Here is a 60,948-nt window from a genome sequence, read left to right on the forward strand (position 1 = left end):
GATGGGAATGACATTCATTTTTTAGATATTTTGTTATAAACCAAAGTATTGGACACATTGAAATGCTGGCACCAGATGTAAAGGAAGATAACCAAAGTGACTAATTCATCCCATGGGATTTGAATGTGTGGGCCAAATTTCATGGAAACTTAATCAATATTTGCCAACACTTTTCAGTACCAGAAAATGTCAGTCTCATGATGGTGGTAAAGTCAGGGGATGATTGAAGTCAGTTGAATATGTCCTCTGAGGACCATGAAAGTCTACAAAAAATCTCAAGGGAATCCACATAGTATACAGGATCCACATAATAGTTACTGACATTGGCAAAGGATTCTTTGCACATCAGTCAACTTCAGGCTCAAACAACAGACAGAACTGAGCCAGGATCTGCAAAGATGAGATCTGGAGCACACGGTAAGAGCCTTTGATAAGGTGCAGCAGCTAACATTCTGACATAAAGCATGTCTGTGTTGTTGAGATATGTCAGTCTGGACCAAAGTGATAGACCGACCGGCAGACAGACCCACATTGCCATTCTGAGCGCCACATCAAATTACTGTGTGCACATTGAAAGCATGCCACAAACACGCACACTATCCTGAAAAGGCCACTGGTGCTGATTTGCATTTTTTTGCATTTCTGAACCACAGCAAGCTGTATGTGGCACCAATGATTCATGCATGCTTTTAATCCAGTATAACATATGCTAATCATTTGACAGCCCAGTACAGCATAAATGCTACACATTGCAGCAAAGGTAGAAGGGAAGGCCGTCTTCCCAAAGAGCCCTTTGCCGGGGGGCGTCCATGTCTTTTGAAATTTAGAAACAACCGCAGAGTGATGCTATTTCTGTGATTCTTCTGAAGGCATCATTAGACATGATGCGCTGTTGCAACTTTTAATATCTATTAGGTGCCATGTTTTTATGTTGCGGACACTCCATGAGAGTTTTGGAGAGGACAAACTCCTTTCTGCTGCAGTGCTTTTCTCCCAGGGCAGCCTGCAGTACACTGACAGGCATTTCTGAAATTCTGTGCAAATTGCCCTGTTATTCTTCTTTCCAGCACACTGAACTGTGAATTGCTACTTCCACAGGATGCTAATGAATTCATCTTTACAAATCAAACACTCATAATGTGATGCACAGCAAAGTGAGCAGGCTTAGATTTCTGGCGTTCATATGAACTTTACAAACTGTCTTATGTCGATTTAGAGTGAGAATTTTTCTGCAAACGAGCTCTGACAGTGTCATCATTGATTATGTTTTACACTCTGAAATGCTCTAGCAACTCCTGACCTCGCTGCGACACATTCAGTGTTAATTGGTAAATCCTGCTTCTCCCTGTGGAGGACTGAACCCTGGTGGATTTCAACAACAGAAGAGCAGAGCGTCCTCTTCCTTTGTTTGTGTTGTTTTGGTAAGAAAATGAAATGTACTCTGAGTACCAACGTTGTACTTTCATGCAAATAGTCTTTATCTTGCACTCGGTGTGACTGATGACCAGCCGGGTAAAGAGTGGGGTTCTTTGCAAGCTGAACATACACTGTAGCTTTTACCAAGACAAACTGGCAGCAGGTCTTTGTTTCTTTGTAAAGCCTCTGTGCCGGCAACAGATATCTCAGGAACACCTTGAGAGAATTTCTTCAAATCTGGACAAACGTCCAGTTGAACTCAAGGATGAAATGACTAGAATTTGGTGGTCAGAGGTCACAAAACTTGTTTTGGGAATGTGTCTCAAGAATTAAAAAAATGACAAGGTTTCACATTAATGTCTCATAGGACAAAATGATGAAGTGATGACATTTTATATCCAAAAGGTCAAAAGTCAACTTCACTGTGACATCAAAGTGTCCTAAAAAAAAAAAAAAAAAAAACTTTTCTGGCCATTATTCAACCCCATAACTCAGGAACAGAAGGAGAGACTGCGGCCATATTTCACATTGAGATACTGAATCAATGACTCTAATCTTCGGTGTCCACCTTGAAACTACGCTGATTGCTTAGATCTTCTGTGCTGCTGGGTTGAAGATGAGTGCGGACCATCCCAATTTATAGCTTCTTTGCAGCAACATCCATATTTGAAATATTGTAGTCCAGCACAGACTCACTGGTTCTGCTGATATTGAGCGCTGAAAGTTTCTAAGTGAAGACAGAATGTTTCCCATTAGAATCATACATGTCATATTGTGAGAACTTCCACTTCACCAAATACACTCTTAATACCTTTTATTACATTATTTGAGTCTGGACGGACGTGGATGTAAACTGCAACTTGACTGTGGTGGACAGATACAACCACGAGGAGGTGATTCTAGTTCCCCTTTAAATATTTAAATCTCAAGATTTGTCAGTTTTAGAACTTTGTCAGTATATCCTCTGAATAAGTTGCAATTAGTATGAAATAATATTTGTGCAGACATAAGAATAGTACTTTTATCTTTGCTTATGACTCTCACTTGTGTAAACTTTTGACAGAGACTCTGAAGTTTTGTTTTCCAACTTGCTTCTGCTGCTGTAAACTATTTCCTGTGTTGTAGAGAAGATACTGAAACACATTAACAATTCTCACTGTGTATTCCCTGATTTAATTACGCCAGCGGTAAAGTAGTCACCTCTAATGTTACTCAAATCCACAAAGGAACTGTTTCAGTTGTTTGTGCGGTTTGTTTATACACTAAAGAACCAAACTTATAGCTATGAATGATAATTTTGCATAGCGGTAATAACAGTAACTCAGCTAGTAATGTGCATATATACAGTAGATGACATGGTTAAGGATTCATAAGGAGACATAATGTTGTAAATTAGTTGTTCAATGTGTTCCAGACCTTGAAAGAAGAACTCAGCCTTGTGCACGTTGGGCACGATTCCTGCTGTGGTCCCGGTTGGCTGTTCTAACAGGATGTACAGCCATTGTGAGAAAGTGAAAATCAGTTACATCATCATCTGAGCGCTAGAAGTGTATGAACAAATCATATCCAAACTCTCAGGATGCCAAGTCAAGACCTGCTCCTGGAATTATGTAGCACATTCTTTTTCTTAACAGTAGACTTTTCATACTGGGCATTCACCACATACTAGAATTTTTCATTCTTTTTTAAACATTTTTTTTTAACCATGATTATATAATTCTTGAATTATTTATTTAATCAAAATGTTTACAGAAATGTTTGTGTACCTGTTGTTATCTTTGATATGAATAGAGATTTCAGTTTTCTTTTAGCTTAGTTTATCCATTTGTACATGTTATTATATTGTACCATACTGGAACCTTATTGTGATGTCAACTCCTATAAAGTTCATAAATTGGATATATATGGGAAATCATTTCTACACCTACACACTAGTGCTGAGAAAAGGGTCATTCAAAGAGTAGTAACTGAAATGTAGAATGACATGTTCAAATAAACTGATGTAACTTAAATCCCTTTGTTCCATTTTCACATCTCTCTGAAGATAGTTTAGATGTGGATGCAGATTTTTGCATCACCCAATTGGGAATATGAAATAAGGTCAAATATAAGGCCAACTCTAACTCAAATTTGGTTTATTTAATGATGCGTCACATCACAAATAGGAAACTAAATGTTAAAAATATGCGCTTCCGTGCAGATGAAGTACTGGGAGGGTAATATGCAATTAGATTATATCCTGGAGTGGTCAGGATGCACTGAGACAGCAGTATGGTTGTAAGTAAGTATGCTCAGATTCACGAGTTGTAGCTGTGACCTCATTACATGTGGACAAACAACTCCTGCAGATTCGTGCCAAATGTGCAAAAAATTCAGCAGATACACCAAGTTTCCGGTCAGTGGTAAAACTATGGAGAAGACCGCGGTTCCCATGTCAGTATTTGTTTGTCTGTTTGTATGAGCTTGTTTTATTAATATGCTACCGCTTTTTTAGCCATTATATCCACCAAAAATAAACACCACAGACCATTCCCTGTTTCTCCATATGAAAACATTGCTGCCTGTTTGATTCACGGACAAAACTAATGACTCATTTTGACGTGGAGACGCACTGGCAGCGCTCCTTGGGGACAAACAGGGGAGGAAGAGGGCAGATTGGGGATTACTCTTACTCCTCCTCCCAGGGTCGAGCGTCCTCCAGAGGGGCTTTAGAGGAGCAGTAATCTGCTGAGATGTCAGAGATTGGCTTCCACTAGGATGGAAATGTAATATGACAGAGCACAATGGAAGAGGAAGGAGGGAGTGCTGCCTGTGTTTCTATACAACAGAGCAGGAAGTTGCCTGGGGCTTTTATGTGGCCCTGAACGTGTTATAATTTGGCTTAATAATCCTGCATAACACACATAACAATTCCCAGTCTTGTCTGTATATTCTGTTTCCATCATGTTTAACACTGTGTGGAGCCGTGTTAATAAGAGTGATAATGGTGTGCGGGTCTTATAAAGAGGATCATACTTCTTAAAACTTTTAATCTTAAGAAAAACATTCTATGTTTGCTAATGACTTCCTTTATAGCCCCAAGAGGATGACTCCTTTGGCTGGCAAAGATCATATGTGATACCACACACATGCAAAACACACCAAATGGAAACAATTGGTCAATGCACGTCAACAACTCAACAAATTCAGCCCTCTTAGATTAATACATAAACAATGCAAAACATGGAACTGCAGCAGCTCAGATGAGGAGTTCTTACATCTTGAGGTTTAAATTCACATGACTTTGAATGCTCAGAAGCCCTTTTTGACATCTGAATTGCTGTTTCCAAAAAAGGACCTTCAACATTCACACTTGATCAGCTGTGTGGAGGTGAGGACAGAGCCAGTGTTTGGACTTGTCTCTTCAGCTCTCCTTTTTTGTTCTATGAGTGCAACACTGTTCTGCTATCTCTTTTGATGGCATTACATTAAATTTTATGTACCAAACTGCACAGCAATACAGCCAGTGACTATATTAGCCAATAAAAAACAAAAATGTGACACTCATGGTATGAAAAAGGCATGGGATCAACACCGTGAGCAGGGTTCATCCTGGGGGAAACATGATTGTCTGCACCACATTTCATAGCAATCCATTTTAACAATGTGCAGACACTGTTAACCAAATTGTTACCCAGTGGTGGTTTAGAAGAGAAATCAACAACCAGAGACTGTAGGATAGATCATCTGGAAACCATAAATGTGTGTACCAGGTTTTTGTGCCAGTCCATCTCACAGATGTGAAGATATATCACCAAATAACTGAAATAGATGAAAAATGAGGAGATCGCCAAAGTTCCTTCCTATCCCCCAGAGACCTTGAATATCCATCCAATAGTTGAGGTTTTTTCAGCCAGAACCAGTCTTTTTTTAAAATTTGATTTAGAGGACAGCTTTGATGATAGAAGAAAAGTCTGGATTTTGGGAGTGCAGTAACACGAAGCAGGTCAGCCCAGCGCCTTGAAACAGTGAGAAAAAGCTTGTTAGTCAGAAACATCACTTCAGGCTCTCTCACATCTTGTTAGCACACTGGTGTGAATGAGGATGATTGACAGAGAACACAGCTGGAAGGCCTTTCTAATTCCTAATGGCCGAGGAGAATCATATTCCACGGCCAGAAGAGTCTAAACCAGTCTGCTCTCCTGAACAACACATGAACACATTCATCACCCGTATATAAAGTATACAAACACTCACACACAAGCATGCAACTGCACAGTACCGTCCCCATATTTAAGCATTGAGAATGCTCCCCGAGTAAAATAATTAATATAACATCAAAAGTTATCTATGCAGAAGAGTAACCCAAGCTGCATTACATGATACTATTAGATTATGTTGTCATAGTAGAGCTAAAATGTCTTTTATATTCTGAGTGGGAGTTTAATCTATTAACATGTGTTTGTATGTAAAATCCTTATTTGAAAATGAGTAACTATACTGCAGCTGCTAAATAAATACAGAGGAGTACGAAATGAAAGTGTACTATGGTTTTAGTTGTATTTTACCACTAACCAAGTTCAGCATGGAAACACATCCTGTTCGCCGTTCACTACCTGTGTGTGTCCAGCAGGAGGAAGAAAAGAGTCAAAGTGTTTTTTGTTTTTTTTTCAGCCAGTCACCAAAGTACCTATAATAACAAATAAAGCTTGGAATGTTTGATGTGTTGCATGATGTAACTGCAGTTTCTATGATGCATGTTCGAGCTGAACAGAAACACTGACCGCTACAACAGCCACAGCTTCATGATGACGACGACGCATTCTGTAGCTGTTTCAGATATCAACAACCAAATTATATTCACATTAGAATAATCAAATTTAATTCCTGATCTGATTTTTTATCTTTTTATGGTTTAATAGTTGCCACTGTGTTGCGTCTGTGTGTGTTGGTTGTGAGTCTCTTGCTGGAGGTAACACACCTTGAATAAACCTGAGCAAGTAGACTTTCACCTTGACTCAAACAAAGAAAGCTGAAAGAAGTGGCTTCCCTGATAACATGGTGATACAGCTGGAAAGAATGGGATACTACAAAATATAGATCTTTTTTCTTCTTTTTTTAAGTAATTCATTTTGCAATTCAGTGCTCACAATTCTCTGGCTTTGCTTTACTGGTGCATCCAAATAGCTCAAATTAGTTCACTGATTTAGAGCAACAATAAACAGCACCCGTCTTCCTTTAAGTGCTTAAACGCTGAAGTTGTTCTTCACTTGAGAAATCTGTCTCTGTTTCTCCTGTTGAGCTGCTCATGCTTGAAACACGGCTCACTGCTATTTTCAGCTGAACAAATAGTCCTACCAGCCTGTGTGATTCTCAGGCCTTTTCCTCCTCCCTCAGTACATTATTTTATGGCTCCCTTTTGGATAGAGGATATTTATACTCCTATCAACATTCACACTGATCTTCCTGTCCATAATCTTTTTAACCCTTTTATTTCTTTAGTCAAATGAACTTAACAAAGTTGATGGCAATGCACTAAACGTATGTGGCTACTATGGATGTGACAGATATACTTAAACTGCCTGGAGGGGAGTTTTGGTGACTCTACCACATCAGCACAGACTGTAGTAAGACTGAGTGACTTGGCCTCCCAGTTACTCCTGTCATTGATCAATCTCTTTAGCCTGCATGATTATTCAGACTTGCTTTAATTGTTAACTTGGATGATTATAGCTGTTGAGAAACGTGAGCCACGCCTTGTTTCAAGGAAACCGTTAACTCATATTGTCATGTGACCACATTTTGGAAGAGCCCCTTATGTTACTGTGATGGAGGACACATGGGATAAGAGGTGTGATCTCAATCAAACTTGATACTGTGTAATATAATGGGACAGCATGCATAAGCATCGGTCAGATGATATTTTCTTTTTCTACAGAAAGCTTTGGTGGAATATATCTCTTTTACACCAACACAGCACAATGTTTTTGTGATTGAGGAAGGTCATTGCATAGCTAACTAACTGCAGACTCACAGGATGACTCATTTGAAATTGCACAAACCAGCAGACCAGTGATGAGTATATAGAGAGAAATTATTTCCTATGTATTATAGCTATACTAGCAGCATAGGATGACACTGACAGTCTGTCCGTCCATCACTTTGGTCCAGACTGAAATATTACTATCTCTGTATAACTAATGGATCGATTGAAATGAGATTTGATACTGACATTCAACATGAATTGTAATTACTTTAGTGATGCTTTCACTTTACATCGAACCAAATAAAGAAATAACTATCAGCATGTTGCCATGCTGACATTAGCATTTAGCGCTGTTCCCAACGGCAGCATCACAGAGCCGCTAGCGTGGCTACAGACTCACCATCACTGAGTTAAGGTGTCACTAAAATTTCAATGATTATCTTGTGATTGCATGCGCGTTCATTTCTTTGTTCCGTCTGTGTTGTCCACATCTAAAATCCTAAAAAACAAAAGTGCATACTGTATCATTGGAAACATTACATAACTCATTACCTTTCTTAAGTGAGTAAAGCATGGCTCATCCTGTCCCATTCTCCCCGACTTTAACCATGCACTTATTGCACATTGAATAAGTAAAATATATGATGATGCAATAGTAGGTGGTCAATAAAAATCTTTATTTGCAAAATGCAATATCAATCTGCTGTGATAGCTGAAATGCAAAATGGTCCATTCTTAAAAGAGAGTTGTGTGTCATGAGCGAATGATGCATGAAAGCAACAGAAGTTAAAGTTCCTATGTAGCTTGCGTGTGTCGGGGAGGGGGGCGGGGTGGGTGGGTGAGAGAGAGAGAGAGAGAGAGAGAGAGAGAGAGAGAGAGAGAGAGAGAGAGAGAGAAAGAGAGAGAGAGAGAGAGAGAGAGAGAGAGAGAGAGAGATAAGTTTACACTCAAGCGGGATCAAGGAAGCAGAGGAGAGTGTTCATGATCTGGGTAGCAGGTTGGGATCTGACCGACATTTAAGACAACCCATATGAGGTGAGTCCACATAATTCGATAAAACTTTATTTAAACTCTTGTGTGGAGAAATAACACTGAAGGTGCACAGACTCTGCATTTTGAAACTCACAGTCACAAAGACGAAGCTTCATTCAAGAAGTGATGTTTGGTGTTAAGACGGTTAAGAATGTGTTTCTTAGTGATTCATTCGTGTCTCCTTTGCTCTTGTTACACATTCACATGGCATTAGTAAGCATTTAGGTGGGTGCTTTGGTCCAAACCATAAGTACATATCGTCCCTTTTTCCAAGTTAAGCTATATGTTTTTTCTTGTGCACCGTCATTTGAACATTATTGCACCTTTGAGTTAGCTTGTGATTTTACATTATTTGCTCTGCATAGTCTCTTTTTTGAGCTATTTCTTATTTATTTTTATTTTCATTATGTTTAGTAGTCATTACTGAAAGAGTGATATGTGTGCAGACACATGTACACAGCCTTAAAATATACTGCTAACTATGTATAAATGATGCCAATTCAGATTTTTTATTTTTACTATGGCTGTAGGTTGTTTAAGTTGCATTTAAATCACATTGCCTCAATCTCAATTCTTGCTGACATCTTTCAGTCGTTGAAGATTTAGGTCAAATATGACAGTGTAGCCGGTTGATGTGATTATTAGCAACCATGTGGGAGTTGTTCCAAGTGAGCCACAAAGCAATTAAGTTTATGTTTCTGAAAAGACGTTACCAGCCAGCTTAATGGAATCAACACATCCAGGATAAAGTGATGACAACAGAAGCGTCCTTTCTTCAGTTTGTGGCTGAAAAGAAGCTCAGTACAAGAGGACAAGACAAGGATACGCACACGCCGCACACAAATCATATAACTTCTCCTTGGAAGTGTCTTTGGCAAATTGCCAAAGGACTTCCTATACTGCTGTTCGTGGTGTCACTTTCCGCATGTTGTTAAATTATATATCTATATTGCTGGCCCACCGTGTGTCGTTCTGGGTTATGTTTCCCCACATTGTTATCACACACTGTTGACTCATCTACCTCACCACTAGACTTAACTTGTTCTATAATGCCCACGTTTGTGTGCAGATGTACTTATTATATATTAACAGCCTCTAAAAACAACTGTAATGATGAAAACAATATAACAGATTGCATGATTTGTTGTGTAGAGTAGATGCATGACACTCAGTGTGAGTGCAGCATGTGACCTAAGTTTACACTTGGTCAGATACAGGCACAGTGTACAATATATACCAGGCTTTTCATGACATTGCTGTGTAGCAATGTCTGTTTGTTTTCAGAATATGTGTTTCATGGCTCATCCCTCCCTCGTGAAGAAAATTTGAGCCTCGTTTTTTGCCCCCTCTCTTAGACTGGCAAACAGGGAATTACGTAATGAATTATTAAACGATCTGTGCTTTTATTGTGTAATATAGTGTTTCACCTCTTACTTTAGTCTTGTGGCACATCAACAATGAGGCAAACTAAAAGCGGAGACAAACATGGATCATTTCCTTTGTTTGAGTTTTGTATGAAATCCTCTCTGACCACAGTTCTCTGCCTCTCTCTGACCATTTACGCCCAGTAAAGCTTGATTCTTGTGGCACCAAATGAGAGCAGCAGGCTGACCAGGGACACAGCTCCATCTAAACTCCCTCAGTGCTGAGCACACAAAGTCACCATGGAAACAAGAGGTGTTTATCCCTGAGGGGAATCTAATGACATTATTAAAAACCCTAAAATCCTGGATTTCTCTGAACAGCTGAAACAATGGCTTCTTTAAAATGAATTAACTTCCAGCTGGAGAAATCATCAGGTAAGTGGTTTGTTTGAGATGGTGAGCTATTGAACTATTGTACATACACATTTGTACTTAAATGGACAAACGTACTAATGAAATGACTTTTTTTTTACAAACATTATCTCACGTGAAACATATAACTTTATGATACTATTGTGTTGTATTTTATTCACATCTTTACTACAATGAGCTCATGCTCAATTCTAACAATTTTTTAGGAGAATTTTACCTGCAAATAAAAAGATTTAATTGATATCTTAAACATGAATGAGGAAGTAGTTTGTCTTGTATTACGGGAGTCATAAAGTTGGATGCATCTATTATCTGTGTTCACCGTCTTCTATCCAATATTACTTGTGTGTCACTGTGTTTCTAGGATCATGTATGGATAGAGAGGTTAGCTCAGGTGGGATCACGTCCTGATGGACATACAGGACTGTATGAGAAAGGGTTAGGGTTAGGGTTAGGGTTAGGGTTAGCAGCCACACGAGTGTCACATTTTTCCTATGATGTTAAAGAGAGGTCACACTGAGATCAGAGGGGTCAGAGTTTGGGGTCAACTCTATCAAACAGCAACAGAGCTTATATGGTTGCAGCCATGATGTAATGATTTGACTTGAATAATAAAGGCTCAGTCATATTTTTGCCCATTTCAAAGTTTGAAGATGCTAAAATATACTCACGTGTTCTTTAAGCAAAGTTTCACAACACTTAGTTTTAAAAATAAAATCATTAGAACATAATTAATGGTGGCCACATATGACTAAAGCATCTTAATTACCTGTCTTAAATAATGTACCATCTACTGTCATGATCTGTCTGCCGCTGCCTCTACTTTATAATAATCAAACCTTAATTAGAGAACTTTAGAACTATTGGTCCGTGCCAGACGTCATCTATTTTTTATGGGAATACATCGGAGAGCGTATAATAAGTAAGCAGGTGACAAATGATCAAACATTCAGAATGTGTTCACTGCCAGAGCAAACTGTGAAACAGCAGAATCAGGGAGTTAGAGCTGGACCACTTTCTACAGTGGCCGATGCTTTTATCATTAATTTTACTTGTAAAACACTGTAATGCGTTAAAGCTCAGCATTACTGTACATATTTATGTCAAGTAATTGATTTTAAATTCCATACTGATTTAAAGAGTGATGAAGCTTGCTGGTGATGCAAGTGAAAGATGAAAAAACATTTTGGATCGATGTCAAGAAAAGTTAGAAGCTGCGCCTGGAAATCTGTGCAGCTTGTTTATGAATGACGCCGCTCTTTGAGGTCGTGTGTGTAAAAAGGACAAGTGATTTTTCGATGTTTTCTGATAGCGAAGCTTCCTTGTGAGGCAGGACAGCTGGGGCTTTGAACGAGCGCCTGACAAAAAAAAGTCTGAAATATCTATATATAGGTAAATATTCAGCTGTCTTGCCCTTTGGAAAAGATAAAAACGCTTGAGTGAAGATGATTGCGTGTCTTTAACATTCCAAAAGTAGTCCATAAAATGTCTCAAAATACATTAAAAAAAAAGCATGAGTTCGTGGTTGGATCCACAGGAATATTTTTGGAGAGCCTGGATTTGTTGACTTTACTCCTCAGACTGTGACTGAATGTTTTATGATTGTTTTTAAGATCTTGTCTTGAATTAGCCTGACAGTGATGCACAATATAGCACAGCCCACGCTTTAGCAAATGCTTACTCTCGGTAGTAAATGTTCCTGTTTCCAGGGGCCCTCGACATACTGTGTGTTTATACAAAGGCACATTCTCTTTATCTCTGCGTCTGCTGTTAATCATCCACGTCCATTACTTGTTTCATGGATATGTATATGTACGTACCTCCAGACCAGAGGTGGGCAGATTAGAATGAAATCCCCAAATGGAAGTAAGGACCAAAGAGAAAGCTGAGCTATACATGACACCACCTAGGCTACATGCCAACCCTCTACCCTGCATAAACATGCTTAATTTATCCCTGATTCTGCCATTAAATGTGGATGTATTTCCAGAACACTGTAACAAAAAGCTATGTCTCCAAGCCTTGCAATAACAACAACAGCAGCAACAATAATAATAACCAACTTTATTTGTAGAGCACCTTTCATACAGGAATTGCAGCTTAAAGTGCTTTGCAAGAAGGAAATCATATTCATCAAGTGAGAACGGAATGGACATGAAAACAGATAAAATATGAATGTAAAATAAGATGGAGATGAGGATGAATAGAGAGAGAAAATATGGTCATAAAACCACACAATAAAATAGAAGAATCTAGGTAAAAATAGCGTAGAAGAAGGATAAAAATCTGTCTGTTGCGATGAAGCACTAAAAGAACTTGATTTAAAAATGGTTGTACTTAAGCTGTCTTTCTAAGGTGAAAAAATGAAGTTTTAGTCACTTTGTTGATGTGGGATTTGAAGCTAAGATCTGAGTCTAGGATAACACCAAGACATACAACCTCAGATTTAATCCAGGGAGTTCATTTCCCCAGTTTATGTCCCTCTTTTGTTTTAGAGCCGACTAGTAATATTTCAGTCTTCATTTAACTTCAACAAATTATTACTCATCCACTTATTTATTGCCAAGAGGCGGTTAGTAAAGGAGTCTATAGCTGCAGCATCATCTGGTTCAGCACAGATGTACACTTATCTGTGTAACTATGTAAACATTCATTGTGCTCTCTAATGATGTCACCAAGTGGCAGCATGTACAGTGAGAACAGTAATGGACCAACAGCTGTTTTAAACACATTGGAGAAAATGCCTGTTTGCAGAGATGTATTTCTAATCTTCAGGACATGATGTGACACACTGTTAAATACCTGCTTGTAAATGCTGTAGGAACATGGTCAACACATGAGGTGGATGAGTTGTACTCACTGACAGACTTGCAGAGCACAGCTGATGTAATACAGGTGAATTTTCCCATGGTTACATCTTTTTTACAGGGTTTATTGAGCTCATCTGTGTTCACATCAGGAGCAAGGCTGGCTCTAATTGAGCTTGTTTTGTTATTGAAGAACGATGCAAGTTCTTCACAGTTTGATGCAGAGACCTGTGGGCGGGCGGGGGCGGTGCTGAGCAGCAGGTCAATAGAGTTCCCAGCATCCTCTGTAATAATCTGGGAAAAGTAATCCTTTCTTGCCAGGCATATTGCTTTGTTCTAGACAGTCATGGCGTCTTTGAATATATTACAGTGAGCTGTGAGCCCAGTTTTCTCTTCCTCTCATTAACACTGCTGCTGTTTAACCATGGGGAGATTCAGTCAGTCGTCCTCTTTTCAACCTTTAGTGGAACAACAGTATTTAAAGCAGATGACATGCTATTTTTGAAATGGTTACAAATGTCATTTCAAGAGCAGCCATAGCTGTGTGACTCAAATGATTTCATAATATTACAAAATCTTTCTTCAGCCCTAGAAATTCTCTTTTAGTCTTTGTCAAGATTAGTTTGATACCAAAAAACACAGTGACGGTCAGACATAAGTTCAAAGCTGTCCAGTAAATTCATAAGCTCCATATCTTTTTGTTGATGCGAATATTCACGTCTCCATTCAGGATTAATCTGTTGTATTTAGCTACACTTAGTGCCATCAGCTCTGTCAGCTCTATTTAAGTCATTTACTCAGTAACCAGTTTTAATTTTCAAGTAGTAATAACCATTGTTCTTGTTCTTCACCAGGGAAGTGTTAACTTCAGAGTCCAGTGGCAGTGGCACAGACTCGAGATGGCTGGGAAGAGCTTTCCACTCTGTGATCTATCTCTGAACTTGATTACCTTTGTGCACAGGAGCCATGGAACAGGTCGTCTGATGGATAAGTGAACTGGCTGTTGTTGAGACATTTTTTGAGAAAAGTGGATGAGCCTGTTTAAACATTTTCCTGCTGAGATACCAACACTGTTTCAGTGACCCAGTGCCTGAGGAGGAGGTCACCATGGTCTCCACCGCTGTCCGCTGGCTGTTCCTGGTGTCGTTTATTATCCTGACCATTGGTGGGAACGTGCTGGTGTGTTTGGCTGTAGGGCTCAGCCGCAGACTTTGGCGCATTGCTAACTGCTTCGTGGTGTCTCTGGCAGTGACAGATCTCCTGCTCGCACTGCTGGTGCTGCCTCTGTCTGCCACTGTGGAGCTGCGCAGCGGAAAGTGGCCCCTCGGAGGAGCCCTGTGTAATATCTACATCTCTCTGGATGTCTTACTGTGTACATCCTCCATCCTGACCCTTCTGGCCATCAGTGTGGACCGATTCCTCGCCATTTCAGCTCCCCTTAGCTACTCCCGGAGAGTTACCCCTCCAAGGGTGACACTGGCCATGATCGCCATCTGGGCCTTGTCACTGGCTGTGTCCTTTGTGCCCATCCACTTGGGCTGGAACACAGCGGACTACAGGGTGCAGCACTTGGACTGGGGCATGGGGGACGAGGACAAGGAGGGACGTTACTGCCAGTTTGAATGGAATAACAACTATGTTCTTATTTATGCCTTTGGCTCATTTTACCTGCCTCTGCTGCTTATGTGTGGAATGTATCTTTGCATATTCAGAGTGGCACGAGAACAGGTCAGTGTTCATTTTCATTTTGTAAAACGTGCTGAGGTGGGATATAAAAGGTCATAACTTAAGGCATGCATTACTTTTTGCACCTTTCTGAGTCTGCTATTTGGGAAATCAAGACAACATATTACTTAATATGAGTGATCTGCATTTTGTGTGGAAACTAACATTTGCAACAGACATTATAATCGAGTCATATTCGATTGAAATGTATTGCTGAATTACATCCCTTATCATCAGACCAGTGAGTGAGCTCATCTCATATTCCATTTCCACTGGCTCTCTAACCTTTTCTTAACCGCTCTTGCAGGTGCGGCGTATTCGTGCAGCCACTCCATCATTTGCACGCTCAGCATCAACTGCAGCCATTGCCCGAGAGCACAAAGCTACAGTGACCCTGGCAGCTGTACTGGGGGCTTTTGTCATCTGCTGGTTCCCTTACTTCACCTTCTTCACCTGCATGGGCATGAAGGAAAAGACAAACCCCCCTAATACGCTCCACTCTGTGGTCCTGTGGCTGGGCTATTTTAACTCAGCTCTGAACCCCATCCTGTATCCGGCCTTCAACAGGGATTTCCGCAGGGCCTATGCAGAGCTGCTTCGCTGCAGAGGACTGTCTCGCAGAAAACTGCAGTTTAGTCTTGTGTCTGTGCATAAACGATTGATCTTTACTAACAGACAAAGGGTTCCCCAACAGTCCGAGAAGCACATAGACACAGTGAAAAAAGAAACTGAGGGGAAGAGCCTCACCCTGCATGAGAGAAATGGTGTTCCTGATGAGCTAAGCTGAAACGCCATGGATCTGTTGTTCCACCGCTGGATTGTGGACTGGCAGCAAAACATTGTCAATTAAAAGCCTGCTCCACTGCTCACAGTACCAGATTAGCTAACCATTTACAGTATCAGTATCAGTTTGATGCTTAGTGTATAGTGCCAAAGAGGACACAATTTATGTAAAACTCAAGGCGCAACACCATGAATGTACATAACTTGTTTGTTAGAGGATACGAGTGTTGTACAGAAAGGCCATGTCTTTAAATAATGGGTGCCCGTTGGTTTTTTGATCACATCAGTTTTACAATCAATGAAATTCACACTTTTGAAATGTCTGTTTATTAGACCCACATAAAAGTCATACACCAGTGGCACTCAAAATAAAGAGTAACCAGAGTGGAATGAATGGATGACTCAGTAAGTTTCTCCGCAAGCTGCACGGAGACACGAGTGGTTAAAAGTTTGCAAATTGTTTCTTTTCTCTCACCTCAGCCCCGCCAATGAAAGTGAATAAGTGACCAGCAAGTTGATTTGATATGTATGTGTATGTTCAACCTTAATGACTTTCTGGATGTTTCAACCAAAAATGCATCGAAAGAGTGCGTTTTTATTTTCTGTGTGCACCAGCACACAGTCTAACCTCTGAGTTATGATGAGGACCAGCTGCATTAAAGAAGTCACAGAAGTTTCCCAATAAGTCTGACTTATTTTTAAGACTTCTACTGCACATGCACTGCTTCATGATAATACCCATGACATTATCATGACAACTTTGTTGCTTTTATGTATGTATGGAATATGTGGCTGGAATTTTTTCACATGCATTGGCATCAGCATCAACAGTGAAAATATCTTGACACCGCAGCTATCGTCATTTGCGCTCAGCAGTATGAGATGAGGAATGGAAATGGGGACTCCTTGACAAATTGTGAAAAACAACTTTGAGATGGAAAATTCTGAAGAAAACACACTGATAGACGTGATGCCAAGTACTATTTGGTTCATTTTAATTCATTTTATTAACTGATTGATCATTTCTAATGATAATAATAATATTAAATGTATCAAAACAATTCAAAGCCAGGGTAATAGGCTTTTTAATGTATTTAGTTATCACTTTCAAAACTCATTTAATCAAATGCAATTTTGCATCTGCTATCAACACAATACTGCAGATACTACACTGTTTAAGACAATAACAATAGTATTGTGTTCGCTTTATTGCTTACTTTTAATGATGAATTTTAATGAAGACAATCAATGGTAATCCGCAGTTTCTCAAGCCCTGTCAGTAACAAGTCAAGGCAGGCTGAGAGTGACTGTAATGAAAGTTTAATGTGAGCCTCTGCACTGTCAATGGTTATTTGAAGTAGCTTGATAGAGTAGGTTGAAACAGGGAAAGGGAATGAAATCCCTATTGGGATGAATTGATGACTTGCCTCAGCCTTGGAGAAGAGGGTACGCTGCTGAGGAGGAGGCATTAGATCACGCTCAGATCCTCGGATATAGGGTCTAAAAGTGGAAGCAATCAAGCCAGCAGCTGCACGGTGACAGTATGAAATGGAAGTAATAAAAATTATCAACTCTAATTCAGATCAGGTAGCAGAGGAGTGAAAAGTGAGAATGGAGGTGCAGGACCATTTATAGGTAGCATTTAATGCAGCTGAAGCCTCTGAACTAAAGGAATGAATTTGTAAATGTGTCACGTTCAGTTCATCTCCAGCAGAGGAAAGGTCTGTGAGAGTTTGAGTGTCGCATGTGCAGCAACATGGAGGTAAAAGAGCCCTCTCTTCTCTATGAAACTTGGTGGAATCCTTCAGAGGAGCTTCTGTGACATTATGCACACATATCAAGGCTGACCTTGTGCAGACATGGAAAGACAAAAAGAAATGGGATGTTTACAGGCTGCAGTACTGCATAGTTAAAAATTACAGAGGCGAAGCGACTTCCTGGAGTCTCTGTTGGCGGCCACGCTGACACTGGTCCCACCCAAGACGTGATACAAACAGCTGGTCAGAATAATGGAAGCGGTGAGTTTGGAAAGTTGGTTGAATGTGTAATCATTTGTTGCCTTTGCCTGCCAGTGGAAAACAATAGATGCATTTGAAAATTAGTGGTGAACCTAGATTAGACTTGCGTTCAATCTTTGAAAGTTTGGATGCTTTTCTTTTCACTATCAGACACCTAACTGAATATAAAACACTGGAAAGATCATTAACAGATTTCACGTGTCAATAATTAGTTACAAATGAAGAATTATCTGTCAAATCATCCAAAAAGATGAAAATTCATTCATGATGCGTCTGGATTCTTGCTCTACACACCATCAGTCTGTCACTGCCCAACATGCAGCTTGTTGTTTCAAGTCAGAATCAGAGGAAATATGGAAATTCTTTATATTCATCCAGAGGCTTCTGGAGCTTTTAACACCTGTCCTTGCAATTCAGCTATCTATTATGTTTGTACGCAACCATGATGGTGAATCAGAAAGAATTTTCCTTTAAAACAACAAAATACATGAAAATGCATAAATGCATACTGTATATCAAAATGTACATTATAATTAATGTATATCATATATCACAAATATACTATGACACGTATACCTAATGCAAAAAGGAGTTTTTTATGCATGTGAAGAAAATACAAACATTTGTGACATAATGCATTAGTTCTGGTTTAAAATGCATTCATGATGCAGTTGGATCCATGAACAGACTACACATTTAAACCTCACCAGTCTGGGCTCTGTGCATCTGTAAATGTTTGATGACAAACAGCGTGCTGCCACTGAATCTGGACTCAACCCCATAAAAACAGAGAGCAAAAGGAACAATGTGAAAAATAAAAGCATCCACCACTGATTGCTGTCGGATTGTCAAGCCGCAGGACAGAACTTCATCTGATGGCGTTCAGTCATTCTTGTATGTAATGGGACTGAAAATGTGCTTTTTAACCATATTAAAAGAGAGTTAAGAGAGTACATAGCCACAATGGTTCCAGGCAGTGTGCGTCATTTGAACACATCCATTGTTCAAAAGTGACTAATTCAATATTGTGCTTGTCTCGTTGCTTATATAAGGCCCGGTGACCACGCTACCTACTGATCTCAGGTGTTGAGTCTTTTATTTTCATTGTGGTTATCCCTGTTTACTCTTACATTGTCATTTCCTCTGTTACATCTCTATGGCGCAAAGATAAAGACAAAGAAAAAAAACCTCTCCTGCTGTACAACAGAGCAGCATTTTTATCTCAGTGTCAATAGTTGCATTATTATTGTTTTGATGTGTGTGAACAATTATTTGTTCATGTAAATGGAGCACAGACAATGCAACCAGATGGATGTTGGTGCAGTGTTTACAGCATTCAGGGTGATAAGAGCCAGGACAAGAAGAACATTATTCCAATCTTACCAATAACCATGTTGGGTGAATGAAGGGTGAACTTTGATTGTAGGCACAAGTTTCACACATGAGACAGAATACAATGGTCATGCCTTTGTTTGCACACTTACATATTTTTTTGCTATTTAGAGACTCTAAAGTTTTGAAGACATAATGAACAGGATGCATGTAGGTCATAAACAGATTTAAAAAGTAATTGATTTTTGGACATAAGCTTGTAACTGGTTGGCTGTTTAGCTTAGCTTCGCACACAGACTGGAAATGGGAAACAGGTAGCCTTGCTGTGTCCAGAAGTAACTAAATTCATCTGTCAGCACCTCCAAAACTCACGAAATAACACTTTTTATCTTGTTTGTTTGATCCATACAAAAACCTAATTATAAAAACAATACATTGTGGTTTTATGGGCCGTTATGTGCCGGCTGTGCTTGGCTGTGTGCAATAACATTCTGGACTGTTATAAGGAAACTGTAAAACAAGGAGGGGTCATTAGTTAATTTATTAAGCTAATGTTTCAAAGTATATTTTGTTTGATTTGCATTTTATTTCAATAATTTATTTCCATGCAAGTTATGCTAACGTTATGATTAAGAATGAACTGAATACCTCTTATGCATATGTGATTGAGGTTACAAATAGGCTAAAAAAAGGCTAACCTTATGTAATATAATCTACAGTTTATGATACGGTGACCAGGCATTAGGCAGATAAGCCACAGCAGGGCGCCAGACAAATGGTTTACAGCCCAAGGGTTGATTTTATCACAGCAGAGACTACCTCATTCATAAATTCAACACTTTATTTTCAGATGTTTACGTTCGTTGTTAGAAGTTTTTCTCCTGAAATATGCCTTTGTTGTATCATAACTAACGATCATAGTGAACCAATGCACAATTAATGATCAGATGTTAGTTAGTGAGCTGATGCTGGTACATGGATTTTGTTACCTTTGGCCAGACACAGGCTGTTTTCCCCCTGTTTCCAGTCTTTGCGCTCAGTTGAGCCAGTTCATATTGTATATGAAAACTAGTCCATATTTACCATACAAATAAATGAACAAGAATATTTCACAAAATGTCAAACTATTTCCTGATACAGAAATGCATTCATGCATTACTGAAACATTTGTTCCAGCAATTAACTTGAGTTTACATTATTTTTCACTCATTTAGTTGTTGACTTTGATGATGGCATAGACTAACTTAGGACCTGGGAATTGCAGGACCGACTGTGGGGAAAACAGTCTCACCAAATATTGGCTAGAGCAAAGAGGGATGACAACATTTTTCTGCCCTCAGAGGATGAGTAAGAGCAGCGCATTGAACACGGGCAAAGGAATCACTGACAAAAAGCCCACCGCTGCCAACAATTTAACCGTAGCAGCGACGTGCTCAGCGGTGAGGCAAAGGAGTGACATTGTGTGTGTGTGTGTGTGTGTGTGTGTGTGTGTGTGTGTGTGTGTGTGTGTGTGTGTGTGTGTGTGTGTGTGTGTGTGTGTTGACTTCTGAAAAGGCCAATTGTAGCAATTTTGTCAATTGCTTTCTCTGAGGTGAAAAAGTGGAGAAGTGGCACTTCTCGGGGCTGGATTAGAGGCAGAGATGGCAGCTTCCCCAAAGACCTAGACCAGCAGGGATCCCAAAGCGCTGGCTGCAGTTCGTTGGTTCGTGGTCCTTTCTTGTCTACTCTACTTGTAGAGGAGCACTGTGTCAAAACTTATATGATGCATACTCCTAGATATACACATATATACAAATTAGCACAAACAGTGTAAGGGCTACAGCTAAAGTATGCTGCAGGGCCTCCTAGTGGGTTAATGTGGCCATGCTGAAGGTGCTGGCGTTACAAGAGGCAGCACTTATGGAGAGAATACACATTCACACCATTCAGTGAGTGAATTCACAAAGATATGTTGTCTGTCCATGTTGCTGCAGACTTAAATTAGAAAAGCAGAGTAATTGCTCTGTTCTCTCCATGTTTCTCCACTAGATGGCATTAGAAACTAGTTTTCACTCCATAGACTTGACCCCATTATATAATGTGTGGACCTCTTAAGGCCCTGTTCTTTCTCTGTGTACTGTGCACGGACTCTAGACTGAAAATGTTGAAGATGGAGTATGCAGATGTGATTATACCACAAGGAAGAAAGAAACATAATATTGGGTGATATTTCTGGAAGGTCCCTGAAAGATACGCTGACTACATCATGTTTGAAACAGTTGTCATTGCCATTGAGGCAGTATGGCAGTATGTAACACACAACCCCCCCCCCCAAATGTGAGTGTTGGAAATAGAGAGGCAGCTTTGAGTTTCGAGAGTACAAAATGACTAAGAAATGTGATGGTTTTCTCTGAAAATTAATTAAGCTGCATAGCAAAGATGGAGATGTTTCAGTCCATGAGGACTCTCGTCAGGACAAAGATCAAACAGAGCAGGAAACTATGTCAAGGAAATCACTGGTTTAAGAACATAAGGAGATGTCTTCATTGCGTAAAGAAAGGAATTCATTATTCAGGACTTATGTACGCTTTTGTACACAAATTTAGAAATGATGCGTTGATGTAGGTCACTCACTGGTCAGTTTAAGCAGCACTTTTTTTTGCATCATATTTGATCACTTGATTGTATGTGTTTATTTATTTATTTATTTAAACTATCTATTTACTCGTCATAGGAATGCAATGTGTTTGAATAGCTTAATACATTATGCAACTGAGTAGGAGGTGAGGTGGGCGGTGAGGTGCAAAGTGTAAAAAAAGATTCCTGTTTTTGGTTTCTCAGTGTGGTTGTAAATACTGCCACTGTGTCTGACTGGAGTGCTGGCTGGTGTTTGTTAAGTCGCATGTCCTAATTGTCCCCAGTGGACCCGAACAGGACAGCGGTTGCCATGGATAATTAAACAAATTTATTCCGTAGGCTGCACTGAGTGCAGTGGATTTTGTGGAGGTTTGCCAATTGGTCAGACTAAACACAGGCAAATAAAAGAACTGCTAAGTCCAATTTGAACTTTTAATAGCAGCTACATTTAGTATGTCATTTCTAATCTGCAGGTTTCTTGTGTCTGTGCCCAAAAGGCTGTGATAAATTATGTTTATATCTTCATCTCTGCAGTGTCCAAGCTGCTACAGAGGCACAGCCTTGATGTGAAGTGCTGAGTTTTACAAAGCATACAGTCTTTTATCTGAACATTTCCTCCTGAACTAACACATTCTTCCGATGCTCGTTGCTTTGTGCTGTGATTTAATCACATTAACAACATGGCTCAGGTCTATCAGTCATTTAATATATTGTGCCCACAGGATTAAGTGTAATAACTATGGCAATGCCCTTACTGTTCATCTAGCGCCACTATTAGGCAACATATTTATTTCTGCATAGGCGTCCTATGGTTTATGACCAAATCCGTGCAGAACTAATGATATTGTGATCAGTGCATAAACTGTATAAAACAGTGGATATAGTCTCCAGGACATTACCCATAGCCATTAGCCATACAGAGCAAAACCATTTTTATACTCTGAAAAATGTTCCTTTCTGCTGTAAAGTTGGCCATTTAATAGGGGGGGGGGGGGGGGGGGGGGTCGTCTATGGAGAACGACTCACTTTTGGAGCCAGCCTCAAGTGGCCATTCGAGGAACTGCAGCTTCTGGCACCTTTGCATTGGATTCATTTTTAAATCCTGGAAGTTGCCTGCTTTTTAGAAAATGTTTGCATGCTAATCAGCTAAACTAAGGTGGTGAACATGGTAATCATTACAACTGCTAAACACCAGCAGCACTGTCAATGAACATGTTAGCATACTGAGGTTAACATTTAACTCAAAGCGCCACTATGGCCAAGTACAGCCTCACAGAGCCGCTACGGCACAAACAGCTGAATGCTGCAGATAAACTTGACTTCTATTTCACATAAGTTTATTTTGCAGCTTTCAACCACAGAACAATAACTTGCTTATGCTCTTTTTCCAGTGGATAAAACCTGTTACTTACAGTACTGTGCACTGTGTTCAAATGTTATTTATTTCATGTACTGATATGCTTAAACCTGGTCTGCTTTATCCAGCAGCTTTTGGCTGTTTCCACATTAAACTTAGGCTGCTTACTGCAACTCTGACTTGTGGTTTAAATAAAAAAAAGATTATGAAAAGCTTTTGTGTTACAGCAAATATGTGTTTGCTTTGCTTACTGTATGTTTCTGTGGGTCTGTATGTGTTTTTGCGTGTGGGCGTGAAATTGTGTGTGGGTCTGGTAATAAAGCAGCTGTTGGCTTTGCCTCACACTGCCAGATATCTCAGCTCCATGGCCTCCCACTGTTCTTGTCGCTTCTCATCCTTCCATGTTCAGTTTACTGCTAAACTCCTGTCTAGAGATCCACAAGCAGGCTTGTCTGAGCATGCTCGGTGCGGGGGCTTGGGAGACTTAACATCTGAGTGTGGGAGGCAATGCAGTGCTGCTGCAGGGTTCAGTGGCAGCTGCCTGCACCCTGCAGCAGTTTTTATATTGACGACACTGAACAGCCAACCTTGAGGAGATGGAGGTCTGAGGCATCACTCACCAGAATAATGAAAATCAATGAATCAACAATGGGTTTAGCTTTTAAAGCAAAGTATAGATTTTTTTAGGAACTCTTAAACATCTTTGCTTCACTATGCCAAAAATATTTTCCTCAGAGAAGTGACAAAATAATAAATATATCCTTTCGTTTCACCTTCTTTTAACTTTTGTTATTGATGCTGATCACAAATATGGCAGGGTATTGCTTCCAACTTAAAAAAACAAACAAACAAAAAAAACAGTAGTTAAAGTTAAACATTAAAAAATATGAAAAAGTGGAGACACCAAAATGCAGTCACAGTAGATATCAGTTTGAGGCTCACCCAGCTGTTAGTTTTGGTGAGTTTATCGCAATTCAGTACGCTACATAACATAGAATGTAAAAGCTTTGGGTCATGCTCATAATGAGGGGCTACATAAATAACTTGACAGTTCCAGGGAGAGAAGAGCCCAGATGTGATGCAGAAATTAGACCAGTGAATTATGTGTGATGACATTGCCTTGCCTGCTAATGGTCTCCATGGGTCAGACATGATTACATTGAGTGGGTGGATGCATGCGTTAATGAAAATGTCAGCCATTTATTCTCTGGACTCTCAAGGTGTTTTGCAACTGTGATGGAAGCAACTCAGTGCGTAAGACAATGCATTGCTAAAGATGAAACTCGTACTTGCTGACCTCTGTGGGCTGTGAGCTCTTTAAAAAAAGGGGTCTTGGTCGGGGCTCCTTCTCATTTTTCAGACGTTATATAAGTTATATATGACAATATATTACTGACAATCAAATAATGTCACAGAAAATGAGTCACAGGGGATATTTTACTGCTCAATGATACCAAAATGACATTTTGCTGATAAAACATTTGTTCTTATACATATGCAGGACTTTGAATGTAGAGCTTTCACTTGTAATGGAGTATTCTAAAATTGTGGTACTGGTACTTCTAAACAAGAAAAACCATCTGAGTACTTTTTCCATGACAAAATACCAACATAAATTTTTTCATGGATAGATCAAATGCCTTACAAAGGTGGGAAAGACCTGGTTCATTAATACTGTTAAACCATACAAATCTGTTGTAATTTGCTATGTGCAGTCTGCCACTAAACTGATGAATAATATATAATGTGTCTTTTTAGGGTTGGCAGAAATATGCAGCATTACCTTCTTAAATCCCTTCACAATAAAAGCTTCTTACAAGAGAGAAGGCTCATTGTAACAAAGTAGACCTATGAAGTCAATAGGTTGATGTTGTAAAAGACAGAAAAACATCCTTATTCTTTTTGTTATCATTACCATTTATAATGTACCTGTATTTGCTAATATCCTGCACATACATATACTCTTTTTGACAGTGTGGCCAGCACTGTGCTGCTATTTTTACTCTGCCACTCTGTTAGTAAAGTGCTCCTCTCCTGGGATCTAAACAGGATGTGTGAACAGCACCTCAAGTCACGAAAAGCTATGGTCGTCCCTTTGCTTTTTTTTTTTATGTTTGACATTTAGGACACAGATACTGTAGGACAGAGACCTCCTAAAATGCAACGATGACTGTGCTTGTGAGGCGATAAATAGAATCTATAAGCATTAAATATAGACAAGGCAGAGGATGAAGGGGAGAAAAATAGACGGAGGAAGCACTGCGTCATACTCTCCTCGAGCATTTCCCCAGTTCACTGGAGTGAGAAACAAAAAGCTCTGTCTCCACAAGCTAACTGCAGACTTACATAACCTGTCTTAGAGTCATTTCGTGATAGACTGTGTGTTTATGGGTGATTGCTTGCATATATGAATTTGGCACAGACCTTTTGGTGCTATTTCAGCAGTGATAGCTTCTCAGTTCTGGTGGGCGCCTGATCACCATAGTGACAAAAATGTTCATTTAGGATTATAGATGTGTTTCCTTCTGCACAGACGATGATGGTGACGATTCATTTTATTACTGTGTTCAGCCATTTTTTCCAGGATAGCCTCTGTTCAACAGTTTTTCTAATCTTAAATTTTTTCCTCTACAATTTTTTTTTTTTTTTGCAAAAAAGTGAGTACATAGGTGAAGTGAGTCAGCGTTTTCTTCAGGTGGTGAACTGGAGCTGGGCAGAGGTAACAGATCTGAGACATGAGGAGATGTTCCTGAGGCATAATGAAAATAGTTTTAGTTATAAAGACAAAGCAAACTTGAGAGCCAAGTAACCAGCATTTGTTACCAGGCTAATGAGTACAACAATCTGGTGAGGACTGATGAGGAGATCCAGATTTTTATCCTGTGGTTGATGAGTGTTGATTGGCTGCAGCTGTGGTGGTTGATTGGTGCTGGGAACAGGTGTAGGTAAGCCAAGATCGCAGGGAAACACCCTAGTCCACAGGGAGGACAAACACAGGGAGCGACTGACATGACACAGGGTTCAGGGACACACAAGCAACACAGGGAAAGAGAGGAGAGAGGAGACATCCTGGCAGTTTAATCATTTGTGATATGGCTGTTTGCATCCAGTAAATATGAAAATAGCAATATTTCTTCAAATAAAGTATCATTAAAGATCCTCCTCTGGTATTGATTAAACCCTAAAATTAATCTGTGAAATTCTATATTTATATGGGGGATTTTTTCCATGAAAAAAATCCCTTCATACTTTACATTAGCTGAGCTGTAACTGCACCTTCACCTTCATGTAGTATGCGCAGATCTAACCAGTCCTTACCTCTATTCCCACACATCCCTCCGTCAACTGTTTTCAGTAACATTTGCCACAACCTCCCTCATCCACACCCCCAAGCCGTATAAAACGTCCTGTCAGCATTTGACATTATGCTGACAGGACGTTAGCCTGCCATCATGGGACTTGGCAGGCTAATGTTGGCTAACATCATCTGGCACACTGCAGATTTGTTGGACATATTCAAAAAAATAAATTCATCCATGTCCATTACACCACCATGTTGGCTTGTACTCACTAGTGTCCCCTGGATAAATGGCTGGAACAGTGTCAGGCTTCAATATAATTTTCATGGCATCTGTTTTGTGTAAAATGCTCAAAACAATGTTCTCGAAAAACTAAATGTTCTCTTTTTCTCAGCTTTTCAGATCCTTTGGTACAATACAATGGCTCAACATTTCTCCTTTTGCAACTTTGCAGCAATAAAAAAAAATTGAAAATGTGAATCTTAGCTTGCAAAATACAGATATATAGCTCACTTGCCTTCTCCTCTGACACTCGTCGTTTCAGCATGGCGTTATGCTAATGATATGGATAGAGAAAATAGCTCACTGAAAGTACAGCAAAGCCTTAAATCTCCAATTCATAAAGACATAAAAACTTACTGTTTTCATACAGAGGACGTGTCGCTGTGATATGACCCCATTGACCCCTTGCAAAAAGACATATTACAGCTCTTACAGTGTGTTTAAGTAGACTGTAAGATGTGTGAGAGAACGTGATTTCACAGCAAAGTGCTATTAATATCAATTATACACAATTTATCATCATAATGAAGACAAAACATTGCAATAGTTAGTAAAAATTTGACTAAATGTATTAACCACAGGGATCTGTGATCTGGCGAGGTTGCACATTGAAACCTATAAATGCAATATAAATGCAAAATGCAATATTTCTAGGACTCAAAATGCAGACCGGAGACAAGAGTTGGAAAGAAAATAATTTATTAACAATAGTGGTGAACAAAAGGCATACTCATAAGGAGTGGAAAGAACAACAAAAAAAATGCACTCACAAAGAGTGGAGATAACTAACAAAAGAAAACCACGAGGTGGGTTGAGGCAGGACAAATGCTGGACGTGGCTGCTAGACACTGAAACAAAAGAGCACATGTGAGTGGCAAAGTCTTACAAAAACACTGAGAGAGCAACTGGCAAACTTGCAAGCAGACTTGCAAGAGAAACACACTAGAAACTCATAGAAGAGACCAAGACAATTCAGCAACAGGCAGAGCTGAGAGCCTCCCTTAAATACTCAGCCCTAATCAGGCTGATGCACCTCAGGTGCGCTGCTGGTAGGACGGAGCCAGCTGAGTGCAGGGACACACCCAGCTAAAACAGACAGACAGACAGACAGACAGACAGACAGACAGACAGACAGACAGACAGACAGACAGACAGACAGACAGACAGACAGACAGACAACACTAAGGGAAAAGAGAAAAAGATAACACTAGGGGCTGCACGGTGGCGCAGCAGGTAGTGCGCGTGCCTCACAGCAAGAAGGTTGCCGGTTCGATCCCCAGGTCAGACGGGGCCTTTCTGTGTGAAGTTTGCATGTTCCTCCCGTGCATGCGTGGGTTCTCTCCGGGTGCTCCGGCTTCCTCCCACAGACCAAAAACATGCTCATTAGGTTAATTGGTGACTCTAAATTGTCCGTAGGTGTGAGTGCGAGTGTGAATGTTTGTCTGTCCTTGTATGTGGCCCTGCAATCGGCTGGCGACCATTGTAGCTGGGATAGGCTCCAGTCCCCCGCAACCCCGAAAGGGATAGGCGGTATAGATAATGGATGGATGGATAACACTAGGACCAGACAGGTTAGCAGATCCTAAAAGAAACCAACTGGATACCCTCGTCTCCCCCATCCCTTTCCAAGTATGTAGAAGAACCCACGGTGGCTGTGAAAATTGCAACAAAAAAAAAGTAATGGAAAAGGCCGATGAGCCCAATGTTTGGTTTGTCCATTCTGGGCTACTGTAGAAACATGCCTGTGCAACATGGTGGACTGCATGGAGTTTATTCTCAAGTAAAACACAATGATTCTTATTTTCAAGGGATTATACACCAAAGAAAATCTAATTATGAATATTATATTCCATGTCTGCCAATAGATCCCCCTAAATCTTATCCTGGATCATCGAACTACAAACATTAACTGCCCTTTTTGTTACACCTTGCTTTTAACTGGATCGTGAATCATGCAACTGTGTGGGGCTCTAAAAAAGAATGAGCATTAGTCAGACTGAGAGTGAGGAAGCACAAATGCAAGACAGGAGGAGGGAGCTTAGAGAAGGGGGCGGGTACAGTGGTGGCTGCTGGCATTCTCTGCAGTACAGATCTGCTGAGAGCACCAGAGCAGAGCTCCTCCACAGACCACAGCCGCAGGGCTCCAACTGCAGCTCAGAGGAAACCCTCACACACAAAGATATAGACTGGGGGAGAAAGTGCTACCTCACAAGACCACAAGAGAGAACACAAGACAAAGAGGAGGAGAGGAAAAGAAAGCTCAGACAAATGTAAAGAGGAGGAGAGAAGAACTGGACGGGGGTCTCTGCTTTTCCTCAGACGAACAGAACTTCCACGGCGCACCGCTCTTCACGTTCTACTTTGGGAGTCCGTTCAATAATTTACCTTCTGCATCACGTTGGTCTGCGGGACACAACTTTGCTTTTTTAAAAGTTTGACATACAGGTCTGGATTTTTATTTCCAATCAACATTTCTGCCCCGGCTCTTTTGGCATTTCTAGCACTATTTCAACACCTGCCTCTAAACTTCACCACAGTGTGCGTTTGCTCCTTCAAGTGTGTGAGCATCAGTTTCTGACTGCGTGAGTGAAGTGCACCTGAGTGAATACTGACTGAGTTAACAAGTACCTGGGTGTAGCCGTGTGGAAGGAAATATTCAACATTTTGTCTTGTTTTTTAGCAACACTACAAACTTAACTTTGCAGGTGAATTATTTTTCATCTCAGATATTATTTTGTCCTCCACAAAGATCCTCTTAAAGGACTTTAAGATGTCACATCATAAAAACTACTGAGACAGATTCCTCTGTGCAGTAAGGAACCCACACTAAAACAGCATCTCCTGAAAGGATATTGTGGAGACACTTGCAATCTCAAAGCTTTCGTGGAAGTATATTGGAGGAAAAAACTGTTTCTCTCTGGTGAAGCCTCAGCCCCGTCGGCCCCTGCCTCTACCTCAGGATGGCTGGCTGTACCAGCCGCTGCAGGCAGGGGGTGCTCAAATTAATCCAGTCCCTGCAGAGATTGGTGTCAGGAACCCTCACGAAAGGTATCGTGCCTTTTGTACTGTAACGTGATATGCTTAGTGTTCATCTTTCACTTAATGTGCATCTACACAGTAAATGACTTGCTTCATGTGTACTTGATGACATGATATTTAATGGACAGGGTCTGTCTGTGACAGTGTGATCCAGGGGGGTTTTCATGCAAGGCTGGGTAATAAAATGCAATTTTAGTGTCAAAAGCCACTGATGTCCCAAAACTCACAGCTTCTATCAGTGGAGTTACATGTGGCTTTCTTCTCCATATAGATTCAACTTGCATTGTGATAGACAGCACAATGCTCTGCGGTCAAGATAAAGATTCAATTCCCACAACAGCTAAACTGTATTCTATTCATCAAGAGCCACGTACCGCAGTGTCCTTGAGCAAAACACTGAGCCCTTGCATTGCACATGTAACTGCAACAGTGCTCAGATGTAATACAGTTTTCCATGTAATTTGTGCCAACAATACAGTAGGAGCTCCATAAGTGATTATCATTAGTTCAGTTGTGGACACTGGAGTCGTGTCAGATACTGTGACTGGTTCTGTGTTAGTGAAAGCTATATTGAGCCATCAGGTCAGATGAGCCAGTTAAGGGTAGAGGAATTGTGGCATATAGGCCAGCACCCAGCCTGGGAGTCGCTCGACAAGATATTTCTGTTTCACAAAATTATTCCAAAAAACTTTTCTCAAATATTTCCTTTTTTCTTGTGCATTACTGGATATTTTCACCTTTTTGGGCGCTTTTGGAAACCTCTGATTTAGGCTCAGAGACCATCATTGCACATGATTTTACATCACTTCTGCAAAACACTACCACATGTGCAAACAAACACACATCTCCATCACACAAAGAGTGGGTAACACTAAGGATGTGGTGGACAGGTAAATCCAGAGGCAGGTAAGTCAGAGATTGTCGTCAGGTTTATTTTGTTAATGATGCACATTTGTTTGCAGTGAAGCGCCATCAAGGGTGTTGTTGGGTTTGCCTATGGGGTACCTTTTACTTGTAGTGAATTAGGTCTTCTCATGGACTTCCTGTGTGATCTGGGTAAGAGCTGAATGATGAGGTCACGCATGCATCATCCCTACACCCTCCTTGGGCGACAGTTGCGATGCACTCTCAACCTCTCGTCATGTTTATCATCTCTGTGTTAAAAGCCCTGGCTCTCTTTCTCCTCACAGCGTCCATCATCCTTTGTTTGAAAGTTACTTTTCACCTTAACAGCAAAAAGCAAATGCTGAGTCACAAAGACAGACTGCAGCTGCGAGTCAGTCACGACTGACAAAACAGACTCTCACTTCCAACAAAAACCTCTGCTGTGATATGCTTTTAAAATAAAATCCAGCACACAAATATGGCATCTAATATATTTGTGCAGGTGCAGGCGATGATTCATTTAAGCTCTCACTGTGGGCCACGAATCTCTGCTTTATGCATTTTTCCAATCATTTGTCTCCCTAATACACATGTAATCACCAGCTGCATATTTTCCAGCCTTCCAACATTTGGATATTCTTAATCTCTCGTTATAAATCATTTGCATCTGCCAGGATCAGCTGAGCAAACTACCTGAGATGTCCAGAAAAGCTGTCCAGCGGAAGCGACCAAAATCAACCTCAATACCTACAGTAGGCATAGTTTTATGGTGTTGCTTTGTATGAAAAACTGCAGTGTACTGTAATGAGAGTGAAATAAAGTCTTCTAAACTGGTGGCTTTGTCATCCACCATGCTGTTCTAGAAATAATACAGCCTACTTATGGCTGCTCGGGTTGACAATCTAGGTCATGCACTGCAGCCACATATCTTTAGTGTCTAAAACCTGAGAGACTGTGGACTATGCATCCTTTTATATAACAAAGAAATCAGCGAACAATTCCAAACCTACCTTTACAGCAAGAGGACAATCTTATTTGGACTAATTACCAAAGTAAAGTGATAATGTGGGGAAAAAAAAAAAGATTGTCCTTCAGATGTGTCCTGAGGCCGCAGTTATCCTCGACAGCTCCTGGATGATTTTCATTAAGATGTTTTTTTTCCTCCATTTACTGGACTCCATACTGTCATTATTTGTACATGCCAGTTACCTTGTCCACCATGTCCTCAGAGGTAGTTGATGAGGTGGAATGGGAATTCTATTGAACATCTAGTCCTTTGACATTGTGCTTCTGCACATGTTTGCAGCACATGGCTCTGCCCTTTTGTTTCTTAAGGTTAAGATGCTTGTGCACTGGGCAGCACAGAGGCCATGTCTTCATTCAGTTCCATAATTGAATGTCACTGAGTTAATTAAGTGCCTCTAGTCAAAATATGAAGTCGTAAATTATCATCAATGGGGCCCATTGATTCAATCATTTCAAACCACAGTGGCAATCTTCAAATTTATGGGCTTTTCCTGTTAATAATGTACGAGAAAATGGATAGTTTTCCAGTTCAGCACAACACGTGGTATAATACACGTGTGTTATTAATGAAAAATCAGCTTTTAAGTACAAATTTCAAAGAGGTGGACACACCACCAGACACAGTTGTCTAATACAATACAATTTAGTACAAAAACACTTGGATGTAAAGCCTCAAAAGGAAGCAGAAATAACACATCTCTGCCACAGACTCAATAAATTCCACTTAACAAAGATATTTCAATATTATTCAGTATTATTGCATGAGATTGCATCACACATTGTACATTATGTTCCTGTTATTGTGTCCATAAATGTAAAAAAAAAACAAAAACATGTCAATAAAAGATGTCCACGGTGGATAAAATTGTAGAAATCTCTTCTCGTAAACTATGAACTGTAATGATAAATAGCTGCAGAATATTTGTATTGTACATTTGTCAACCAAACGTAATTCCAGACCTTTCACAGCATCAAATTATAGATTTAAATTTGGTGGTTGCCCACATTTAGTCCATATCTTCAAACATAATTGGGAGATTGCGGCATTAATTAAATTAAAACTCATGCAAGGTTAGAAATGTCACTGTCATGTGACAGTGGTATTCAACAGATAAAACCATTCAGAATCTTTGGCCAGGGCAGCATGAGACATATCCAAACATCAGAAAATGACAAAAGCAGAAAAATAAAAACTCTTTCCATGTGTCTTTATTTTTTTATTGTGCTTGTAGAGTGAAACCTTGAAGATGTTAAACCTCTTGAAAATTGAAACCTTTTGTGGATTGAAACTTTTGTGCCTGTAGATTGAAACGTCTTTCTCTGCGGTTTGCTCCGAAACATGTCTCACAGCATCATCTCAGCTCAGATTGTGCAGAGGACCTGCATGCTATCATATGCATGGAAGAAGACATGAAAATATGCACACATATGCATATTCTGCATCACACACGCGAGCATATCAGGTGGACTGAAAAATGCTCCCTCATCTCCAACACACATGTAACTTCAGTAGTTTTCTTTGCTATGCATATTTGCCTGCACACACTACATATATAAAGTGACATGATGCATAAAAAGGCTGTTAACCTTTAAAATGCTCTACTTACAAATGCAGCAGCATGTATATTCATTTTCAGACCTTTAAACACTGCAAGATGGAGAGTTAGGGTTGTGGAAACAGGGCTGGTGATACGCCTTGGGCCTTAAGCTGACTGGCTCGCACTGTTATTCTTAGGTCCCAAGTGGCCACTGTATTGCAAGTATTTATGCTTTTATACTGCACTTTATACTCTGAGTTCACATAGGTCTCCTTTTAAAAATACATTAGTTGTAATCTGTAAGAGGTAAGAAAAAATGTAAACTTGAGAGACATTTGATAGTGTAGCTGCAACAAACAGAGTATTTTTCCATTCAGAAGGTTAGCCCGAGAGTAAAGCAGTAGCGTCTCCACTTGCTATTATTACTGTGCACGCCAAAGATGGCTTTTATTCAGTCTTTGTGGACTTACTATTTCGGTGCAATACCCATCACTGCCAACAGGACATTGGGCAGCCAACCAGAACTCTTAAAGGCTAAAATGCAGTGTAGCATTTCACATTATCCCATAGCGTCTAATGTTCAACAGTCAACAGTCTAAAAAATCGTGTTGACCATGAACCCAAAGTGCAAGTATTCTGATGTGTTTGCTTGCATTGAAATATACATGCTCTTGTCTTTACACCATTTTCATATAGACTCAGGTTGGAAACAGAAGGAGAGTAGATGAAGATAGGTGGATCCTGTCTATCTATCATTGAGCCCCATGCTGTACCTGCCCCTCGATTTTTTCAGTCACATGTGCATAACCTTGTAGCAGAGTCACCTCATCCCACACTACAGAGGCCGATCCATACCTCTATGATAACCAAAGCACACAGCAGAATTATCCAGTATTGCTCTGCGTTTGTCAGCTGTTTTCATCAAAATCTCTTTCTTTTCCTACTCCAATCTCTCTCTCTCTCTCTCTCTCTCTCTCTCTCTCTCTCTCTCTCTCTCTCTCTCTCTCTCTTCCTCTGTGGCTGTAAAAGCAGTGGATTGAATCTGACAGAGCGTCTGTGCTTTTAATTTTTTACATCACCTCACTACACACTTTTATGTAACCGTCGTCGTCTCAATTTATTTTTATCTCTTGCTTCCTCTGCATGTTACATTCTCTGCTTTATTTCTCTCCGGCCTCATTGTTTTACTATGATATTTACATACAGGATCCCCTTGTGACAGACAAGCATTTGGTGCAGTGAGCAGCCTGGTGATAGCTGGGTGATGTACGGTATTGTAGTGGGGTGCTATGCATCCAGGGTCCATGCTCATATGTTGTATTCTTTTCAATTTTGTACATGTTGTATTGAGTCGTGAGCAAAATGAGCTTCCAATGGCACACAAGCTGCTGATTGTGTCAGGAAACATTGTACACTGCTGCCATCTGTTGTTCAAAGAGTAGCACCACAACATATCAAAGAGAACGAGTGCTGTGAGTTAATAGTTCAAAAACACTGACAGAGTCAAAAAGAAGAGACTGAAGACCAATAAAGTCAGTCACCATCATGATTATGCAAATGAAAGCTATTCACATTTGCGTATTTGTGTGTGTGCTGACATATATCTATCACACTCTTCCCCTGAGACCTCTTCTCTCCTTGGGTGTGTGTGCGGTTACTTGAGTGTGTTTGCTTAAGTCAGTATAATCCATCACATCGAACAGAGCCAGTGTCATATACTTCCAAGAAGAAGAAGCCCTGTTTTGAGGGCACTGCTCCGTACAGTAAGAGCACTATGAGCACTTAAATATGAGCAAATCAATATTTAATTTTGCTGAGCTTCTCCTTGATACAGCGCACTTTAATACTAATTTAAAAGTCACAATAAAATAATGTTATTGTTATTTTACAATTCCTCTTCTCGAAATCATTTTTTCATGTCAGTAGAAGGTTTCAGTAAATATTTGTTGCAATATACATTTCCTTACTATCAAATTACTAATTAGGGACGCTGGCTGCAGCTGATTATTTTGTTATTTTCCTACATAATCCTAATAAGGCTACTGACGGCCAAAAACTGTGTTTAAATTGCTTGTTTTATCTGACCAGTCAAACAGAGCCGAAGCTATTAAATTCAGTTTGATATGAACCAGAGAAAAGCAGATAAAGTAACTAAAGCAATTACAATAACCACATTTTCACGACATGCTTTTGAATACCGGGAACATGAACATGTTGTGGTGCCTGTATTAATTCATACTTTAAACAGCTATCCAGATAAATGGATTCATCATGTAGCCCATTTCCATGTTTGTCATGTCTTAAAGCACGACCAGCTCTAATGTGGAGTGCACAGGAGACAGAGGAATACTAAGGTGAGGAGGAGAGCAGCAGAGATGAAATAATTCAATGATGCGACCTCTTGCATAACAAGTCTAGAGAACCACTTATCACTTCTGAAACTGCCATCTCATGCCAAAACAGAGACTGCAGTTTCCCCCGCATCAAGGGTTTCTTACTTCTTCCAAATTTCATTTGCCCAGCCTTGAAAAAAAATATGTGCTGTTGTATTTGATCACATTTACTCGTGGATTCAGTCAAATAAAGGAAAACTGAGGACACAGCCTCAGACTCAGGCATCAACTGAAACAATGAGTTAAATGGCTTTTCATGAATGATAGTTATGTATTTTTTAAAATCACATGAAAGATGAATGCAGCGCGAGACTGAAAGAGTGGAGTATCCAGAAATAAAAGTAAACAGGTCAGGGAAAAGGAAAGCCATGCCGTCATGCACCTATTGATTATTAGGGATAAGGCTTTGCAAACCGAACACAAAGGATAAATTAACAAATGTAGTCACGCTCATTTTCTCTTTACTCTTCTATTGATCCTTCACCTTTTCAACAGCGCCTGTAAGACGGGAGTGATTCCTGTCTGTTGGTGGCATTGAGCTGAACTTGTGTAGATCATGAACGAGTTAAAACATAATGAAGAGATTATGAAGTCAGGCTGCAGTGTCCTTGGTGCTCGTCACAGTGCAGGGCGATATGGTGCAGAAAGGCACTTCCAGATGGCAAACATCTGTCGTGGGGATTACAATGGGTTTCTTATAGTAATCTGAATACTTAATTCCCAGTCCGCAAGTGTTTGTATGTGTTCGTTGATGTGTCAGGGAGAAGCGGAGGGGAAAGATTGTTTCAAATCTGTGATATTATTTCGAATTTTTATTTATGCTTCCCGCAATGAAGTGACAGCGCTGCAGTTTTCCAGCCAGTAAAAGTAATGAATATTTGATAGGAAAACGCAGGAAAATCGCTGAATGAAAGGAATGAGTGTCTGTAAAGGTGAAAAGGTAACGTCTTAATTTTACTCTGCCAATATTTAAACAGAAGAAATACAGATGCAAAAGGGAGGAAGAGTGTAAGCAAAAGATAGGACGCCTGCTAAATGACTCTCAGGAAGGTCTATTAATAAGGTAACCACTTCCTGCAGGCCTAGCGTGAGAGAGGTGTATATTTATCAGAATTATGCATGACTGCATGTTTAATTAATCAGTGCATGTTAAGTTCTTATCTGAGCTCCACCTGAGCAATCACAGGACACAGCAACCTACATGCACACACACACACACACACACACACACACACACACACACACACACACACACACACACACACACAGAGACACACAACCTCATTTGAATAGCAGTGAGCTGCATACTTATGCCTGTGCATACACTATAGGGTTTAGGCTGTCTTTTTGCCAGTTAAGGTGCACTCCTTTCACATGGCTGTTGCTCTTTTTACAGCTGTAACAGAGGAAGCGGAACGCAACTTTCAAGAACCAAGAAAGCTGAAATGGCATTGAAAAAATGGCAGACCATGAATTTTTTAAACCAAGAGAGGTTTTCTGAGCCCACACAAACATCAACACACACGGTTGTGTTTCATTACATAGACTTACATTAATTTCCTGGAGACTTACCCTAACCATAATTATAACCACTACATGCTTGACCCTAACCTCAACCCCAGTCTTCATCCTAACATTTAATGACTTACATTACAGGGACTTGCGTTTTGTCCCCATACGGAGGTGAGTCCCTGCAGTGTGACTGTGATTTATGTCCCCACAATGTGAGGAATACATGGCACCACACACACACACACACACACACACAGAGAGAGAGAGAGAGAGAGAGAGAGAGAGAAACAATGAAAGAAGCAGAGCATTTGCATCTCTGGTCTGCAGCCAGTGGAATATTTAAAAACACACTCACATGTCCTGCGCTCACGCCATCACTTTATACTACATGGACCTCACATAGACCAAAGCACCAAATCAATCAGTTTTAAATGGCCCTCCTTTGATTTAATAATGGTCACTGTCTGATAACATATCCAATCATAAAACAGACTATAGCAATATCCTGTCTCAGCCTCACTTGCTTCCTTTTACCTCAGTGAATGAGATTGTTTAAGAAGAGGAAGCACTTATCATATGATAAACATTTACTTCAGCTTCCAACAAAGCTGTTCGAGTTTTAATGCCTACCACTTGTAGAGAAATAAATATCACTCACTCCCACTGCCTTCCTCTCCCCAGCACACGGTCTCATTTTCTTACATTGAAGCAGCTCCATGAATATTCATTGACACTATTAAACACTCTAACACTCTTATAGTCAAAAAAAATCCTCTGTTGCCCTCCACATTAGAATAAGAGGGAAAGCGTAAAAGGTTTAGCCATGTCATTGTGCTGAATTCACGCACAAACGCACACACAAGTGGGCTTCACTGCTGACATAATGTATATCTACAGGCTCATTATGGTACAAACTATGCTTCAGGGAGCAGAGCGCTATTTTGAAGTGGTATTGAACTGAGGTCATCATTAACCATTGGGTTGAACAGGTTTGTGTGTGTGTGTGTGTGTGTGTGTGTGTGTGTGTGTGTGTGTGTGTGTGTGTGTGTGTGTGTGTGTGTGTGTGTGTGTGTGTGTGTGTGTGTGTGTGTGTGTGTGTCAGGGCAGTAAAAAGGGAAATGAATCATGGGGATCTGGTAGTAAATGCATGATCTTCACCTGCTACCATTCTGTTGTCAGTGGTGTGATTACTGAGTCCAGCACTGGTTACCAGCACTCCACAATAACACGAGGGCATGAGGAGGCAGGGAGCTCGAAAGAGGGGGAAAGGCTGACAGATGAGTAGAATGAGGCACAGAACGGAGGGAGTGGCGCAGAAAGGCAGGAGCAGCTCGTGTGCGTGTGTGTTTGAGAGAAAGAGCTCAGAAATCCAAGAGAATCAGCTCAAAGAAGAGAGTCATTCCTCAGTGACAGATCTGAAGCCGGCGAGAGGAAACAACAGGGGCAAAGCCCCTTTAAGATCCAGAGCTGTGGAGGCAGATAAATACAGAGCGACAGGCTGACAAGATCGGGAAATAAATAGAGGACTATCACTCTCTGGGTTGTTTGGCCAGGCCGGTTTCCACGGTGACAACATGGGTGCAGTGGTGGGCACTTTGACCATGCAAACCAAGCAGAGGAGACCATCCAGAGGTACGTCAATGTTAGTCAGAAAAAGATGGAGTGGAGACAAAAGAGCAACAGAGAGCTGGACTAAACAGAGAGAGAGAGCACAAAGAAATATGTATAGAAAGAAAACACTCAGATCATTGAATCAAATGTAGTTCATGATACGTGTTTGTTTCTGTGCTTTTTTCTATGTGTTGCACACGTGCACATTTAACACAAACAAAAACATTTCTATATTTGCCATATTTCTGTGGGGTAACTGTAAATTATTGAACAAGGAAGTCCATCAGAAAAAAATGCAAAAATAGACCAGCTAATGCATTTACTAAACGTTACTTCCATGTCATCGAATGACACTGAAAGGCATGTGCGTGTAAAGTACATAAACCAATAGAATTGATGCTATGTTTTACTACAAGTCTTTCATATAATGAGTATTTCTTAAATGGAAATGTATAAATATTCCCTCAGGGAAGTGCAGCAGAATTGTGAGGAATCAGTATGAGGTGTGAAGCGTAACCCATGTACACATGTAGAGATTACAGTATACCATGAGGTCGGACGTCCTTGAAAATAACCAGAGAGCAAAATCACTGCCCCTGACCCCTATGATTACATGTGTGTGCGTGTGTGCGTGTGTGTGTGTGTGTGTGTGTGTTGTCCATGTGTGGGTGTCTGTTGAATGTGTAAGTGAGTGAAAGAGAAAGGCGGAGTGAATGAGGGTTCAGGCAGGAGTCTGTGAATTAACACGCAGCTCACATATCATACCTCTCCCTGGCCTTATGCTTGAGATCCTCGTTGTCATGGAGACTGGGTTGTAGGGGCATAAGAGGAGAGTGTGAACATTTCTCAGCCGGGATGAAGGATGAATTTGTAGCAGCATGAAATAAAGAAAAAAATACATGAACCAGCGAATCAATTACTCTTACTGTCGGACGCAAACACTCCACAAGACAAGGGTGATGATTGTTCCCTTGTTTTGGTAAAAGCCTTTCAGCCTTTCTAGGTCCATTGAAGTTTGTCTTGTGTTGCCAGCCATGCAGAGATAAGACGGTATAGATAAGACTTTATTGATCCCCAGGAGGGAAAATAAGTATCACAGCAGCACAAGCAGCAGAGCAGAGAGGTAGGTCAGAGTAGGATACTAATAAAAATAAGACACAGTTAGAAAGTAATACAATACTATGTTGTACATATCTGAGCTTATAGTGAAAGTGTTGTACATCTGTCTATCTGTCTTGACGATTTGTTGTTTGTGTTAACAGCCACCAGTGCAGCATTTCTACATTTCACCAGTATGGTGGATGTGTCTGTGGTGTCTGGTTGGTCAGCAATCACAAGTCAAGTTTGAAACAAGAGTGCAGACAAAAATCACTGCGGAGAAAGACGATTTGAAGCAACAGCTGCAGTTGTTCCATGACATGAATGTTAAAAACATATTGGAAAGAAAATAAAAAGTTGTTAACCGTCTGTGTCAAGAATGGTTTGAGAGATGATGCTGGCACCTGTAGCCAGTTAGCTTAGCTTAGCACAAAGACTGGAAGCAGGGGGAGACAACTAGCCTGGCCGGGCACAAATCCGCCTCCTATCAGCACCTCTAAAGCTCACATATTAAAATGTTATATCTTCTTTGTTTCATCAGTATCAAAATGCAAAGTATAAAAATGCATGTTGTGGTTTTACAAGGGGGGGTTATGAGCCAGACTAATTCTTGGTTGGGCGCTGCAGCTTCCTGGAGGTTGTAAGACAACAAGCAAGGACTCCAGGAAGTTACTGGATTAAACGAATAAGATACAACACTTTATTAATGAGTTTTAAAGGTGCCAATAGGTGGTTTTTGGCAGAGGCAGGGCTTGCAGACAGGCAAGCCAGGCAGTTGCTTGGAGCCCCCGACCAACTTATTTACAACAATGATTATTGATAGGCCTGGGCTTTCAGGGACCTCTGCTGGTTCCTGGACCTCACTTTGAAAACCACTAATCTATTTTTTCAGTATTCATCTCAAATGTCCTGGAAATTGTGCATTTATGTGTGCAAAAACCACATTTTTGCAGCGTGCATGGGTGGGGTGGAGGCCCCAGGGATTTCTTGCTTGGAGCCCAAGAGACCCTTGTAACTCAACTGGTTTTTGGCACCTTTGAACAGAGCCAGGCTAGCTCTTTTCCACTGTTTCCAGTCTTTATGCCAAGCCACGCTAACCAGCTGCTGGCTGTACACAAGCATTTATCACAAAATATCACTTTGCCTTCACCATGCACATCAGAGAAGCGCACTGTACACTGACAGTCAAAGCTACACTTGGACCTGCAGCACTCTAACAAACAAGTCGCTCAAACAGTTTGCGTGTATAAAAGCACGACAGAGCTGCTGCTTGTCACCGTCTGACACACATTTCCACTTCTAGTCATTACCAGTAAAGCTCAAATTCAAAATCAATGTCCCTTTCTTCATGGTGCTTTGGAGATCAATAGCATTGTGTTTGTCACTCCATCTCATTTTTCCTTTTTTACGTCCTCCAATATTGTGTAATCCTCCTCTGCCGTGTGTCATTCTCACCATCTTTCTTCGCACTCCTTCGTTCTCTCTTCACGGTGTCTTACCACTCCTCTAATCAACACCTCTGCCTGTTTCCTTTTCTCGCCCTCATTTCATTTCATCTGTTTCTGATCACACTATCACATTAGCAGCAAAGCAAATGCGCCGTGGCAGGAAGAATACAACGAAGCAGCACCTTTGTTGTTGTGCTGTCGTGCGATGAAAGGTTTTTACTCGCGGGGGAAATAAATGCACAAATTGTGTTTGACACATTTTTTTTTTTAAATCATTTGATCCCGCGTACCCTCTATTCACATTCATCCTGGCTGTCTATCCCCATGACAACGAGAGTCAGGGAGATCGCAACAGGAGCTCAGGGGAAGATGGAGGGAGGATTGAGAGAAAGCAGCTGATGACTGACTGTAAATACTGGAAATATTCCTCACAAATACCAAATTCAGTAAAATTAACAAAAACCTCAAGGATCTAAAAAGGAACAAATACATGAAAATCTGTCCCAGAACAAGATAATGTCACAAAAGAATGCTTAAATTAGCAGATATAGTATCTCTCTGGATTATTCTAATACTTTTCCATCCATTTTTCATATCTTATATGGATTAGCATAAACCTAATAGGGTAGACTCATAAATACTGTATGGAGCCTACGTATCTGTAAGCCTTGAGAATGCGTTTCATCTCGGTAAACACATGTAAACGCGCATGCACAGCTGTAAGTGGTGTACTGATAGCTGAGGCCTCTTTGCATGGATCGAAACTGAAAGCGAATAAGTAACAAAATGGATCTAAATGAGGACGATTCAAAGATTATTCTTGCAGAAAGAAACAAATGCAGCAACTCCGAGCTTAATTTCATATCATCGTCACAGACGGTGGATGCCTGTGGGAACTAAAAAGTGGATGACCAGAAGGATATTTGATATGAATTTCAAATTAAGATTGCCTCTGGCAGATGATGCATAACACCTGATACAGTTTCAGTGTTGAGGATTAATCTTGACAGCACTGCTGAATGGGCTGAAATGAATAAGTCATCACCGTCATCCAAAAAGCAGGAGTATTATATTCATTTTAATCTCCTTTTCTTCAAGGCTCGCTGAGCCGGTTGACGCTGACACAGCTATAGCGCAAAGTGTTGCTCGGACTCAAGTGTGTGCGCACACGTCAAGTCATCGCCTGCTGGACAGTTTCCATTGTGTATTTAGCAGGATTTCATGTGTTAAAGTAATTTAACCAAAGATGTAGAGTATAACATCACTTGGTCTCCATAAAAGCAAAACATATCACAGGCAGCAGATGGGAAATGACCACAACTGTGCAAATTACAGAGACCACCATCAGTAAATATGCCATCCCGCCACATCAATATAAGGCTGTAGATGTGTGCTCAGCCTGCTCTACTCTACGTCTCATTGTTCCTCGGGGTCTGCCGCTGCCAGTGACTGCAGTAAAGTCTTCCAGAGAGCACTTTATGTGGCTGTTTTCTCTTGGATGTTTGCTCGTGTTTGATTGGTCTGTGGATTGTGTTTACTGCCGGATGTCTGGATGTTAATGTTGCCCTGTAGCTGGAAATAGTCATAGTGACAAACACTTGCCCACAGCAGACCCCGAGCCCCTCACATCATTAACCACCATCCATCTCGACAGCACCCGATAATGTTGCCATCAATGAAGTCCTGGGGGGAAAGTGTGCGTAGCTCTTCTCGAATCAATCGTTTTATCACTTTTTGCCTCTTTGTGATCCTCGCTCTGCCTTATGTCCCTGCTGCTTCGTGAGCACTCTTTTCTGCTGTCTAATCACATTTCTCGACATGTTTCTTTGAGACTTAACATTCTCAAGCTTTGCTGAGTTGTCTGTTTCCTGCGTGTTACAGTCTCCATATGTCTAAAGACTGGAAAGATCACATTAGCCCAGCCCACATGATTCTGTATAACAAGTATATTTCCTTCTACCTCTCTCTCTCTCTCTCTCTTCCCTGTAGATAAAGCAGATGATGAGCTTGAGATGACGATGGTGTGTCACAGGCCAGAAGGTCTCGACCAGCTGGAAGCCCAAACTAACTTCACCAAACAGGAGCTGCAGATCCTCTATCGTGGTTTCAAGAATGTAATCACACATTGTCTGATCTTGCTATTAGATTAATTTGGTGCATAGAGCGTGTAGTCCATTAAATATTTGGATCGCCCTAATTCCAGAAAAACATTTTCCCTTCTGTGGAAGTCTACCTGGCCACGCTGATGGCTTGTGTTTGAGCAGCTGTATGAGGCTGTGCCTAATGCCAGCAGCGCTGTGGGTTGAACGCTAATGTCAGCAGGATAACATGCTCACAATGACAGCACTCTCATGCTGATGTTTAGCAAGTGTCGGCTAATGCTTACTATGGTCACCATCTTCGTTTATTGTGTTAGCATTGGCAACATTTGCTAGTTTGCGCAGAACACAAAAAACAGACAAGAATGATGTGATTGCTAATCGTTTTTGGTCATAAACTAATTATTGGACAAATTAAAACTTTGACCTGCTGGTGGCACGAGATAAAAAGTGAGGGGATTACCAAAGTCATTAAGATTCCTCCTCTAGGAACCATGATTATCTGTACAACACCTAATGCATGCATGGTTGAGATATTTCAGTCTGGACCAAACTGGTGAAGCAACAGACCAACAAAATAAAAAATTGTTATTCTTTGGCCTGTAATCTGCTGGTGTGGCCAAAAAAACAGCAGCAATGTGGCTTTCCTCAAATTATCTTAATTAACTAACTAAAAACCTTTCTATGAACAATTACTAGGACCTATTTATTTTCTGCTTCAGCTAAAAAAATTGTGTCGGCTACATGACTGAGACGGCACAGTTTTGATGCTGCTGGGTAATATAATTCATCTTTTAATTCATCTCTTTTTCCCCTGCAGGAATGTCCAAGCGGTATGGTGAATGAGGAGACATTTAAACACATTTACGCACAGTTCTTTCCTCATGGAGGTAAAGCTCAACATTTCAAACCTCCTTCATTGCTCTGTGAAGCTGTTTGAGACAGGAGAGCCTTACATATTCATTGTTTGTGTTGCAGATGCAAGCATGTATGCGCATTACCTTTTCAATGCATTTGACACTGCAAACAATGGTTCCATTAAGTTTAAGGTATGTAAAATATTACGCATATCTTTATTTCCATGTAATTTGATGCTTTCTGAATCTGAGTTTGTGTCCTGTTGCTGCCAGGACTTTGTCATGGGTTTGTCTATACTGCTGCGAGGGACACTGAGAGAAAAGCTGGAGTGGACCTTTCACCTTTATGACATAAACAGAGATGGCTACATAAACAGAGAGGTGAGACTGTGCTCTCACACTGTTTTCAGTGTTTTGTGTTATCCAAAGTCTATGTCTCACCTCTGTGTGAATCTTCTCTTGTTTCAGGAAATGACTGAGATCGTGAGAGCCATTTATGACATGATGGGCAAGTACACCTACCCCGCGCTAAAGGGGGACGTCCCACAGCAGCATGTGGATGCCTTTTTTCAGGTTCATGTCTAATATATGTGATTAAAATGAATCATGAACAGTGGCAGGTGATTTTAAAGCCATGGTGTTTAGACAGCATGAGGGAAAACAATCTGGTTCTTAATGTGTCTCATCAGCAGCTTCCCAAATGAACCTCCACGGTTTATTGAGACACTTCAGATGTGCTTTGGAAAAGGCTTATAAAGTTTTCTATCATGAGCACTCACAGTCCCTGCAGTCTAGAAGGCAACTTTGCAGTCATTATTTTTTAACCTTTTTCAAAAACTAAAGCTGTTGTTAATTAAAGGTAAAAACTGTAAGACGGTTCACAATGAACACATTTCCACAACGACATAATCATTTGATATTTGCTTGTATTTGATACTGATTCAAATGATATTACAATGTTTTTTTCTCACAGAAAATGGATAAAAACAAAGATGGAGTGGTGACTTTAGACGAGTTTGTTATAGCCTGCCAGGAGGTATGTATTGCCCTACACTGGAGCTATTTCAATATGTAATTATAATAAGATATAGAAAAAATATATGGTGCTAACTTTGAAGTGCCAAAGTGTGAAGAATAAAGAAACAGATCATACAGTGCATGAATTTATCCACAGTTACTTATATATGTATGTTAAACATGGAAGTTCATTCTAGACCTTTGGGAAACAATATGTAAGAATATGTGAGTCCATGTGATTCAGTTTAATGTTCTGAAAGCTACTAAGTGGACCTTTGAGGTTAGATTACTTTGGAACTGATGTTCTGTGTAATGTGCAAAGAAAGAAGATGTATCTAGAAGTTGCTGTCCTCATGCAGCTTATACACTATGGTTGATTATACATTGCTATGCTACACGATATGGGGACGCAGCATGTTGCTCGTTAATTGCATCATTCTGCCCTGATTGCTCGTCTTCTCTTTCTGCAGGATGAAACCATGATGAGATCCATGCAGCTGTTTGAAAACGTGATGTAGGACAAGAGGAGATGACGGAGACAAAGACATGGAATAATGAGAGGGCTTGGTGTGAGTGCGTGCGTGTGGATGCATATGTGCAATATCCAGCCCCTTCTCCTGCTCCCATCTTATCCAGCTGTGGTCTGGATACAGCCAGAATGCCCCACAGTGTCTCGAAAGAAGGGACTGGACTGGAACGCTTTTTGCTTTCCTGCAGAGATATCTCCACGCGATACAAAGCGACTGATGTGACAGACTTGGACATAACAGACTTCACTGTCTGACCTGTTAAAGATAAAGATGCTCCTGCCACCCATCACATGGCTGCTCCAGACCAGCAAAGAGCTATTGTTCAACCAGCAAAACCTTTTTTTTTTTTTTCTTTTTTTTTGGGTCAAACTAAATGCATGCTTTTGCAGAAGTTTTGATTTATCTCCAAACATTTGTTATGGGAATTTGGCCATAAGAACTTCTACTGTATATTTATCTCATGCATCTAATGGTTGACAGATATGGCATATTTCAGATGTCATGTGTTGGTTGCAGTGACCCCTTCGTGTTGACCTGGCTGTCGCTTGCCTGCTGAGTATGTCTGATGCTCTCTGTTAAGTCCGTCTTAAGCTTCCAGTAGAGAGTGAAGCAATTTGGAAACAGTACATTTTGTGGGTCTTATGTGGTGCGTGTGTCTGTCTCTCTGTCTATGTTGGCGCTTAGGTTTTAGTAAAAAGAAATCGATTCATTCTATTATATTTTCACCTGCTGCTTTGCTTCTTGTGGTCAAATCGGTGTGTTGTCAAAAATGTAAAAAGCAAGTATTGTGAGAAAATGTGCATAGATTTTGGATTTCATGATGAAGTGCCCGCAAAACCAATTTGTTGAATAAAAGAGGCTTATGATCATTAAACCAATACCTTTATTTGCACAGGTGACAGGTGATCAAGGTGTGACTCAGAGTGAAGTGAAGACGATGACGGGAAAATATTTGTACGGTTCAACCTCATTGACCTCGCTCAGAGGTGTGCAGTTATACAAGAAACAGAAAGTTTCAGATAATCTTGCAGGGAAATACGACTGAATGTCAGCTTTGGAATGTGATATTTTGATGGCACGGAGGACAGGACAGCTCGATCTGTATAAATCAACATTTGGCACTGCCTCCTCCTGCATCCAGACCAGATGTGTGATGTCACACTGATGTCCAGAACAGGGTGACTCCTGCAGAATGGTTTTCTGTGAATCAGGGTGTATTGGAAAGCTTTGCCATAACAGAAATCTCACTAGGATATAGTAGCTGAAGCACTGAAATATTCATGGCTGTTCTTTTTGCTGTCGGTGGAGCAGCTCTTTGCTGTGTGGTACATCAGTGTGACATCACAGCCTCTGGTCTCTGATATCTTGGTTTGGAACAGAGTTGTTAAATCTCACAAACAGAAAATAAACTCTAAGCCATAAAAATAAAAATGTAAATTCTTAAACTGAGCGGTGTCTTACTTTAACAGTTGTTCTTTGTGTTCTCTGTGTGCGTGTGTGTTGTTATTTGCATTTGTTCTATATATACTTATAAATATACTCTTAAAAATGTATAATTTAATCATAAATCAAGGATAATCCTCAGTATAAGAGTGGAGAAACAAACACAGGTGCTTCTGTATAAAACTACAAATTCACATGAGCCATATCCAGAATTTATCTACATGCATATACAGAGTATGGGCCATTTGAGGGAGGAGTCCTTCCCCCTTGTTAACCTTCCATCCTCTCTGGTAGCAGAGAGTGCAGGGACAGAGTGGTCGTTTAGTGGAATTTGTCGGTCAAGTCTGCCTGACTGATTGATCCTTTGTCTGACTGTTTACATTAGAAATCTATGACGTCAACCATGGCTCTGAAATATCAGTAGCCTGTGTATTGACAAATCCATGGTGCTGTCTGTGGTGCTGACATCGTGGATGGATTTGTAAATGTGCCTTTTTCTTGGACCTGTCCTCCTTTTTCTCTCAATCCTGTACTATAATGTAGCCAATATAGTGTCACCATCATGATCGAAGTGACAAGTAGCAACATGTAGTTGCAGGAGAGGGACAGGCTCATAGAGACACACTGCTGCCTGTAGTACTACTTAGAGAGAAACACTGCTTAAAATTTAAAGGCATACTTTCTGATTACTTTAAAAAATAGCTATAAATAGACTGTTGTAGTGTTCTGATTGGGCCATCTCCCATTAAATATTAACAAAACACTGACAGCATACACAGTACAGTCCATGTACAAACAATACTACAACAGAGATCCAAAAATAAAGTAAACCAATTCAAATAATTTTCACAATCAGAATTATGGTACTTTATTGTCCACAACAAAATACACCATTGACAAAAACATTTATTAAAATATAACAAGAGAAATCAGTGTCAATACATTTCCAGGTTTCTGGCCATATTTATTCATTTAAAACAAATCAAAATTAAAAAATATATATATACATAAATTGTTTAATTATACCTCAGGGTTCAAGGTTATCGGAAATTTAACAATCTTAAGTGATTCAGAGAGAGAGAAAGAGAGCGAGAAAGCAAACCACTGAATCTAAACGGTGCGCTGTGTACACGTTGCGGTCCACTGGGTGGCGCTGTGTCCTCTCGACGGGCCTCGTTGGCTTTCTGTTCAGCATGAAGCAGAGAAGAAAACAGGAGGCGGGCTCCACGTTTGTTAGCAGTCACTCGTAGGAGTTGGTTGTTGCTCCACTGCAGAAAAGCAGCAGGTCGTCAGCGGTTTAATCTCCAGAATGAACGGTTTAGACGAGGAGCCAATGGCGCCACAGACCTTTCTTTACGGTGAGATAACTTCTGCATGTCGTACGTGACTTCACGATGTCTAATCTTACGTGTCCTGACTTGACTTCTGATATCAGGACAAGAAACCGATTCATTTTAGCTGTCTGGCGGTTTTGGTCATGTCTAATGGAGGGTAATGCTCCTGTTGCTATATTCAGAAAGTTAAAGTGTGATATCTCGTCTTATAGTGAATACTAAAGAGTGGCAGGAGGTTGAATCAGCGGCTTCAGACCAGACCGCCACACACGTGTTTGACATTCAACATGGCGGCGCCCATGACTGGTGAACAGTGTTGATATTTAAGCATTTTCTTCACACTACATCTCAGAATTGTTTCATAGTGTTGTTTACGTGCTCTGTCGTTTACCTGCAAACTTTAAGCTAATGTTCGGCCTGATAGGTGTTAGCTTGCGGGCTCAAAGCCGGCTCAACGTGGGTTCAAACGCATGCGGACCCTGCTGACGTCCTCTGGGTTGATAACGTGGAGCCCGGCACCTCGTTTGACTCTGTCCCGGGGACACTTCTTCATGGGTTTAGATAATATTGTGACCATCAAGTCCCACTGCATCAATATGAATTTATCAAGTTTCCTTGCATTACCTGCAGCTCTGTCGCTTCACCCAGGCTGAACTTTCCTTCCTCGTGAGATGGAAATTATATTTTTAGACAAGAGACACAGACAGGATGATTCTCTCTTATGCTGCTGAGCTTGACTGAGATATATGAGCCACAAGAAAGCCATGCTGTCCTTCATCACTGGGTCTCATGTATCAATGTTCAGTGCAAATGGTATTAGGAAATATGAGCCACAAGTTCTGATTTGATTCAGACATCAGGGTATTGAGTAAAAGTATTTTTCACACGTGACACACAATGAAATGTGATCTTTAATTGTTCTAACAATTAGGAAGAACCACAGACCCCAACAGCTGTGTCATCACATGATTTTCAGTAAAATCATCGGATAGTTTCGGATCTCTTGTAACTGAGGGGGACTTCAGACCATGTGGGATTATTCTTATCAGCAGTCTGCATGGCGCCCCCTTGTGTGCATTTGAATTTTAGCACCTTACACCCGAATTACTTCGTGTCAATCACAGATTAAACGTGTGGGTATGCTTCAGGCCCTCAGCTGCTTGGGTCACTTGCAGAAATTGTTGTCTTACTATTTGAAATCATTTCATCAGGCTGCGTGCTGGAGGCCGGTAAGGAGGTGTTGTTCAATCCTGAAGATGATGACTTTGAGCATCAGCTGGATCTAAGGATGGTAAGTACTCTCAGGTATTCAGAGGGGACCTATAACGCACACCATCTCATCATTTATTAAAACCTGCCAGATGTTCTGTATTCCTCCACTGAGTTTCAAAATATATGCTACCATGGTTACAGATAAATGCACTCACAGCGCTTACACAGAAGGCTTTCTCGACAGCTGACGATCAGCGGGTGGATTTATTTGTGAATTCCTGCTAAACTCACACATGAACTATCACAGAATCGAGCAGTTGCTTTGCTTTCACATTATAAACATACTGAACCAAACGGGGAGACGCACCAGAGTTCACTTGAAAGGAACCAAAAGGAGTCGGATGTGAAAGCACCCTGAAGCTTAACGTAGAATGACGGTCAAATCGCCCTGTAGGCCTGTGTGGACCCCAGCACCAAAGACGAACTTCACATGGTGGAGGTGGAAGGACAAGACATCGAGGGTCAGAAAATCAAGGCAGCGCTGGTCTCACTGAAGCCTTCCAATCTGCCAAGTGTGAGTAAACTACTTCCTGTCTATACTTCTTATTATTATTTCTTTCATTCCTTTAATTACTGCTCTGTGTCACATGAATATTAATGACCATTATCATCTTAAGGTTATTGAACTTTAAACCTCAAGCACACCTGGTTAGTGTAGCTAATGTGAGTGTGTGTTGCAGGTGTGTCTCGGCGGTTTCACAATCACACCCCCAGCAGTCTTCCGTCTGAAGGCAGGTTCTGGTCCAATCCATATCAGTGGACAGCACCTCGTCAGTGAGTATTTAGTCAAGCAGTACAGAGAACAGTGTTCAGTGTTGTTTTTTCTAGGACAGCATATCCACTTGGTTTTGGTGGTGGTGTTCAAACCTAGTATAACATTTCTAAATCGTCCTCACAGTGATGGAGGCGGATCAGTCTTTCGATGAAGATGACGACGACGACGAGGAGGAAGAAGAGGAAGACGTGAGAACATCAAAGAAGAGACCTGCTTCCTCCCCCGCCGCCAAGTCTCAGGTTTGTTCGACGTCTTTTAATATTTCTACTTTCAGATCTGTCTGAATTCACGTGGCCATAACCCACTTGTTTAACCTCCTCACAGAAAAAAATGAAAATGGAGATAGAGGACGATGACGACGACGATGATGACGAAGATGATGACGACGATGATGATGAGTGAGTATCAAGTGACCTTGGATTGTGTGTGCGCTCCCTGTTCGCCTCTTCCAGGTGTGGCCTTGGATCAGTTGGGTTTTTGTTTTAATGGAGGTGATTTGGCTCGTGTGCAGCTTGGATTTGTACCGCTCCCCAAAAAACAGTTCAGCTGTGTTTTGGCACTGGCACTGGGACTGTGTCTCAGCACTCAGGACAACAGTTTGGATCTGAGCTGCTTGCAGTACAACGCGTTTGGCATCATTACAGGCAAAAGGGAATATTTCAGTTTCCAATGGAAGCCTTTTGTCACAGTTAAGGCACAGAGGACCAAGTCAGTGCTCAGGTTTTTGGTACAAGACCATGAAGTGTAAAGAGCGTTCTGGCACGATGAGAGTTAGTATATTATTGAACAACAGTGGGGCTTCCTGCAAACCTTCTCCAAGACCTAAAGATGATTGGCATCGGTTCTAAATAACTTCTAAATGTTTCAATTTGGATGTAGGTTGTTTACTATCTGAGCCTTTGCTTACATTTTTAACCATGATTGTTTTAGGGATGACGATGAGGATGATGACGAGGAGAGCGAGGAAGAAGAGTCACCTGTTAAGGCAAGCGCACATTCCACACAGTTTTGCCAAGTCCAGCTGGATGAACGTGTTTGCAGTCGTTTCTCGCTAACAGCTGCTGATTTGTTACAGGCCAAGGCAGCACCACCCAAACAACAAACCCCCGCCCAGAATGGCAAGAGCTCTAAAGCCAACACTCCGGCCAAAAAGCAGGTAACAGTTTTCATTGTTATCTCTCTATTGAACCATTGGATATTATGTCTGTATATTATTTTCAGATTAGAAGTGCCTGCAGTTTTCCTAAGCTCTCAACTTGATGTGCTTTATAGGAGAAGACCCCTAAAGGTAAGGGGGAGAAGTCACCCAAAACCCCACCAACTCCCAAAGCAAATCTAACGCTTCCTGAGATTAAAGCCAAGATAATGGAGACAGTGAAGAAGGTCAGTAGTAAAAATCTTTGTTTCATTGCTCTCCTTCTCTTCCATTTGAAAGTGTAATGCATGCATTTGCTCATTCGCTGTGATTCTCTCCATTCTGCAGGGAAACACGTTACCTAAAGCCCAGCCCAAGTTTGAGAACTTTGTGAAGAATGGTTATAGAGTCTCAGATGCTAAGGTACAGTGCAAGTCCTGCCTCACCCATTGTCCTCAGTTATCTTTGGAAAAAGACTTAAACTATAGAAGCTCATGTTGAGTGTGTTGCCTATAAAAAGTTTAATACCTGTTGCAGGATGCTTGTCATTCCTGAATGTGACGTTTTCATAAAAACTCTGTTGCTGTCCACCGATGGGCCTTCTCATCCCGAGGACTTGAAGACAGATTTATGAAGCATGGAGCATGTTTTGTTTTAGCCTTTTGTGACATTACTGGCTCTGAAATGAGCATCTCTGTAATTAAATTCTGATTGTATATGTTTTATATGTAAAATGGGGAAAAAAAAAAACTGGCCCCAGGCTATGTGGTTTACCCATTTTTTGATCTTACCACTAGGGGGCTCCAAAGTGTTCAAATCTCACAGCAGAAGTAATGTTAAAGTAAACACACTGAAAAGACTGAACTGTACACAAGAAAGGATTTGGAAAGATGTTTTAAATGTGTCCCCGTTACATGTTTGGGCCACTGCTAATCTAAACTTTTGTTTCTTCTTCAGGTTATTGCAGAGTTGTGGAAGTGGAGACAGACGGTGAAGGATCCTAAATAACAGCCTCCATAGTTTTATTGTCTCTTTTTATGACTCGTTTGTACCCACAGCACCTCTCAAACCCTCTGAAGCCAAACTCTGTGCCTCATACTTCATGCATCTTTAATTCAAAGTCTAGTCCAGCTCCACCTGCCCTCCTGTGTGAAGAGAAAAGAACAGCAGTGACGAGGATGGTGACAGTGCACTGTGGTGTTTCACTGTCTTTCCTCCTTTGTCACCCTTTGTTAGGGTAGCGAAATGATTTGGTTTGTTGAATAAACCCAGGGAGAGGACATCTTCATGTTTTGTTTTGTTTTTTTATAGATATATATACAATACAGTTTAATTTGGCCTCAAGTGGGGACAATTAGAATGCATCAGATTAGCACACATGCTAGCAACAAAGCAGCTCAAGAAACTTTGAATTCAAACAACTAATTTAACATCGGCCATGGTCACATCAGAAGTAATGATCATTGATATGGTTTGAATAGTATTAATAGTATAGTACCCCCATGAACATAAAAAAACTTTGCACTTTTTGAAATGTTTTGAATGTTTATGCTGTTGTGAGATTCTCTGCTTCAGATCCCGTGACTATAAACTGTCCACTGTCCAACTGTTCTTGTTGGAATTTTTCCTGTATCTTACCGTCCGGAAATGATCAACCCTTTGGTATCGAGCAACAATGTGCGTTAACCACTGAGCGTCACGAATGAAGCAGCCTGCAGAGCGGAGACTTGTCTGTTTTACTTGTTCGCATTGCAATGGCGACTAATGGGAAGTAGACCCCAGGTTCAGAACTTACTCTGTGAGCGACTGAATGCATGAAGGAATTTGCAAATGAGTTTCTTGGAGGTTTTTATCCAGTTACGAGGAAACCAGGACTTGCAGACGTTCTAATAAATTCCCTCCTGTGCTGAAGTTTGATGGAGCCACAGACTCTGCGTTCGTCTGACCGGTTAATGTTCAGACTGTTGCATGAGGCCCGTTCTGGCAGCAGATCATTCCATGTTCTCAAGAAACAAATGTTTGTATGACTTTAACTTTGCTGTGGGTTTGGATGGCCTATCCAAAGATTCATTAAATAAAATAATAATTTGGAAGCGTTGCATCTGTTCTATTTCTCCGCTATTAACTGAATAACAAGTAATTTGACCCATTATATTCAAGATAAATGCTGTGAATCATTTCCCTTAATTTGATTTTTTTTAACTTACTATTAAAATGTCAAACACAGAAAAATGTTTCTTTCAATGTCCAATGTAGAATCAAGTGTATCATTTGTGTCTTGCATTTTACAGTTTTCTAGTATAATTATGCAACAATGAGCCCAAATTCCCCCTTTTCTTTATACTATATATATTTTTCTACATGCCACTTTTCTGCTCGTGTTGCGCCTGATTGTGCTCTTTCCTTCACTGATCAGCTGGTGACACATTGTCTAACAGGATGTTTAAGTGAGGAAAGTAGAGGAGAAAAAAGTTATTTAGCTTCCAAATCTCTGCATTACCACAATCCACCTATGTGTGATCTCTTATTTGGTGTTTCTGAATATAACACAATGTTGAGTCTGATAATGTTCTGCTTCTGTAACAAACAGCTGCTGTACGTAGTAGACCGACAGTCACATGAGGCAAACTGGCCAGCAGAGAGCGGAGGCTGGGCTGTTTGCCTTTTGTGACCCTTGATCAAGTGACTTTTTAATAGGCGTGCAGTCAGAATCATCCTGTGCTGTGTTTGAGTTGGAAGAAGTACATTGGCCATGTTTGCAAGCAGTCGAAGCAGCAAACTTCAGACAAATGTTTCATGCACATCATCCGGCTTAAATCTTACGACTCCAGTTATTCAGGAAATTGTGTTTGTGTGTGCATGTTTGTTTATGTGACGGCAGTTTGAGTAGTGGACATGGTAATAAGGCCACTTCAAGACCTTCCTTCTCATTTTTACCCTCAATGGTCCAATAAAAGATCGCTTAGAATCATGCATCATTTACTGTCAGGATGATAAAACGGTGATGGACAGACAATTCATCATCATTCAGTGATTCAGTGGCACAGAAATGTATGATGTGATGTCCTGGATTTACTGTGATGAATAGCCCAGCCTTGATTGGATGATTCGATTAGAGGAGCCAACAAGTGTATGTGGTCAGAATCTATGCAGGGAGGGTGGACAAATGTTTGCAAGGCAAGCCTGAGAGGGAGTGTCTCACATGAGCCACTCTGAATGCTGAATACTCTGACACACACCCTGAAAATGACAAATTACAGTCATCAGCAAACATTCTTTTGATGAATACATCAACAAAGTGTACATGTACAGCCAGGTATTACCAGGGTTAACATTTTTCTCAAAACACAGCAGTGTTGGTAGAAAACCTGATCGTAATAGAAGAAAAGAGCTGTCTGGTTTGGCTGCATTGTGTGAGTTTATAGGACAGAAGCAGACTTGGGTCAGACGGTTTGGCCACTTAGGAGTGAAATCATTATCATTATTACTTTCCAGGTCTGACCTGAGGGGAGGAAAGAATAATGATTGGAGAGCAGCAGGTGAAATGAGAGCAGAGGAAAAGGAGAACTGGAGCAAGACACTGCTGGGTTTGATGAATCACAAGAATCAGAACTTGAAGGCTGATAATGACAAAGTGAGCGGGGATGAGACACACTGTAGAAAGACAAGAGAAATGAGGTGGATGTGCTCTGTGCTGTGGAGAAATGTTGCCTCAGAGCTTTTCCCACGATGTGTAACAGCTCAGAATGGATTGACAGACTCTGCCGTATGCTGGAATACACAATAATACTTTTACTGATACTTTAAAATGCACTGTTTATAACGTACAAGACATTCAACCATCCATACAGGACGTACAGCAGCTACCTGACTAAAGCAGTTACCCATATACACCACAAGGTGGCAATAAAACCAAAGCAACTCTCATTTTGTTAGCCATTATGATGCTGCGTGCCCATCAACACACAGGAAGATGGCTTCCAGCCAAAGTAAAGCGTGGCCCTGATGAGTTCAGATTCCTGCCTCAGTAGGAAAATCATCTGCAGGCTGAGTCTGTCATGTTCCCTCACTGACATTTCACAGCACCATGTGCTCAGGCCAGCTGTGTTTCGCAGGACTGATCTCACATGTACTTCATTATTGTACTATTGTGTGTATACTGATGCAGTCTCAATGTTTAACATTATATTATTCATATAGTTCATTTTCCTCCTCTTTCAGATGTTATATAGTCTTTTTACAGTTTAAATTCTCAGGTATTTTTTAATTCATTTTGTAAAGCAAACATTTTCTTTTACATGAGGTCACAGTTATTTTGCATAAAGGCATTTCCACAAGCCAGACACTGTACATTTTCCACTTTTATTTTATGTACAACATAAAAATCACAATTTAAAACATTTTAAAAAACTGAAAATGTGATGAGTGCAGCAACAACCAATGAGAATAAAAAAAAAACAGGAGCAATAAGCCAGGCCCATTCACACAAAGGGTAGTCACAGAATTAAGCCACATACATATCTTACAACATCTGCTGCTGTGTGTACGTCAGCAAGAACATTGGCGAGTTAAAGGAATCAGTTTACGGTCATTCATATAGTTACAATTTCACTCTGGCACTTTAAACAAATGGTCGACAATGATGTCACATTCATATAAATAAGGCATACATACATGGAAATAACAGCAGATTGCTTCTCAGGTGCCAGATGTTTAACCTATATGGATGCAGCCTGCACTGTAACAAATGGTGTCAGATTTGTCCACTCCAATGTCTGATTTCTAGTCAGTGCATTCAAAGTTTACCCAAACACACTGTACGCTCCAGCATGCAGCACGTGAAAAATATCCTCTACATACCCAGTTGTATAATATCATGGGTGCTTCACCTTATTTTTAACTTAGTGCTTTACAGATGTCAATGAAGTGGATGGTATACTTCACCGTATACAAATCACTAAGCACTGTCTGTAGTTCCAAACAGGGCACGGCCAATGAGCTCTTTAAAAAGTAAACGGCCATGATTTAAAACTTTAATGCATTTGTTAAAATAATTTTATATTAATATCACAGGGTGGCCTTGAAGAAACTAAAATAAAAACAACAACAGGTACTCCTGGGATACATCTTTTCAACCGCTCAATCTCTGAGTTGGACTATATGTCAAAGTGTTCCTTTAGCGTCTAACACTGTCTTCTGCTGTTCAGACGTACTCCTTGCTGCTGGGGGGTCTGGAGATGGGATACTTCGGTGTGGGTTTCCCTCTTGGGCAGGATGCTGCCAGCATGGCACCTCCAACTACAGTCAGGAATGCTCCGGCCCAAGCGATGAAGATGGCAGAACCAAACTCAAACCTTCAGAGAGACGAGGTACAGGAAGTCGAAAGGGTTAACAGATGCCGGCAGAGCCCCAGAGAACATAAAAACAAATGTGCACAATGCATTCATCGGCGCGAGAAGAGTGGTTGGACACATGCAAATGTCTGGATACAGAAGGGGAGGAGGACGAGCTTAAAGCCATAAATAAACTAGCACATCCAATATGTGGAGATATTGAATTATGTACTTGTTGGGTGGCAACTGTTCTGGTTAAAAATACAAATTTTAGTCAAGTCAGTCAAATTTCCATCTTAGATTCTCATGTACTTACTTGGTATTGACGGGAGTGAAAGGGTTGTAGAAGGCTTGGATTATGTCGTGAGCGTACCAAGAGCAGGCAACGATGGCACACAAAGCTGTGGGAAAGCAGAGAAGATCATCACTCCAACTGCTCACAGACCAGGGAGAAGAAATACACCAAACAAACCAGTGTTCAAAGGCCTCTTACCTCCAGTCAGGATGATGAAGCCTCCAGCCATGGCAATGCGGGTCTTGCGTACTTTGTCATCTCCTCCACAGTTGGTGCACTTCATCCCCATGCAGGCTACACCCAGGCCGCACAACGTCACGATAATGCTGACGATCATGAGAGCACGGGTTGCCTGGAGGGCAGCTGAAATAAGGACAGGACAGGGTTAATCCAGCAATTATTGTGACACTAACTGTAAAGATTCTGAACAGTTGGACTCTGTACATAGAGTCAAGGGAGTGGCAAATCTTGACAGGCTTTATTGGATTGAAACAAAAACCAAACCTTTATTGGCATTTGAGATGAATTTCTACAGCAATTTGTGGTGATTAACATTTCCATTACAAGCCACAACTCATCTTTGGCTTTTATGTGTTCAGGAGTGACCGTTTAAAGTGGAGTAAACAAGCACTGTTCATGTCCAACAGAGTGGCTTCTGTCTCCTGTGTCTCACTGCCGCTCCCTATAACAACGCACCACAGAAACTGGCTCTAACCGGAAGCCTGAAGGAACTCAAGGGGGGGTGGGGGAGTGGATGTGTGGGTTTGTACGCATGCAAGTCAGAAACAGGTCTGACCAGGTTTCAGGTTTCATTACGGAGGAAGACACTCCCAGCTTCAGGTGCTCACAGCCTGCTTTTCAGCAGGTGGACATTTCATAGCTTCACTCTCGGCAAAAAGACCCAGGCCCTGTTTAGAATTCCAATGTGGCTTCGACTGAAGAGTCACAATCTAGAAAGACTTTTCCCACTTTTGGTATCAACCGTTCCTAAACTGCAGGTGTGTGTTAGTGGATTCTGAGCAGGTATGTCTCAGTAATGAGACAGTATTTGTGCACTTGCTCAATATCTAACCGCAGCTGTAAGCACACAATGTTTATCAAAGCTGGTTTGTGTTCATGTTTGAGGAGGCGATAAGGCACACTGTGCTGCAGATATTCTATCAAATGTTTTCATAAGTCAATTAAAAAAATTAATCAAAAATTGAAGAAAAAAAGGAACATAAGCTTTTTGCAGGAAAGAGCCCGTTTCTGAACTTTTAACCCAGAAATCAGGAAGTAACTTAGAGCTGCAGGTGAGCCAAGACAAACACACAGGGAGGGACCTGTGTATAATACATTTCGCTTTGACTTTCTGGCAGTTTATGCCTGAAGGCAGCGCGATCAATCAGTTCATTTTAAAACACGCACAATGAAGAAGCCAACTGTCACGCCACTATTGACCCATTTAGCCACTGCTGTAAGATAACAGATAAGAGTCATAAAGCCAAATACGGGACACGGCCTTGTGATTTAACCTGGAGAAGGAAATGAGACAATTGTTCTGACTTCTTCAGTTGTTTTTTTCTGCTCCCAGCCCACATGATCACCAATGAATAACCAATTCATTGCATCACATTTCCCTGAACCAGATGCCGCCACATACCACAGCCTGGAAGCGGGACTGAGTCACGCTGAAACATTTTGGAAAAAATGAAACTAGAAGTGTTGCATTTAATATAATTTTTCCATTCTACATGACAGAGGCAGCAGTTACAGTAAGGGCCTGAAACATAAAACGGTTCTCTGTTCATTTGATGCCCTACAGGCCAAAGACAAAGCCACTGTTTGTGGCGCTGGTATTCAAACCTGTTGACTAAACAGTGCCTCATACAGGTGTTATTTAACCTGTAACTACCTATACTGTGTAATACAAGCCCTACACTTTGGAGGAGGGGTAGCCTTACTGGACTACGGCTAATCATTGCACAAGTGTTACAGTGATGCGCCCATCCTCCTCTCAAAAGACTTGATAGGGGTCAAACCATTTTTAGCATCAGAATATTTGACCTATATAACAATGATAGGTAACGCCACATCAGATCTGGCTACTGTGAAGTCTTTCTTTTTGGTTTTAAAGGACTGATCTTTGGCACTGAGCTCTCCGGCGGCTCTGCTGCACAGTGCAGGTGAGGCCTCGGAGTGGTCTGGACTACATGAATGCCTTTTCTGAGTGGACAAAAGGAGAGTTAATAAGTGACAAAACCGGTCAGGCCGAGCCACAGGAATCTGGGAACAGTTGTAAAAGACAGCTCAGGAGTAACTGTTTAAAAAAAAAAAAAAAAAAAATGGCCGCAAGAAAAAAAAAAAAAAGAGTTACTTGCTTCTACAGTCCAACAGGTGTATGTCAGTTACACCACTCCCTGTTACAGGAACTATGGCTTTTTGTATGGTCAGTAAAATTAGTTAAATTAGTAAAATTAATTCTTTGAAACCAGTTTCATGATAAGCTTTGAGTGATAAAGTACACAGCAGGTCTTCATGTGTTCACACTTTATGAGGCCTGCAGCAAAAAAGTGAGACGCTCAAGACAGCATTTAAATGTTTCAAGCTCTGTCAAGTGAACAGGTTTCCCCATAATATGACTAAAACACATTGTTCCGCTGGAGAGGAACCGGGCCGCCTCACTTACCGTTGAGCTGCAGGATGGAGTCGTACACCTTGCACTGGATTTGTCCTGTGCTCTGAAACGCGCAGGACATCCACAGTCCCTCATACATGGCCACCGCTGTGATGATGTTGTCCCCGACATAAGCGGACATCTTCCACTGGGGCAGAATTGTGCCAATTATCAATCCAATGACGCCCAGAAGGGCCAGGGCGAATCCCAAAATCTGCAGACCCGAGTTGGCCATTTTCCACCTTCTTCTTCTTCGACGGCGAATCAACAAAGACGACGTCCACCTGCTGTAAAGGTACAAATCCCCGGACTCAGAAGTTTGCCTGACTTCTAATGAGCTCCTCTTTATTGTCTATCTGCGTAGTCTTTAGCTCTCTGAAGGTGAGTGCGCTTACAACGGTGATATCACACTTTCTTAAAGTCTCTGGAGTGATTCTTCACGCACCTGTTCCTCAGCCGCACCTGGAATGAGGAGGGAACAGCGGGAGCGCGCTTTTTAGACGGTTTCTGTTCCAGGTGGGCGGGGACGCGCACGTAGTTTCGACTCATCAGCCGTAGAGGCAAACACCTGAAGTATCATGATGTCAGTGTTTCCCGAAACAGTGCTGTGCCCTGTGCCCATAAATACATAGGTTGTATTGTTTTTAATACATATGAATGAATGAATGAATGAATGAATGAATGAATGAATGAATGAATGAATATTGTAAAAGTTTATGACAACCCAGTAACTATCTTTAAATGTCATTTTATTTCATCAAACCAAAATAAAAGGGGACACTTAAGAGCCAAAATTAGTCATAATGGTAAGCAGAAAAAATACAAAATATTTTTAAATGTAAATGATAATATTTACATTTATAATAATTATGAGGACACAATAGATATGGCTACAATATGTAACAACACTTTTTATTGTAGGCTAATGTATTAGATCAAAAGTAGAACTACAGCCTCCCCAAAGATGGAGAAGTTTAGTGCCCACACACTTCTGTGATATAGCTGTCTCTGAATTACATTACACGCAGTAAATAAACAAAGGCAAATACATAGCAACCTGTTGGCTTAACAGTATGAGTGCCAGAATGGGAAGATGAAGTTGTAAATGGAAGTTGAGGGGAAAATTAAGTTCTGTACAATTAACATAATTAACATCATTTTTTGCCAGGCAAAAATATGTTTAGACCATATATTATATGGTCTAAATGCCTTTTGTCAGGCATT

The 60,948-nt window shown here is 40.8% G+C and overlaps 4 protein-coding genes across 6 annotated transcripts; 3 read left to right on the forward strand and 1 right to left on the reverse strand.

The window, feature by feature from the left end:
- Positions 1 to 14,123: 14,123 nt before the first annotated feature.
- hrh2b (histamine receptor H2b) lies at positions 14,124 to 15,528 on the forward strand. Its single transcript, XM_070983638.1, has 2 exons — positions 14,124 to 14,744; positions 15,049 to 15,528. Exons 1-2 carry the CDS (start codon positions 14,124 to 14,126, stop codon positions 15,526 to 15,528), a joined length of 1,101 nt encoding a protein of 366 aa, XP_070839739.1.
- Positions 15,529 to 28,484: 12,956 nt separating this feature from the next.
- kcnip1b (Kv channel interacting protein 1 b) lies at positions 28,485 to 46,926 on the forward strand. Of its 2 annotated transcripts, none has more exons than XM_070982740.1 (8): positions 28,485 to 29,476; positions 42,968 to 43,092; positions 43,898 to 43,967; positions 44,056 to 44,126; positions 44,208 to 44,315; positions 44,403 to 44,507; positions 44,908 to 44,970; positions 45,422 to 46,926. In XM_070982740.1, the coding sequence occupies exons 1-8, from the start codon at positions 29,389 to 29,391 to the stop codon at positions 45,467 to 45,469; spliced, it is 678 nt and encodes a 225-aa protein (XP_070838841.1). In that variant the 5' UTR covers positions 28,485 to 29,388; the 3' UTR covers positions 45,470 to 46,926. The 2 variants fall into 2 exon arrangements, with proteins under 2 accessions (XP_070838841.1, XP_070838842.1); XM_070982741.1 differs by lacking the exon at positions 28,485 to 29,476 and adding an exon at positions 38,024 to 38,453.
- A 1,224-nt stretch (positions 46,927 to 48,150) lies between these two features.
- On the forward strand, positions 48,151 to 53,533 carry npm1a (nucleophosmin 1a). 2 transcript variants are annotated; one of them, XM_070983788.1, is made up of 11 exons: positions 48,151 to 48,282; positions 49,470 to 49,549; positions 49,925 to 50,044; positions 50,211 to 50,304; positions 50,429 to 50,544; positions 50,630 to 50,703; positions 51,236 to 51,290; positions 51,381 to 51,461; positions 51,578 to 51,688; positions 51,789 to 51,863; positions 52,398 to 53,533. In XM_070983788.1, exons 1-11 carry the CDS (start codon positions 48,234 to 48,236, stop codon positions 52,446 to 52,448), a joined length of 906 nt encoding a protein of 301 aa, XP_070839889.1. In that variant the 5' UTR covers positions 48,151 to 48,233; the 3' UTR covers positions 52,449 to 53,533. The 2 variants fall into 2 exon arrangements, with proteins under 2 accessions (XP_070839889.1, XP_070839888.1); XM_070983787.1 differs by having other exon boundaries at positions 48,158 to 48,282; positions 51,236 to 51,461.
- A 2,358-nt stretch (positions 53,534 to 55,891) lies between these two features.
- LOC139344665 (claudin-7-A-like) lies at positions 55,892 to 60,174 on the reverse strand. Its single transcript, XM_070982992.1, has 4 exons — positions 59,737 to 60,174; positions 57,267 to 57,431; positions 57,090 to 57,174; positions 55,892 to 56,794 (listed from the first exon to the last, which is right to left on the reverse strand). Exons 1-4 carry the CDS (start codon positions 59,957 to 59,959, stop codon positions 56,644 to 56,646), a joined length of 624 nt encoding a protein of 207 aa, XP_070839093.1. The 5' UTR covers positions 59,960 to 60,174; the 3' UTR covers positions 55,892 to 56,643.
- Positions 60,175 to 60,948: the final 774 nt, after the last annotated feature.

The sequence above is a fragment of the Chaetodon trifascialis genome, chromosome 16, assembly GCF_039877785.1.
Source record: "Chaetodon trifascialis isolate fChaTrf1 chromosome 16, fChaTrf1.hap1, whole genome shotgun sequence".
Classification (NCBI taxonomy): Eukaryota; Metazoa; Chordata; class Actinopteri; order Chaetodontiformes; family Chaetodontidae; genus Chaetodon; species Chaetodon trifascialis.

Bases quoted from the DNA above. Each gene is read 5' to 3' on its own strand.
- kcnip1b (XM_070982740.1), top strand. From the start codon at position 29,389: ATGGCTGGCTGTACCAGCCGCTGCAGGCAGGGGGTGCTCAAATTAATC. The intron at 43,093-43,897 runs GTAATCACACAT...TTTCCCCTGCAG, and splicing joins TCTATCGTGGTTTCAAGAAT to GAATGTCCAAGCGGTATGGT. The intron at 43,968-44,055 runs GTAAAGCTCAAC...TTTGTGTTGCAG, and splicing joins ACAGTTCTTTCCTCATGGAG to ATGCAAGCATGTATGCGCAT.
- hrh2b (XM_070983638.1), top strand. From the start codon at position 14,124: ATGGTCTCCACCGCTGTCCGCTGGCTGTTCCTGGTGTCGTTTATTATC. The intron at 14,745-15,048 runs GTCAGTGTTCAT...CCGCTCTTGCAG, and splicing joins TCAGAGTGGCACGAGAACAG to GTGCGGCGTATTCGTGCAGC.
- npm1a (XM_070983787.1), top strand. From the start codon at position 48,234: ATGAACGGTTTAGACGAGGAGCCAATGGCGCCACAGACCTTTCTTTAC. The intron at 49,550-49,924 runs GTAAGTACTCTC...ATCGCCCTGTAG, and splicing joins ATCAGCTGGATCTAAGGATG to GCCTGTGTGGACCCCAGCAC. The intron at 51,864-52,397 runs GTACAGTGCAAG...TTTCTTCTTCAG, and splicing joins ATAGAGTCTCAGATGCTAAG to GTTATTGCAGAGTTGTGGAA.
- LOC139344665 (XM_070982992.1), bottom strand. From the start codon at position 59,959: ATGGCCAACTCGGGTCTGCAGATTTTGGGATTCGCCCTGGCCCTTCTG. The intron at 57,175-57,266 runs GTAAGAGGCCTT...GCTTTCCCACAG, and splicing joins CTTCATCATCCTGACTGGAG to CTTTGTGTGCCATCGTTGCC. The intron at 56,795-57,089 runs GTAAGTACATGA...GTCTCTCTGAAG, and splicing joins TTCACTCCCGTCAATACCAA to GTTTGAGTTTGGTTCTGCCA.